General features: G+C 35.4%; 2 protein-coding genes and 2 long non-coding RNA genes across 4 annotated transcripts; all 4 read left to right on the top strand.

Moving 5' to 3' along the window:
* The first annotated feature begins 20,027 nt into the window (after positions 1–20,027).
* LOC105436753 lies at positions 20,028–25,596 on the top strand. Its single transcript, XM_030993932.1, has 4 exons — positions 20,028–20,201; positions 21,136–21,406; positions 24,481–24,604; positions 25,470–25,596. The coding sequence occupies exons 1-4, from the start codon at positions 20,028–20,030 to the stop codon at positions 25,594–25,596; spliced, it is 696 nt and encodes a 231-aa protein (XP_030849792.1).
* A 1,772-nt stretch (positions 25,597–27,368) lies between these two features.
* On the top strand, positions 27,369–32,367 carry LOC115927170. The gene is made up of 3 exons (XR_004065468.1): positions 27,369–27,431; positions 30,402–30,447; positions 32,338–32,367. It is a non-coding gene; the product is annotated as an uncharacterized LOC115927170 (long non-coding RNA).
* A 2,200-nt stretch (positions 32,368–34,567) lies between these two features.
* LOC115927445 lies at positions 34,568–39,296 on the top strand. The gene is made up of 5 exons (XR_004065641.1): positions 34,568–34,595; positions 35,876–35,921; positions 36,268–36,299; positions 36,681–36,744; positions 39,249–39,296. It is a non-coding gene; the product is annotated as an uncharacterized LOC115927445 (long non-coding RNA).
* LOC100891098 (probable serine/threonine-protein kinase pats1) lies at positions 39,291–70,202 on the top strand. Its single transcript, XM_030993337.1, has 13 exons — positions 39,291–39,484; positions 40,153–40,245; positions 41,190–41,366; positions 43,100–43,210; positions 44,680–44,814; positions 56,796–56,978; positions 58,385–58,558; positions 58,923–59,034; positions 64,679–64,845; positions 65,226–65,285; positions 65,470–65,689; positions 66,881–66,968; positions 69,027–70,202. Exons 1-13 carry the CDS (start codon positions 39,308–39,310, stop codon positions 69,277–69,279), a joined length of 1,950 nt encoding a protein of 649 aa, XP_030849197.1. The 5' UTR covers positions 39,291–39,307; the 3' UTR covers positions 69,280–70,202.
* The last annotated feature ends 1,887 nt before the right edge of the window (positions 70,203–72,089 follow it).

Here is a 72,089-nt window from a genome sequence, read left to right as displayed (position 1 = left end):
GATCCAATCGATCGAAGGGGTGTTTACTGCAAATTACATTTAGCATTGGCTCGGAGTGTTATCTCGTTCATTCTATTTGTAAAGCATTGTGATTAATGTAGTTGGCTTAATGTCTGTATTCTACAACTGCTTGTTGCTACCATCATCAGGTCGGTGTGTGTTTAAAAATTTTAATTCCAGGAAAATGTAATCTAATAAATCACTTTATAAAACATCCACACAAAGCGGTAATAATCTTCGACCAAAACAATGAATCACTTGGGAAAAAGAAGTAAAGCATATATGTGTCCCAAAATACCGTGTTTGACAGAAACCGAATACGATATGCATTGCAGATGAATAGTAATTAACAACATGGGAAATGATAGTTATAAGTACAGTGGGGATAGCTGTAATATAGTGAATACTATTATCATGTCTAAAAGGATGAGTGAGAGAATGAGTGAATGAAAGAATGATTGAATGCAAGAATCAATCAACGAATGAATGAATGAGTGAATGAAAGAATGAGTGAATGAAAGAATGAGTGCATGAGAAATTGATTGAATGAGTGAATGAAAGAATGAGTGAATGACATAATGAGTGAATGAAAGAATGAGTGAATGAACGAATGAGTGAATGAAAGAATGAGTGCATGAGAAATTGATTGAATGAGTGAATGAAAGAATGAGTGCATGACATAATGAGTGAATGAAAGAATGAGTGAATGAACGAATGAGTGAATGAAAGAATGAGTGCATGAAAGAATGAGTGCATGAAATAATAAGTGAATGAAAAAATGAGTAAATGAATCAATGAATCAATGAATTAATTCGTCCTTGTTTTCACGAAGTGACGGTAGCGAGGAAAATCGTAACGCAAAGTGAATGCAATTTTTTTTCACTACCGTCACTTCGTGAAAACAGCGACGAATTGTCGGCATGTATAGATACATCAGTAGGAATAGTGTTCGTTAAAAGTTTTGTTTTAGATATTAAAACAGAAGACAGATAAAGACATATTTGGAAATGGAAACCTAATGACCACATTTCAGATAATATAAATTAATATCCGAACGAAAACCGAAACATAACTGTGCCTCCCTACCACGTCAAATCTTTACATGACTCTCTATACAGAATGTTGCAAGATTTAGTGCGCCCTCTTTGTGAAAAGGCAAGTTAATGTTTTAGATGCCACTAGATTGTACAATGTGCTTAGCACAGGAAAACATGATTGAATGTTTTTCGGCTCTCATGAAATGTTACTTATTCTGTATGTGATTTTTTCAATTATTACTCAATATTCTATTTACATTGCCGTGATGATGACGTTTTTAGAACAGAATGACCATGTGAGCAAGTTTTGCGGGTATTGGCTTCACCTCGTATTCAGGATGAATAGAAGACGATAGATTCAACCTATCGAAACGTAGAGATTGAGGATGAGTGGCCACTTTCAGGGCCAACTAACCATGTCGAAAGAATACGTGGTATAATCATAAACCCTCATTTAAATCTATCCTCACATTGAAAGCCTTCACAGATTACAAAATACAAATATTACAATGTTGTTTAGTTTTATTTTCATTTCCAAGAGAACAATCAATATAAACATTCATGGCAATAAATCAATCACAGAAATCAATGACATTAATTTACTGCATTTGGTAAATCATTTATGTATTGTTCGTTTGGATATCTGTAACAAAAGGAACATAAATCAAGTTAAACTAGAAGGTTTTGTGTGCCACTCACTACTCAGATAGCAGGGGAAACGATTCGACCGACTAAGAGCAACAACATGCACTCAACAACATCCCCAAAAGGGGATCTGGAAAAGAATACTGAAAAACGTTTATTTTTAAAATAACTCCTTAAAACTGGACATCCTTGATAATCCCAAACAATAACTAATCTAAAAGCTCCTACAAAATTAATACTACTCGTGAATAATTCACAAAGCATTTCTTTTAATTGGTTGGAATGATACCACCCCAATTTAAAACACAAGTTATTTGTAGTCATACGAAACGAATCAACGACCCCAGAACACCACAATATCGTCGCTCTTTCGTTATCCACTGGTTGGGACTGAGTCAATGATTTTGATTGATGGTGTTTTCAGTATCAGTTCAGAAAAAAATAATTTGTTTTCTTTACTGAAACCTTCCAAATTTATCAATATAATGTCATATATACAGTACCTTCATACATAACTGTTTTGAACTACCATGTAATCTTTTGGAGTATATTCGTAACCATGTTACTTTCTATTCATTTCCTCTTTCTTACGTTTTCTCTCCGGTTTTGTTCTTCTTCTATGATTATCCTTTGTTCTGATATCTATATTGTATTGTTTTATGATAAGGCTGACCCGATTAAGCCAATACTTTTAATACTTACACCTTTTTCCATCCTTTAAAGCAGTCAAAATGCTTTTCATAAACCCTTGTCATCTTCTTTATGTTTGATATTTTTTAAATATGAAAATATGGAAGAAAATGTAAGTTACCATGAATCGAAAAAGGGAGTTTTATTTATTTTGCAAACAGACAAGGTTTGGAATCACGTTAATGACCAGCGCTAGATGGCGCTACTCATATATCCGCTCATGCAGCGTTGACTGCGAGAATTCAAAGGGCAGTCCAACCATTGTAAATAAGTTCACTTGTATGAGAGCAGAAAAAAGAGAATCAGAGTGGAGTAAGTTTGAAATAAATCGGACAAGTAATAAAAGCGTTATGAACGATTACGTAAAACCACTAAATCAATGCGAACCTCAAATTGGCAATTTATATAACGGGTCATGATGGCGTCACGTACAACTCTCCCGTCTGTCGTGTACAAAGATATCTTTCATTTTGTCTTTCTCTAAAGTATACCTTCTTGCCTTTAGCACTACTAAAATCTTTTATCAATAGCAAATTACTATAGGTCCTGTGAAAAGAAAAAGCCCTCCTAAGCCAACCATTAAAACAACATGTTAGTAATGTTATGTGTTGATACAAATAGGAAAGTTGGCCGGCACTACCGACATTATTGAATCAGCCAATTTAAAGTGCCCAAATGTCTAGTGGTTAAAGATTTCTAAAATTCATAATTTTCATAATTTTTGTCCGATTTCATTCAAAATGTCATCTGTCTGCTTTTCTAATTTTCTGCTTTCTTTAAGGGCAAGGAGTATAATGATCTAACAACCTGCAATGGTCAATCCGCCCCCTCAAATCTCGATCATTTGGCACATCGTTTTTTTTAACCTGGGTGCCGCAATACATCCTTAGTGGTTCCGCTCTCTAGCAATGACTAGTGACAGAGTAATGCAATATGAATCTTCTGTGATGAATTAGGGATTGGGGTGATTAATTTTTAAAGGATTCTTAGGGATGCCCTGACAAAAATAGTTGAAAAACACTGATCTAACATCCCTCTGGTAATTGCTTAAGCCCACGCTTCGCCACTGCTCACCCACCCACTTAATCTCCCCCTCTCTATCTCCCCTCTCTCCCCCCTCTCTCTCTCTCTCTGTGGATTTAGATTGAAATCATATTCTTTTTCAAAACTAAAATACAACTGAAAGACCCCAGGGGGGACAATGAAACCCGTCACAAATACAAATCAATATGATAATATCAAACAATGCGTGTGTTCATGCGAGGCATTGTGCTTTCATATTCATAACTCGATCGCGTCCACTGGAGTTCATGACACTGTGTGTTATTACTTCCTCGTACGTATGCTTTACATGTCGGCCTGTTTGGATCGGGGAGTCGACATTTCAGAACTATCCTACTCTCTAAACTCGAGCAAGTTTTATCGGATTCGGCAAACGAAGTAATTTCAATGCAATCAGAGCCGGACAGTTGAGATTTCGGCTGGAATCATTATTCAAAAGATTCAAATTTCGCCGTTATCGCAGTTTACACAAAGTTGAGCTGTATACACCGCTGTACTTAATTTCCGATTTTACCACACGGACTGCTCGTAAGGACTATATCGTTAGACTTGTTCATCAGCAGTTTATAGTTCATTATTCCTCAATTAATTTTTTGTCGAAATAACTTGATGTGCCCAGAACTAAAGGCAGTGAATGACGTCATTGATCCGCACTGAAAGGCCTACTGCTTGACTATACACATAACGTAAGTAGTTCATACCGTTTCATATTTTTTTTTAAAGCAATCCATTGTATTCATCATCTGTCATCATATAAATTCCTGTATGGCTTCTTTTGCTTTTTCTAAAGGTGTAACCCATGTCAAATTTCACACACTAGTTATTAAAAGCTATGTACGTTTTCTGTATTCAAAGGTTACCAAGTGCCCCCTTCATTCTTATTGTTTACTTTGCCTGGCCTTGTTATCTCTTGAACTTTGGTTCAGGCGACGACCCTTCCATATCGATATGTATGGGTTGTACCTGACTGCAGTTTTGCTCTTTATACATGTGAAGCAAATGAAAGCATGTAAGGTTGTAAACATGCTTACGGTATAGCTTCTGTTTGAGGCTATACACAACTTGTGTATATTGTGTTATATACATTATTTCAATAACATCTGCTATCTTCATGTGGCGATAATAGTGCAATAAATTCAATTTAGATTAGCCATTTAGACTAGCTAATTGTGCATGCTGAAATATAATATGATAATAGTGTAATAAAGAAAGATTACCATGGAGTCTATTCCATTTCAGGAACATTATTGTCGGTTTGCAGTGATGTAACATTTGCTCTGCAAGGTAAAAATTGCTCCGTGATATATTGTACTAACGTTGTGGGGTTAGGCTAAGGTTGCACTATTATTTAGATTAGATTTAGGGTAAGATAAAGTAAGCTTATGAATCATAAAGGATACAAGCTCAATTTGTATATTTTTGAGAATATATACTTCCACATAATTGTGGGCATCTACAAGAGTCTGAGGTCATTGGCCTCGGTGACGAAATGCTGTCATTGATAACAGAACTGGTTTATGCTTGAAATTTGAAATCAATTGGAAGAGATAATTCATAATTCATTCGTGCAACCTGATATAAATGACAGCAAACGTTAGGCTATATATATATATATCATCCATAAGTTCACTTGATTATATCCATTGATATACATGTAGCAAGACAGCAAGAATCATTTGTTAAGGTTGACCGTTGAATAGGAAATTGAGTAAATGCCATTAAAAAAATATAAAGGTGAGTTCTGGTATTAAATGCGATTGCATTGTGAAAGAAAAGGTGTGGAATGGATCAGAAAAAGTTGATCATGTAGCATGTAAGTATCGGGGTGCACTGCAAGGTTCCGGAGTCATCAACATCTTAATAAATGTTGCCCAGTCTTGGTTAAGTAACAACCACTGTACACAGAAAGATGTATATGGGACTTCACAAATGGTGTCGGGGCTAGTACTACCTGATGTTCTTATCTTTCTATGCTCATTACTCAGCCAGTAACATTTTCTTCCAAAATTGTTCGGCACATGACATTTATTTGTAATCTTGAACATTCAGTGTAAGTTTCGTTTGATTCTGTGAGAATTCATTTTTTTTTTATACCGGAACTCAAGTTTATCTTAACAAAAGATTGCATCAAATTGTTTACATGCATGCCCACCTTGTGAGATGCTTTCTTATAGTAGAATTGGTTTTAATTGGTAACTCGTCCGTTTAATCTAGTACCAATTTTAGGGGCCATTTAGGGGTGTCTTGCGGGTCCTAAGCAGCAGAAAATTTGTCTGTTACGATGGTTTCTGTAGTTGCCTGTCCCTTTTCAAGTTATTAACCTAGACACAATGCTTTATGAAGGTGATAACCAAAGAGTAGCTAATCTGTCTGACAAGTCATCATTGTGCATGAATTTCAATTTTAGTTTCTTTAGAATTTGGCATATATGGATAATAATAATAATAATAATAAAAACGTTACTTATAAAGCGCTTACCACCGAAGTCTCTAATCGCTATACACACAAAATAGACTGATATACAATTACATCTTATACAAAACTAAACATGAAAATAAACCTACAAATTACAATACATATGGAGTACACATCAAAGTGAACAGAGTTAATTAATCATCGAACGCAATTTTGAATAAATGTGTCTTGAGACTAGTTTTGAATAGGTTAACGGTTTGACAGTTTTTTACATTTAAAGGTAATCTGTTCCAAAGTTCAGCAGAAGCTTTGCGAAAGGAGCGATTACTATAAGAGAGAGTTGACACGGAAGTACATACGAGGTTTAATTGTGAAGATGACCGTAAATTGCGTGAGGGTTTGTATTCCTCAATTAATTCTTGCAGATAAATTGGATGACCAGGAGGGAACGATAGACCCAATGTCATTCACATTTATAAACCACACTCTCTTTAATATGTCAAAGAAGAGTGTTCTGCTTAATAATTCTAGAGCTTAACAGTTAATTTAGCAATTCTGCATATTTTACCCTGCATCTTATTCCATTTTACTGCCCACTCTATGGAAGCAACACCATAACAAATAAAACAAAAAATGATATCATTCTAAAAAAGAATGAACACACTTTATAATGTTGAAAATCAGAGTTTACAAACATTTTAAAGGTGTAATTAATATAGAGAGAAAGAGACAGAGAGAAGAGAATTCAACTGTTATCATGAATGTGTTTGACAAAGCTTGATCGCAGTTTACACAATAACAGGTAAGAGTATAGGCCTAATAATATATTGAATGTTTACTTTTCATTCCCATTATTGTTTTCTTCTTCATTTTACAAAAAAATGATATGTTTAACATGTACATTTTTTCTCCTTTCTTGTCATTAGGTTACGAACACCAGTTTCCCAGAAGGTTGATTCCTAGACGAATCCAAGATGCCTGTTTCCATTGGAGAATGGCGGGTGCGGATAGGGAGATTCATACATAGGGGCAGGGAATACGACATAAGAGAGCGAAAAGAAAAGTTATTGAAGGAGAGAATCCGACTACTCAAGTTATTGGAAAAGAGGCTCCTTGAAAAGAAGGAAAAATCAGAAGGTGAATGCGAGTCCAAGCAAAACGACTCGAGCGCTAAAGTGGAAAACGCCCCAAATGAATCTAGTATCGTTAATAAGGACATGCCGAATGATTCTCACAAAGAAGACAGCTGCAGTGGAAGTGAATGTACAATTGAAGAGAACACAACTCAAACGGAATCTACCACAAATCATAAAAGCAATGGAACTGTCTCTACATTCCCTTTTTTCTTCATTCTGTTGCTGCCGTTGTTCCCTTTGTTGTTATCCTTTATCTTCTTCTTCGTCTTTGATTTTTCAAATTTGCTAGAGAGTCGTAAGCCTTTTCTGAACTGGGGTCGTGAATCTACCTGGAGGATTACATGTCTCATAATAATAATCGTGTGCAGCAGTTTTGCCTACATTGTTTTTTCATACGTAATAAAAGACAATGACGACTTGCAGGATAGTCTGGTGGTAATAAAGGATGAGATCGCAAAAGCTGAATGTACCATCAAAGTGAAAAACACTACAACTACTGTCAAATCGAATAACTCTCCAACCGAATCGAACATTAATGAAAACAACACCGGAAGTGAAACAACCATAAAAGAAAACAGTACTCCAACTAAGTCTATCACTGAAAACAACAACATTGTAACTGAATCAAGATTCAAAGAGAAGAACACTACAATTCAATCTACCAAAGAATGCAACAACACTCCAATGAATGATACCATCAAAGAGAGAAACACTCCCTCTATCATCAGATATGAACCATCAGAGAGACAAACATCAAACACAACAACATCAAATAGAAAAAACATAAAAGAGAAAAATACTACAACTGAATTTACCATCAGAAAGAAGAGCGCGCTACCTGAATCTAAAATCAGAGGCAGAGATGCTCCAAAAGAATGTCATATTGACACTCTCTCTACCATGACAGACAAACCGCCAAAGAGGAAAACACCCAAGAGAAAAACGTTAACATCAAAGAGAAAAATGTCCAAGAAAAAAACCGCCAAAGAGAAAAAGAGAGCAACTAAAACTACCAGCAAAGCAAACTCTCCACCTAAATCTATTATTAAAGAGGACAACATGCTAAGTGAATCTCCTAGCAAGGAGAAAATTACTCAAACTAAATCGACCTTACAAAAGGATAAAACTAGAATTACTGAATCTACAATCAAAGAAAAAAACTCTCCGAATAAATCTAACATGGAAGAAAACACCACTACAACTGGATCTAACATCAAATACAAAAGCACTGCAACTAAAACCACCATACTAAACAACTCTCCAATTGAATCTAACATCAAAGAGAAAAGCACTCCAACTAAATCTAACATCAAAGAGAAAAGCACTCCAACTGAATCTACCATCGAAGAGAATAACACTCCATCTAAATCTACCATCAAAGAGAACAACACTCCAACTAAATCTACCATCAAAGACAACAACACTACAACTGAATCTACCATCAAAGAGAACAACTCTCTAACTGAATCTACCACCAAAGAGAACAACTCTCTTAATGAATCTAACATCAAAGAGAACAACACTCCAACTGAATCTACCATCAAAGAGAACAACACTCCAACTGCATCAACCATCAAAGAGAACAACACTCTAACTGAATCTACCATCAAAGTGAACAATACTCAAACTGAATCTACCACCAAAGAGAACAATACTCCAACTGAATCTACAATCAAAGAGAACAACACTCCAAATGAATATACCATCAAAGAGAACAACACTCCAACTGCATCTACCATCAAAGAGAACAACACTCCAACTGAATCTACCATCAAAGTGAACAACACTCAAACTGAATCTACCACCAAAGAGAACAATACTCCAACTGAATCTACCATCAAAGAGAACAACACTCCAACTGAATCTAACATCAAAGATAACAACACTCCAACTGAATCTACCATCAAAGTGAACAACACTCCAACTGAATCTACCATCAAAGAGAACAACACTCCAATTGAATCTACCATCAAAGAGAACAACACTATAACTGAATGTAACATCAACGTGAACAACACTCCAACTGAATCTACCATCAAAGATAACAACACTATAACTGAATGTAACATCAACGTGAACAACACTCCAACTGAATCTACCATCGAAGTAAACAACACTCCAACTGAATCTACCATCAAAGAGAAAAATGCTACAACTGAATCTACCATAATAGAGAACAACACTCCAACTGAATCTACCATCAAAGAGAACAACACTATAACTGAATCTCCCATCAAAGATAACAACACTCCAACTGAATCTACCATCAAAGAGAACAACACTCCAACTGAATCTACCATCAAAGATAACAACACTCCAACTGAATCTACCATCAAAGAGAACAACACTCCAACTGAATCTACCATCAAAGAGAACAACACTCCAACTGAATCTACCATCAAAGATAACAACACTCCAACTGAATCTACCATCAAAGAGAATAACACTCCAACTGAATCTACCATCAAAGATAACAACACTCCAACTGAATCTTCCATCAAAGTGAACAGCACTCCAACTGAATCTACCATCAAAGTGAACAACACTCCAACTGAATCTAACATCAAAGATAACAACACTCCAACTGAATCTACCATCAAAGTGAACAACACTCCAACTGAATCTACCATCAAAGAGAACAACACTCCAACTGAATCTACCATCAAAGAGAACAACACTATAACTGAATGTAACATCAACGTGAACAACACTCCAACTGAATCTACCATCAAAGATAACAACACTATAACTGAATGTAACATCAACGTGAACAACACTCCAACTGAATCTACCATCAAAGAGAACAACACTCCAACTGAATCTAACATCAAAGAGAACAACACTATAACTGAATCTAACATCAAAGTGAACAACACTCCAACTGAATCTACCATCAAAGATAACAACACTATAACTGAATGTAACATCAACGTGAACAACACTCCAACTGAATCTACTATCAAAGTGAACAACACTCCAACTGAATCTACCATCAAAGTGAACAACACTCCAACTGAATCTACCATCAAAGTGAACAACACTCCAACTGAATCTACCATCAAAGTGAACAACACTCCAACTGAATCTACTATCAAAGAGAACAACACTCCAACTGAATCTAACATCAAAGAGTACAACACTCCAACTGAATCTACCATCAAAGTGAACAACACTCCAACTGAATCTACCATCAAAGTGAACAACACTCCAACTGAATCTACTATCAAAGAGAACAACACTCCAACTGAATCTAACATCGAAGTGAACAACACTCCAACTGAATCTAACATCAAAGTGAACAACACTCCAACTGAATCTACCAACAAAAACAACGACCGTTCAAGTGAATCTACCATCAAATACTTCAGCAATCAAATTGAATTTAATATCAAAGACAACAATTTTACAATTCAATCAATCAACGAAAAGAACAACACTACAGCTGAATCTACCATCAAAGACAGCAACACTCCAACTAAATCGACAACCGAAGAGAACGACACTTCAACAGAATCTACTCTCAAAGGAACCAGCTCTACAACTTATATCAAAGACAACGGTTCTCCAACTGAATCTACCTACGAAAGCAACAACCATTCAAGTGAATCTTCCATCACAGGCAACAACTCTAGAAGTGAATCTACCCCAAAAGACAGCAACACTACAAGTATATCTGCTATTAAAGAGAAAAACACTCCTTCTAGAACTCCTACTGGAGAGAGAAACAATCAACCCATGAAAGTGAACAGCGTGCAGGCAGAATATACCACAGGATCCGGAACCCAAAAGGTGTGAATGTATTTTAACTAGGTTATATTCTTCCACTCCGATTTCACTCAACAGCCTTGAAATACATGTAGAAACAATTACAAATTAAACAACATCATCCACATTACCTAACGCTGTGACATATGCAGACTAATATATGAATACGTGTAGAAATGTAAACAATTCTCAGCTTCAACATTTTATAGTTCAATACTGAAAACTGTATCAGCTCAAATTATGTATTCATACTTAGTTTGTTCTATAACGATTGACGTATGTGCACATATCATTTTAGATTCATTCAGCCTTTCCACAAAATTCAATAGGTACCCTCAGACGGAAAACACAGTATTTTGAGTCAGATTCCAAGCAGCCTCAAAAGAACCACCGATGATCCTGTCATGCAAGAGAGCACCTGCCTCCCTGAGATGATCCTGGTCAAGGCTGGAGATGTAGAGCAAAATCCAGGTCCATTCGACAGGTAAACATCTTGCTCTTCTTTTTTGTTTGGGGGGGGGGGGGCAGTACTCAAGACTTCTTATGTAACCATTTCTCTTGGTGATGAAAGCACAATCCAAGAAGGTTTATGTTAACCACAAACGTCCATCCACTGCTGAAAACTAGTTTGTTTACATCTCATCGTGTGAAAAGTGATTTTTTACATTCTACTAGATGCAATTACAAAAAAGTCAAACAAATGTTCATCGATGGGAAAGGAAAGGAAAGGGGGGTATCTCTCAATGCCTTCAGAAAATGTGTCAAGGTAAAGCGCAATTGAGCATGTAGATGAAAACTGCTCTATATAAGTACAATGTTATTATTATCATTATTATTATTGCCCATATAATACATCCGACAGCACTATTATTCCGTCTATCGACCATGCCAAATTGCCGTATAAATTTGAAAATATGTTACGAAATGATAACTCAAAGGTAGAAAATATTGGCACCAGAAGACCAAATGGATCCTACTTTGACTTGTAAAAAAAAGGTCGTTTTAGGTTCCAGAGATCTTTCCCAATTCTATATCAAAGTAACTATTGATAGCACAGTGAAACCATTCACTAACATTACTTAGGCCACAATACCACTCTCTGGTAATATAACGCTTAGATATGCTGCTTTGTGATTCTGTTCATTCTTCCACGTGTATATTTTTTCAAGAGCACTTATTGTTCCCGGTTTCTTGTTTAAAGAGATCAGTAGACACACAAGAACAAATTTAGGTTATCTTCCCAATTTCGTATGTACTCAGATCAGCGAATATTCAAGAACAAGAACTGGTAAACCTGGTGTACGATGTTCCTTCATCAAAATACACAGAGTTGTGCATTGCACTTGGTGTATCGTACAATCAGAGCCAAACCATTCTTGATAGACATCTCTTGAATTTCACGGGATCACTGAATGCGGTATTCTTTCAGTGGAAGGACAGACAGAGGGATGGCACAGATTGTCGTAATGGCATTGCTGCGGCGCTCCGTGTTGTTAACCTGGACACACTCGCTGACAAATTGTCCGGAGGTAAAGTTATTGTTTCATTGAAATGCACGTCAAAGGCTCTTTCTTGGTATTAAATATTATTCTGTGTCATTTTATTAAACCGTGTTTATTATTCATGCATTATTGTCATTTCCTTGGGGGCAGGCATACTATATAAACTGACAAATTTGGAAGGTAACTGGTACAAGCCAAAATGCAAGAATTAGACACTGCAAGTGTCTTCCTCCATAAATCCTCAAGAAAAATGAACATATTCAAAGGCACAACTACCATGAATGTCACTTCATTCTTTGAGACTCTAATTAATCGTAATATATCATATTTTCCAATGAATAATATGATTACCCATTGGTGTTCGATATTAAGGTCAGGGAAACATTTTCAGGGTGTTTTTAAAAACTTTCATGTAGGTTTTGCCGCTTTATAATCGGGCATGTAGCCTAATGAAAAAATGTATAGACTGTTTGTTAACAAATTTGATCTGATTTCCCAGGAAGAAAAAAATATAACAATTTTACTTTTTCTTAAGGAACATAAAGAGCATTTAAAATATGGGTAAAATGAATCAAATTCACGTTTAAGGTGAGAAGGAAAATAAGATGCACTTTTGATATTTACGATAAAGAATATGCAATGTATACAGTCGACTTGCGGTTGCACCATGTGAGAGGGGGGATTGAGAAGTCCTGAAAAGGACTGTTGGTAATCTTTCTTGAGTGTGTGTACTCCTGAAAAGGATAGTCAAACCATTCAAAACGTCGAGCCTCTCCTACCGGTGCTAAAGTTCTCTTTAGAACTATAAGCTCAACAAAGATTACCAGCAGTCCTTTATCAGTACTACCAACAGTCCTTCTCAGGACTACACACTCTCAAGAAAGATTACCAACAGTCCTTTTCAGGACTACCCACGCTCAAGAAATATTATCAACGGCCTTTTCAGGACTCCCCAATCCTCCCCCTTTCACATGGTACAACCATAAGTCTATTGTATATCTACATCACCATGCCAGCTGATACTTATAAGCAGCATCAAATATGCTCTGTGTATATGACTCCGTGGTAATAGTGGAATATAACAGCATTCCTGTATGTATTATGTTTACAGAGCATTAATCTATTACCACTAACCAAATAATTTAGATTGATATTTCTTTCCCAGTACATATATTTTCCTAAAATTTATCGAGGAAAAATTATTCGCTGAATTGGTATGAAGATTGTTTATGGACATCATAATATAATAAATAGTTCATTTGAGAGAAGAAGAAAAAAACACAAATTTGCCAATTTGTCCAACAGGTGGCTACCTCCCGCAAGAAGTAGCTCCAAATGGTAAGCAAGTATTACGTTCTTAAGGCATTGAAATGTCACTTTTAATATTTTATAACTCAAATGTGTTGGGTTACTTTAATTTCATATCATGGCAGTGTCTTAGTAATTATAGTTTTCTCCACTATAATTCGTCTCAGATCAGTGGTAATTAATTACATGATTAAACTTTTTCGGTTTCTTAGAAGTATGCTGAAAGCTAGACCAGAGTATCGTGTATTTAATCGCTGAATGTACAGGGGCCTATTTATGTAATCACGTGTAAAGTAAAATACCGAAAACTGAGAGTTCGATCAGAAAGTTTGCATTTCGAATTTCCTTTATTGATGGCTTCATTCCGTTTTTGTCCTACCACTAGAAAAGTGGATACTAAAACCATCAAAATGATTTCATAGAACTTTTAAAGCACATTCATGTATTACATTATAAACATTGTGACCTTTTTTTTCTTTACACCCTATATTATCCCAATTCAAAGAAATGATATTGATCCTTGGGTAAATTGTAATATTTTTTTTCTTTCTCCTCATTTGTCTTTGATCTGTACATTACTGAGTCAGAACGAAATTGAACTGCGTATACGTAAATAAGCAGCACACTAAATATATACCACATTTTGTTTGGGGGATACAGTATAGACAAATAACGCGTCATTTAAACGATTTTGATAACTTTCTCCCGTAGCGTCCATCGCGAACGAACAAAGGCCTCTCACAACTGAACAGGTTATCCGTTGTGGTGATGATTTCAAAACTCACTACCGAACAAATTTGTTCAAGATCAAGACAGACCCACTTGACTTCCACTTAGTTTTAGAATTCGAGAGGATTTACACTGACCTAGTTCTCCTCAGAAATGAACAGGGAACGATAAAGAAGATACCCTTAGACTACAATGAACTTCTCAAAACAAAGGTAAACGGGGAACTACCAAAACGTTTCATGGTTGAAGGCGAAGGAGGAGCAGGTAAAACAACATTGTGTACCAAGATGGCATGGGACTGGACGAATGGAGCTGACGATTTTCAAGAGTTTGTCTGGGTCCTTTTTATTCCTATGCGCGACATCGAAAGGAATCCAACAGTAGGGGATATCGCAAAGACATATCTCTCAGATAGTAACTCGGTACAACCACACCAGATCGACGAATACATATTGAATAATCCCTCAAAGGTATTCATTATACTTGATGGGCTGGATGAGTACGACGGTGATCTTGTCGAACAAGGGAATGACATTGCTAAGATAATTGGGTCGGCCAAGTTTAAGGAATGCAGGGTCCTCTTTACAACACGGCCTTGGAAAGCAGACCAAATCAAATCAAACGCACATTTCATGAAAACATATGCTTTTTTTGCCGTGGCCGGATTTGATAAGAGACATATTTCGATTTATATCAACAAATATTTTGTGGACGACGCACAGGCAGGTCGAGATTTGATGAAACTCATTGAAGACAATGATGTAATTCAAGAAAATATGGCTCCCTTTCCAATTTACATTGCAATGCTTTGTATTTTATGGCGGGATTCTGATAGCAAGAAACGAGAAATAATTCGCAGCCTGAAGACTTTATCCAAGCTTTTCAGAGAAATCATTATATCGCTGAAAGACCACTACGTTTCCAAGCAGGTCACAGATCTTGATATAGAAACTGTTACACATTATACGCAGCTCGACTTTTGTTTCTCACAAATTGGGAAAATTGCATTATGTGGCATCAGGAACAAGCAATTAGTTTATGAAAAAGTTGATTTCACTTCATGTGAAGAATCAATGGAGACATGCTGTAAGGTTGGAGTACTCAGTCATGAAATTCGGTTAGTTCGTAGACACGATAGACATACAAAGTCGACGAATCTTGTGAAAACAAATGTCTTCTTTCCTCACAAGTTATTCCAGGAATACCTCGCCGGTGTGTATCTTGCCTCTCTTTTTGAGTCTGATCACGAGCAGTTTGAACAGGAGATGAATTATGTAATTCAGAGAGCAGAAGAGTTTCGCTACCTTTTATACTTTACTGCATCTCAAACGAAGAACGTCGCTACTGATGTCACTAGCAGGCTAATTAAAATTGGAAATTTTAGGCATATTCTGGTGGATGTCACCTTCGAAGCGTATGAAGAAGACGCTGCAAAACTGGTTGGACAGCACCTCTTCGCGGAACAAAAGTCACTAGAAATCAACGACAAGATGTCAGCGCACACTGTGTGTGGATATCTTTTCATCATGGATAAGATATCAGTGGTAAGTTTAAATAGTTGCTGAAAAATGCCACAACTTAAAAATGGTAATGTAACATGAAATGATAAACACCGCATTTTATTACATAAATGATTCATTGTTCATTTTGCTTGTATATATGCCTTTGGGATGTTTAACGGGAACAATCAAAGAAATGAAACGGCTCCCTTTTTAAAATTGTTAATGAATACATATCAAAATCAGTATACATAACAACATACATGAAGAAATCAAACTTATTTCAAACAGAAGTGGCCAGTATTCCAAAATAACCAAAGCGTCATGCATTGTTGTCCGTGACAATTAAGTACATGTACAAGCAACATACATAAACTAGGGGTACCTGGTGATGCAAAAGTACAGCAAACAGAAGAGAAGAATAATACGAAGAGACTGAAGAGTGATTGGGAGAAAAAGTGAGAGAAAGAGAGAGAGAGGGGTGGGGTTAAAGTGAGAAGGAGTTATATATGATTGCACATATCGTTGCTATCGTTTTGAAATCGTGTTTTTTAACAAACTTTTTCCAATAAAGTAAGGTGCACAGAAGTTACATTAGCATATTTTGCTTTATTCGTAGGAAACTCTAATATTGAGTAGATCATGTGGTCCAGCAGAGTCTCTTGACCTAGCAGATGTTATATGCTCATCTACATCATTAACGGCATTGGAACTCAGTGGCACGGCGCTTGATAACGACTTCTATAGCATCCTAGAGAGTAAAGTCAAGACGTCAAAGGTATGAAGAATCCTCGTAGAGAGTATGAAAGAGGCAAAGTGGGGCGGAATGAGGATTATCTGCATGGGGGGGGGGGTGCAAAACGGCTCTCTCCAGACATTCTTACAATGTCTTAGTTGATCAAAGCCTTACCATATTTCTATGTTTTATATACCGCTTAAACAAAAATAAGATGACTATGAAATAGTGCAGTAACTACAGTTATTGATGTTCGACTCGCTCTGAAAGTTTTTGGAAAATGCATTTTTTTCGCAAAAGGGAATGATAAGCATACTTTTATTAATTCTCTAGTTATGATGATCCCCATTTGTTCATCACCATAATAGGTTGAACGACTATCACTTATTATTGATGGAAATTTCCGATGAGTATGCATCACGTAATCTTGCTAGATTCTTGAATAACCACTTTATTACATCACCATTCTGCAATAGGCCTATTATTAACCATTATGACTATTATGCATCACCCAATATCTCTCTTCCTCACGCTCTCTCTGTCTCTGTTTCTCTCGTTTGATCTCTCATTCCCTCTCTCCTGATAATGTCATTGACTTACTTTGCATTATAATGGAAGATTCAGTTTTAAAGGTTCTATGTTCCATTTGCAGCCAACATCAAATTCTGTAGAACCTTGCAGGAATTGTGAATATGTCACGTATGTCCAATCTGTAAAATTTAAACGTTAGCAGTGTCCTAATTTTCAAATTATGCAAGGAAACCCGTTTACTTGCTAGACTTCATTGTCAGACACTAATCAGTGACTGACTGGCTTTTCTTCTTCTTTGGTAATAACATACATAAAATGAGCTGTAAAAGGTACATGAGCATTTGTCTACATCAATAACCCACTTCTTAAAATGGCCAAAATTGAACTGATTGAATCTTTGCGCAGCACAAAAATGTACGACCATACCGTACTAAGGTCTGAAAATCAGACTATTATTTGGATTGATTTGATTTGATTTGATTCGACAACTAATGGTCGTTATTTTCCCACTAAAAGACATTTTTAAGCCATTTCGTTTTGAGGAAAGTTCTAAATTAGTATTATCTTTCAAATGCGTTAGAATGTAACGTTTTCATTTGTTTGGACTTTATATGTGACAAGGTACCTTTAAAGATGAGAGAGTCTTTTCATCTATGGCTGCGTGATGGAATCTAATGTAAAATTGCTCGTCTAGCTACCTATTTAATGGAAAATCAATAACCATCTTACAGTGAATGTCATTAATTTGAAATAACATGCAATTATCTTTCCTGTATAAATTGTTTTTAAATATCAAGCTTTCGGAAAACGAAAAGGGGCATTTTGAATTTCGAGTGCAGCCTAAACCCAAGCCGTTACGTATCAATAGTACGTAATTATCAGTAGCTATATATGAGGTCACTGCACTGGAAAAGCGCAGGAGAAGAATTCTGTTAAGTTTTTGTTTTTATTTTTCAATTATCTTTACTTTTTTAAACAGATTGGAAAGCTCTGCCTAGACTGCAACCTGAAGAAAAATGATTGTTTCATAGCACCCAGAAATTTGTATTAGCAGTTTTATGAGTTGTTATAATATCTAATTTATGAACAGATTGAAAAGCTATGCATAGACTGCAACCTGAAGAAAAATGATCCAACGGCATCGCGTGCCTTAGCTAAGTTTCTATGTCTTCTGCCTTTTCTCACTGACCTGAGGATGAAAGACTCTCATAACCTATGGCTACATGATGATTTCTATCATGAGCTAGCTGTTTTTGCCTCTTCTTCAAAGGTAAGGTAACACAATCAATTAATAAAAATATTATTTTGTGTTTAGTCGACCAACTTTCAGCCTGCAACAAAAAAGCATTGCCAGCGATCCTGATTTTAAAAAAAGGGAGGTGCAAAAACGCCCCTCATATCTAGCTTTCATAGCTGAATCACCTTCCCGCTCCCACAAAAAAAAAAACGGGGAAAAGAGAAAAATGTAAAGCTGAAAGTGAAACTTAAAAACTTGAAAAACTATCCAAGGGGGTGTTAGGGCGTCGGCTCCTCCAGAACCCCCCCCCCAAAAAAAAGTACAAAAGGAAATGAACATGAGAAGAACGGAAGAACAAAGAAGGGAAAAGAGAGCATAAGTAAAGAAAACAAGACCAAAATCATTTTGAATAAAGCAGAAAATTAAAGGGGGAGTACATTTGCTTCTCACAAACTTTCTTATTTGGTTTTACGTAAGAAGAATTTCTGTTTAAACGGCCAAGAATTTATGCCGCAACTGACTTTCCTTGCACTTTATACTTTATTATTTTCAAATATCTATAAAGTAAAAAAAAGTAGTATAGTTTATGACAGCAGAATTACAGGAGTATGTAAGAGATCTAAAGCTTTTAGTTCTTCCCCTTTTAAACCAAACTGCCCAGTGTACAATACGCTTAAAGGCAATGTAATGCAATTTCTTTCAACTCCGTACAATATTTTACTGCTAAAAGGGGCAGAAATTTCCAGGGGAGGGGGGGGGGGATTTAAATTCTTAAAATAATGCACAAGAAATCAAAATTTTACTTTGAACTGCTCTTACAGTTAGACACATTTAAAAGTCTTTTCGCTCAGTCGCTATCCTCCCTTGCGCAATATTCTATAACTTTGAAATTACAAAGTAAAATGTGGGATAGATATTGATAGGCTCAGCAGAAATTATCATTTATTTGTTTAAAAGAGCTAAAGAAACAATTGGAGATCGATGATGATTCAAAGCCTGTGGAGGCCTCTTCTTAGAAAATAATGTTGACAGAAGGTCCTTCGATATCGGAAAGTCAGACAATTGTCTAAATAATGCTTTTTAGGTTGCGTAGAAACCGAATAAGAAATGTTCACCTTTTGACATTTGTAACTTTGCCTTTTAGATCATTTTTTATCATGGCACGAACTAAGAGAAGAACGAATATGGTGGGGATAGATCATAGAAAGCTTGGCTTTGATATTATAGTTCTCTGAATTGCAAAGTTCACTACAAAATATTAACATTTCTAGCTTAGTCGCTATGTGACCTCAATATAAGTCATTTAATTTACTGATGGCGTTGTTATAATGTAAAGTTTTATACAGGAAATTGCCAAGTCTTCTATCTCTTTTTTTTGGGGGGGGGGGGCTGGAAGGGGTATACCCTTTAATTTAACGGACTTAATTGATAGTATATATTGTGTTTCTGGTGCTAAAGAAAATACCGGCTCAGCCCGCCAATAATTTGTTTTGCTCATCTCTCCACTGATTTGATGAAATGAAATGTAAAATGAAATGTACAATTCGCTTCCCCTCCAAAAATGAAATCACGGCTACGCATGCGTTTGTAATACCTATTCATGTTATCTACTTTACCACGATTAGCTGCTTAATCAGGTGATCAATGGGCTTAGGCATTTCATGAATTTGAATTGATAAAAATATCCACAAGTTAGCTACTCTCTATATTTATCTAACAGATTCAGAAAGTACTCATGGAGGGCAGGTGTTTAGAATACAATGATGGCATGGCGTCTCGCAATCTCGCCAGATTCCTTTGCGTTCTACCCTGTCTAACCGACCTCACAATTACGGATTCACAGGAATCCCCTTCATGGCTTTCTGAAGACTTCTACCAGGAGATTGCTCTTCGGGGTCCGTCTTCAATGGTATTATAGATGTACATGTTTCTTCTTTCTCGATATTTTATTTTGTAATCATTTGTTTAGTTCTCGCTCAAAATTTACAAAATGCCTTCTGTTTTCTTTGGATTGAAGAGCACTGGTATTTTTGTTTTGGAAATTAATTGTTTTTAGGTTAAGTATTATTCATCTCTTGTTCAAAAATATGATCTGTATTCAAAATGTACATATCGATTGTTCATTATCAGCATAGTGCTTGGATGTACAACCTTATACAAAAGAAGGACCAATAATGATAATCAATGGTGTCATTAATTTGATAAGCATCCTTTTGTCTTCCGGTTCTTAAATTAAAAAATAAGTTCCATAGAGAAATATAAACTATATTGTTACTAATACATACTCATTAAAGGTAAAGACCAGTATTGGAAACGCCCCAATTTCAAAAAAATGATATGGAAGCTCTCATCACCAATCATGTGAAAGAATATGTTTTGACTAATACATGATGATAACAAATTTGCCGGGAAACCGCCTACTAATTCATATATTTTTGTAAATTTGTTTCTCTCATGGACTGTGAGAGATATAGGGTAGTCCCATATACATCTTTCTGTGTATAGTGCTTGTAACTTTACGAAGAATGGGCCAAATTTCTTATCATTTTGATGATTCCAGAACCTTGCAGATGCTAGATGCTAGATGATCAACCTTTTCTGATCGATTCCACAACGTTTCTTTCACAATGCAATCGCATGACCATAACTGGTCTTTACCTTTAATCAGGAGAAAGGCTTCAAGGTCCACATATTATTCTGACATAGAGTCTTAAGACTGGTGGGTGTGTGTGTGTGCATGTGTGTGTATGTGAAGGAGAATGATAGATATAGAGAGGGGCGCTTAACCAAAAACCATTGACTCATTATTTTGAAGAATTTTGCCTGCTTGTCTATACTCTCAGAACAATTTCTTTAACAAGAAGCTACACATGGATGAAAGTTCAGAAAAGTTGAGGCAAATGGATCTTAGGCAACAAAGTGAATACATCGGACATCTCCTTCACCCCACATCATCAGAGAAAACACCCTGTCCAACTAGTCGAGCCCCTGAACCTCTGTCGTCGCATCAAGGGTCCGTGGAAGAACAAATAGAACACCCGTTAGTGACTCCATCAGATTTAGATGTTCCCTCCTCCAGTGGAATAAATGCACAAAGTGACAAAATACCTGAAGGTAAATTTCTTGAGAATAAGAAAAAAGATAGACCCCTAATTATATTCAGGTTGTACCTGTAAATACTACGATCGGTACGACGGATTAATAATACTAATAGTAATAACCTAACTCTTTAAGTAAGAGTAAATCATTTAATAACACACAATCCATTTTTAAATTATAACGAATATTATGTTTTTTTTGTTGTTATTTTTACTTGTATACATTACAGGCCAATTTACATAAAAATATATACTTTTCAACATTTTTAATTAGACTTTTAAATACTTCTTTTGGACGAAACTCGATGTAAGTTTTTAATGATAAGCTAACGCTGAACTATCTGCTTAAATTAGGTATAATCATTTAATATAATCGGGTGACTTTCGCTACAGCCTTAATTTTATTCACTATCACAACATGAGGAATTACTGTTGACAGCAATAAGGCGAATACGTTGTATGAACACAGGGCAGGGTTGGGATGATGGATCTGTTTGGTAATTTGATCGTCTACATATTGTCACATCCCCCTTAGAAACTAATCTATTAAACTATGATGAACATTATTTTCATCACATCTTTTAGGGCAAGGATAAATGTGCGATAAAAAAACACACTGAAATATCACCCTATTTTCGAAATAAAAAGCCCTTTGAACAATTGCATGACAGTGGTTGTTCCCCGATTAAAACGCTGCACATGCGTTGATGCGTGAAAATTAATTTACCATGCCCTCCTTCTAATAAGCCGTAGTGAAGCTAAAAATGATTTTTTTTTTTCTTTTTTTTCTTTCTTTCTTTCTGTTTCATAACGCTTTTTTTCTTGAAAATATAACCAAGTCTAAAATTTAGACTGAGGCAACATAATAAATAATTACACAGGCTGGTGAAGAAAGAGAAATACATGAAGAGGAAAAACAGGCACTGACAAATGTGCATTAATTGTTAATTACACTAATTTGATGTAACACATTTCTGCAGTCATCTGAGAGTTCTTCAAATGCGAAAGTAGGGCAGTATTTCAGCGTTTCAAAATTGACAATAATTGTTACTTTGAATGTGGGCAATTTTGATAACTACCTCCCCTTGTGCAATGATAGAAACTAAATCAATATTTAAAATCAATACACCTTTACTTTAAGAGGCTGTGCACTCTTAATGTCAGCGAGTAAATTGTGCCGAGTAAAACAAGTTGAGTAACAAAATGAGCAATTCAGTACTCAAGCTGGAGTAAGACCTTGATTTTAGTGGTACTCGTCACCCAAGTAATTTGTTACCTTCGATAAAGAGTAAATCAATGACTCAACATTGAGTACGAATTTCGTTTGTATCAATTTTGAGTAAACTACGGTTGGGTATTACACTGCGGCAGGTGATACATAAATCAACATTGATCTCTTACCCGAATTTACCTCGGGTGCGAGTGAAAGTTGGATCGATGGAAACTGCAACTAGCTGTCAATATGCATGTGACACCTGTTCTAAACATTTTTACATAATAGCAGCTGTATGTTCCTTTGTCTACCTAAGGAACTGGATATTTTGTACTCTTTCATTGTCCGTCATGTGCATGTCTCGTGCATGCATGTGCGCGTGCAGAAAGATGCGAAAGAACTGAGATACACTCTTAGAAAAAAGGGTGCAAAAAAGGGTGCAAAATAAGAGTTTGCACCCTTTACATAAAAATGAACCCTATTGAAGGAAAAGGGGTTAAAAAAAAAGGGTGCAATATAAGATTTTGCACCCTTCCCACAAAAATGAACCCTATCGACCAAAAGAGGGTGCAAAATAAAAGTTTGCATATTGCATGCATATTCATGATTACTTTCCACGTGTTCACATAAAAATACATTTATCATGATTTGTTAAGCAAATTATGACAATGCACATCAATTTTTTGATTTTGTATTTTCCTTGGCAATCATTAACCAATATATTATTTTGTCTGATCATGTTACAATTACATTCACGTTTTAGCAATAGATATATTGATTATATGATTACTAACCAAGAAACATCATGCATGTTTAATATATATTTGTGTACGAGCAAATTTTACCAGTATTCCTCGATGATGGGTGCAGGATTGCACCTTTTAAAGGGTGCAGGATTGAACCCCTACAGGTGCTGCTATTGCATCGGTTTGCACCCCTAATGGAGTAAAAACATGTACTTAACTTAGTACATGTTTTTACTCAATATTGATTGAGCAACTAAGCGTTACCCAGAAAGCATACTCAATAATTGAGCAAAAAAATCGCTCAAACAATTTGAGTCAAAACATGTACTCGTTAATTGAGTAAAATTTGGCTCAACTCATGAGCAGTTTCTTACTCGACATGAGTTGATTACGTTTCTACCCAGTACTGAGTAAAAAAGGAAACCGCTAAACAAAGAGTAAATATTGAGTAAAGGTTGACTCATTCAAACTGAGTAGAGATTTAGTCTTTTATTGAGTAATATTTTTACTCAACAGATGGGTAGATTTGTTACTCAACACATGCTGAGTAAAGTTTACTCAAAAGTCGGATGGTTTCCTTTTGACCACCCAAAAGAGTAACATTTTGACTCAAATTGAGCAGTTTTTTTTTAGAGTGTGGTAGTTGATTCCAAAGATTTGAATCTATTTCCCTTAATTTTCTCTTTCTTCTCATTCCCTTTGTCTTCTCTTTCTATTTTCTTTCTCTTTCCTTTTTATTTTCTGAAATTGAACACTTGCGACAGTGTATCGCTTTATCATGTCGGCATGCTGATCTTGTGTGAGTAAATTATCCTCAGTTGTATTGGCATTTCACTATCACATGCAAAAATGGCAACACAAGCGCATATCGACTCGCTCAAAATGTAGAACTAGTGATATAAAGCAGGAAAAGGCTGCTTTCTCTTTTGTCCAAACAAATGTACAATCAGACATTAAGAATTATTTCTCCGGGAATCGCGAGAGAAATACATTCGTGTTTAACAATAGGACAAGTGTAATTTTTTTTAAATACCTGCACGTTTCCAGGCTTGACCTAGCTTCCACACACTTCTACACCGGTCTTAATTTTGTAACACTTTATCTTTCCTATTTTTTCTTCTTCAATTTTAGTGCCAGCGGATATTCAAGAAGCGATTACGGAGGGAGAGGCCCCGTGGAACAGATCTCGAATAATGGTCATTGGTCCTGCAGGTGTTGGCAAGACGAGCCTAATCCGTCGACTCACAGATCAGAAGTAAGTGAAATGTTGGACTTATGATTGTACTTTTTCTATAGATATAATCACGTAAAATATCTATCATGAGATACAGAATTTTGCCAACGTTTAAAAGGTCATTAAAAGCATACAAAGAAGCGTGGAAGATGCTTAGAGAATTGATTAACGCATATATATCGCAGATTGATTTGTTGTTTTCTATTCTTGTTTGATTTTTGTTTGTTGATTTCTTCTTTTATTTAATTTGTTTCAGACGGAGCTTGTAATAAACAAGTTTGTTTAGCAATATAAAGTTACCCATAGAGTCCAAATTAACTTCTTGATAATTAGTTATATTTCATTTGTTTTTGCCGGACTTCTCCAGACTCTGTAAATTCTGCTTAACATCTTTCAGGTGATTCGCATTGTGACCACCGTAAATTTGAGGCATATCATACAATTTATTTACACCCCTTCCCATCGCAGAATACAATATTTGGAAGTAAAAGGATGTTGCCTTTATTAACTCATTTACCCCAAAACACTTTAATACTGATATTTGTAGTTGCAACATTACATGACGTTACATCAACAAAATAAAGGCAACAAATAAATAGAGGGGTGCTATCTCATCGTGATGAAATGTCAGAATCAACACAAATAACTCAGAAATCAAAACCTCGACAAACTAGTGAAAGAAAATATTGAAGGAGCTCAAAAGGGGGTCACCAGTGTAGGGTGCACATACCGGAAAAAGATGAGGGCCGTGTACATCGGAACTGTGGGAACAGTGCCTACCACATTTTTTTAGCTTCTAAGACAATCTTGGGATGATTACCTCACAGCATTAAACAAATTTTGTATCAAAATACTTTTGTGAGAATGCGTTTTATCTTCTTTACAGTTTTAATCCAGATGAAAAAAGTACAAAAGGAGCGGAGCAGAATGTTGTTACCAAGAGCGCAGTTAGCAGCTGGATAATAATTAAAGATGCTCAATCAGGTAATGGCACTCCAGTTGATAATTTTTGATGAATCTCGAACAGGATATGCATCTTGTATCAGAAAATGTTATCATACTGTTTGTATTGACTGGAGACGGGGTGCTAGCAGATCCAGAGTTTTGAGATACATGTAAGGCATAAAGCATTCCTGACTGCTATATTTTCAGCCCGGCCCCCCCACTCAGGTTTCAAAATGACCGCATGCGTGTTGCCAAAATGTCCTTTTCGTAACAAAAGAAAAAGGTCGAGCCGTATTGACTTTACACACCGGACTTTTGCTGAAAAGGGGGGGATGCTGAAAAAGGCTCGTATACAAAAGAAAAAGGTCGAGCCGTATTGACTTTACACACCGGACTTTTGCTGAAAAGGGGGGGGGGGGGGGGGGGGTCGGTTGGAACACGCATATGCGTACCCTAAATAACACTGAGTGGGGGGGGGGGGCGGGATTTTCAGCTGTCAGCCCAACAGATAATGAATGAAATGCCTCTCCCATATCCTTGGTGGTTAATTTACAGTACTTCTTCGAATGGACTCATATGCGTAAAGGCGCAGTTGACAAAGGTACTAACGTCTCTTGCCCGAATGTAATCTTTTTCCTCTATTTTATCAAGAGAGCAAGCCGATGTGATTTGCCCCTTGATCGCCATGCCGCGGCGTGCCGGTGTTATGCAATTTGCCGCCAATGGCACTCGACCTATACATAATCATGGTGTCTATATGCCTCGGACATTAAGCATATTAGTTAATAATTAAGCAAGCCGGCAATGCCTTCGGTGCTATGGAGAAAAAAAATATAGCCTGTGCAGAAGGGGTGGTTAGATTGGGCAAGTTTATCATCATTTCCCGCTTGGTGGAATTCAAAGTAATGATTATCATTAATTTTTAATTTTAAAATACCGCCCTATTTTTGGACTTGAAGATCGTTCTGAACACTGCAGAGATTTTTGACGTTACTCAAGTGACATAATTAGCATAAGTAGACGACGTTCCATAACAATGCACACATATTTAGTTCCTGTTTCGTCGTCTCCACTTCTCTTACTTCACCAGCATCATTGTAACTTTATGATCTGTTGACTCATTCTAAACTTCTGACGTGGTTTCATTTTGATGAAAAAATCTAACGTTATGAATAAATTTAAATAATAATCAGTTGTAGCTTCACTGTGTCTAGTAGGAAACAGCTCATGCATTCTTCTACGCACTAACGCATGTGCATCGTTCCAATCAGGAATGGACACCATCGTGTCTATTGTTCAGCGGTCTTTTCGATTTGAAAGTGGGCTGATAGTTCAATGCTTGTTTAATCTAGCATTTAATCCTTGCCCTGAATATGTCTAAGCAAAGGATTATGATTATCAGCATCACAGTCAATTATCTTTGTGAATGATTTGAAATACATTGATGTTTTAAAGGAATCAAACTCTTATGATTGGGAAATAATTTCAATGGAAATATTTTCATCAGTTATAGGACGTAGTCTGCTGTCTGCTGGCGTTATCAAACATGGCTATATTCCCTGGCGTATTTCAAGTTCCTGAGAGGTGCTTTTATTTGTGTTAATCTTTTTTTATTTTGACCTAAAACTTTTACAATTGCTACCTACAAGCTAACTGGTTTATAGTAATACATTATCGGCCATACTTTTTAATGTTCAATGAATGTCTACTTTAAGGAATACGTTATCAATGCAAAAAGATTGTGAACAAGTTCAAATTAAAAACATTATTTGTATTTGTAAAAAAAAAGCCAAGGTTTGGTTATTAATGCTAGGTATATTTATTTTGCCTCGTGTTTGTAGCCAAAGGTGACCTAATAAACAGCATAGCAACAATGGACCCTAGCTTCAGAAGCAACAGATCGGTAAGAGCGCAATGTTTGAATTGAATGCTGGGTCCCGATTAAAACAAGCTATTAAGAGTAATCTGACTTGATCGTCACTCCAGGAAATGTTCGACATCAATATTCCCAATGTAATCGTTATCTGTTTCTAATGGTGACAATATTATCATGGTGGATTCTATTCTCAGATATGCGCCTAATAAACATTTAAATTTTGATAAATTTAAAATAGGAGAAACATAATGTGATAAAAAAAGATGACCAGTCCAGCTATTTAACATCTGTGATATTGACTTCTAATATCAATTCCAAAGAATAAATGTAGGGATGTTGAAAGATGAAATTTATTCTTGCCTATTGCTATTCCTTACGAAAATGTAAGTGAAATATTTATTATTGTCGTGGGTAAACATGGATCGAGTGGATGAGTGTAGTTTCATGTTGTTCTTTAATAATAAAAAAGAAACGAGAAAAAAAAAACCTGTAAAGACACAGAAAATATAGTTATGAGTATTTAGATCAATTGCATATTTCAGTTGTATCACATATTGTCATATTTCATTCATGACATTGTATATTTTATATTCAAATACATTATTGACTCATAAATGGACTGGAAGAGTTGGATAATAAATTTCATAAAATTAAATTGTAAAAAAAAATATCAGGAGTCTCTCAAAATAGCATTAAACAAATGGAACCTTTAGACAAATATATAGTGGAATCAAGTAATATAAAATCATACCATGGACGGAAAATACAAATGTTCTTGAAATATACGGTCATCAATACGAAATGAAAAGTACTACATCTATCCTTGGCTAACCTGACAAATTCATTCATTCCCTATTGTACATCTGTGTCTCCATCTACAGATAATAATGAAGTTTTGTAACACTAAGACCATCATCATAATAAAATGACTGGCAAATCCTCAAATGGAGCCACCTTGTTATCCTCTGATAACATACCCCGCCCTGATGTACAAGTACATCAAGAACAATTTTAGAATATATAAAACGACAAGTACTCCCACCACATCAAAACTTTTAATACAAGCAACAAATCAATAATAAAGAAATACAATGGACATCAAATAAAAGGTTTGGATGGAATAAATAATTCCAACTCTCCTACGTCCAACTACAAAGGGACCGACTAGGCTCTTTAAACGAAGTTGACATACCCCAACAACGTGCTTAAGGAAATAATTACATAATTCTAATTATGAATATCAAGCCATCATTATTTATTAGGTACAAATTTGGCTAAGGACAAAATTTGACGATATGAACAAGACACTTCCTTGATAATTAAAATATAATGCAGTGGAATCATCTCAAGAGTCTCATTAAATCATTATCTGAACTTTTGTCAGTGATTATTAGAAACATCCCAAGTTATTTAGACTTCAACTCAACAATTCAATCTTAAATTTGTTAGTTCTCTAAGATATGGACAGGACTAAAAATATGATAAAGATACAATTGATTCGATGAAATCACTGTCATAAAATATGAAGATAAAAAATCCCGATCTCCGACATAATAAAGATATTCTTGACATGATGTAATGCCTTTTAGCATGACAAAGGCACAGCCATTTTCTTGATAACATGACGTACCAGGCAAACTTGTACATTTGTTATGCGCCAACCTTTAGTTGGAAAGACTTTTAATTCAATAAAAAAAAACCTTTACCTTACAATGACGAAACACCATAACTGACAAGATGAAAATTCTTTTTGGTGATAAATACATAACAGGGGAAAAAAATTGTATCTCATTGATTTAAAACTACTAAAATATAGCAGATGAGAGGTCTATTTCATTTATGCGAAAACTTCATCCCAGAAGAGTAACAACTTATTAATACATTGATAATCATAGTACAAATGATAATAACATGTGCATGAAATACTTCCTTACCAGACACACGTGGGAAGTAAGCATCCATAAATTGGAATACATTTTAATACTTGATAAACTCCCTCGTATAGTTCTTTACGTTATCAAGAAAACGGCGATGCCCATGTCGTGCTGAGAATCTTTACATTACGCCAAGAATATCTTGCATTGTACCTCTTTCACACACTTTGGTAGAGAATCCTGTAGATTAATGGGCAAGAATACAAATATTCTTTCTAAATAACTATTTATTTCTTGGGGTTAGGATTCCTCTATTGCGGGGTAAACTGCCGGGGTAAAAAACTGCTGCATTTTCTCACATGAAGATGAATGGCAACTTTTGCATATTCAATGGGTTTTGTTTTAAAAGTTACAAAAATATGAAGCATATTATACTCCAAGTCATCATAAACTAAACTAGCCTTTATTCACGAACAAGAACAACAGTAATTGTATACAGCATTTCCGAACAATTACATGAACATGAAATATGCCTTGTGTAATATAAAGTATTTACTGATACCTAAAAGGTACTTAAAAGAAGAAAAAAATGATATAACTACAAACGTTCAGCAATAAGTGTAGATAGGACTTGGGCATAAATGATGCTAAAACTTTTATCAAATTATTCATAAGCGTCTGGTATAAGTCACCTGCAGAAATCATGTAAACATCAGTTTACTTTTTAAAGCATAGTTTATCATACTAAAATTGATATTTCAATATAAATGCACGCTTATACTTATTTTATTACACATGTTTTCGATTAAAGAAGCGAAAAGATGAAAATTTTAAAATGATTCTTATTCATGTTATAGCTGTGGGTAGGCATACTGCAGCAGTGTTCAAATTAATTTTCTTACATTTCAAATTTAATTTTAAATAAACAGATTTGAAAACCATGTGTGTGTATAGTCCCAGATATAATCCTTTTCCATAATGCACAGCGGTTTGTTTAAATTACATGAAATAAACCTTTCCCAATAAATTTTAGACAGTATCAATCACAATAACAAATTGCACAATAACCATCAAATCTTTATCTAAGGTTCATAACAATAGCATTTTATTTTATTTCTTTTAGTGTTCCACAGGAGAGGAAGAACACCAAAGTGATCTAGCAAGAACAGGTACGTTCGTTACGGTTATTTGTTTGTTGAAATTTCAGAACACTTAATACATGATAAGATATATATGACACTTTCAGAGGTTTGATTTTTCAAAGGCAAGTGCAATTCAAAATGCAATGCGTTAATTACTTTCCAATAGCTATATTATGAGTAACATTTGAAACTTTAGAAAGCTTTAATAAGCCTAAATCACGGTAGAACTACAACCGGTCACCGACTCCTGACAACCGCTAATTATGAGTTAGTTGTCACATGTCACAAAGAGGTTTTGGCAGTCTTTAAAAGGTTTTCGGTGATATGTAATTGGTATCCGGATCATTTTGATCGCTTGGAGGTTTACGCTACTGCATTAAAAAGCTTTTGTAAACAATACTGATTGATTTATCAAGGTTATGCTCCGGTTATCGGACTGACGACTGATCGCCAATAAATGACCAGAGTTTGCTGACTATTACTGGGCTGTAAGTGGTTGGGAAAGTGGTTGAGAACTGTATAGAAACTTAGAAAATTGTGTTCCTTCTACTGCTTTTGTTTATTTGTTATTGTTTGTTATTTTGTTTTATTTTCCACTGAAGAGAGAGAGAGAGAGAGAAAGAAAAAAAAGGCTATGAAAATCAATCATCGGTTGTACTGTTTCTTGATTTACTTAATCATGTTAGAATATCCTGTCATGTTTTATTCATATACACTTTTTCCCTGCTGCAGCAGCCTGGCAGAAAGAACAAATGTCAGTCTAAAAGTTAAATACAATGCAATCTATTAATTGTTACATAATTATAATACTGTCTGTTATATGGAAAAAAGTACCTCCACTTCATAATACCGCTAACATTTGGTTTTTATATAATTTTAATAAAATAATCTGTTATGTTTTTTTTCACAAAAATAAAGCGTACTTTCAAAAGTGTGAGTCATGAACATCATTATCATATCCGATTACTGGCAACCACTTTATAGCCATGACGTAGTAGAGTTGCACATCACTCTTTGTTCTTTCAGGGCAGCCACTTGAGAAATAGTTGAATAAAAAGATGACTTCTGCTCTTGTGAAAGAGATTCCTTTTCCCTGCTTTTACATTACCCTCGCCAAATCCCGTGTTTTTATTGTTGTTGCATTTCCTACTTCCCCTGCCATTGTCTTTCTATCTTCAATTTTGTAACTGTTTCCCTTTATTCTTCTCTCTTTTTCATTTTATAATGCAACATATTAATTCAGTAAGAAACATGTCAGAGTGAAGGATATAAATGAAAATACACAACCTTTAAACAATTGCATTCGCTACAAATTTTTAATATTTATTATGCTTGTTTGTGCCAGTGATTATACTCCTGCCGCCATTTAAACTTGCGGTCCACGTTACAATATTAACCATTGCTCTGTGAACAGTTGTTTGTTTTATCCTATCAATCGCCAAACAACTCCCATCCATTTAAAAATATATCCATGTGTGGTCGCAAAGTAGTTTACACACATCTTTGATGATCGGACAATATTTATTTGGCAATTGATCGCCTACTGATCGGCAACTCTAAAATCTTGCAAACTGGTTTCCGATAGTCCCAATTTATTTTGGTTGTCGACAACAAGTCCTATGCCTAGTGTATCATAGGCTTGAATTATTTACCAGTCTACAACTCACCACAGTTATCTTGACATATGCTCAAAACTACACATTGTATACAGATTCGGAGTCTGACACGTACTGCGTTAGCTTTCATGGATACAAGAGTTTGGGAGTAATCCATTTTTCTGTTGTTAGTGTTATGTATCGGGTCTGCTTTATGCTTTATATTTCCAATTTCATAGAAATACATTTTACCCAATAGCAAAAAAATGATATTATCATGATAGATTGTTTCATAATGACATTTTTTTTTAATCGTCAACAGAAAGGAGAGGAGTTAAGCGTGAAGATAACCCAAAGACTGTAAGTTCACATTTAAATATGATATATACATATAAATATTGATAATATACTTATATATATATATATATATATATATTAAAATGCCTCTCTTAAATAAAATTACATATATGGGGCGACTGGCCATTCAAATTTTGATGAGCATTGGATTTTATAGGGCCTATGACTTGTCCACAAGCTAAAGTGGAAAGGACTAAACATCTCGTCAGAACCATGCAGTCCTGAGACTAAACAGTCGATATCCAATGCTCAGTCCTTTGTGTTCATTGTTGAACAAGAATGTCTTACACATGCCCATGTTCATTTACATTTGAATGGTTACTTGATCTACTTTTGAAATTGCATAATTGACCTTCTACATGAAATGAATGTGCCCATTCATGCGTGAAAGTGGCCAAAACTTTATCTAAATTGATGTTAGTAGTGTATTATTTCTTCTTTAATTTGATAAATATTTGTTAATATTTTATTGCTGGTTTAAATGAAAATTTTGAGCAATAAAGTGTGTCCACTATGTTTTTGCTGAGTGTAGTATCGACGTCACCGTTTTATTAAGTGTATGCACTTGAGGCATAATAAAGCAAATGAAGACTAACAATTGTGTGATAGTTTTCGCTATCACTTCTATGACAGATATATGCAATTTGTCATTTGTTGCTGAAATTCACTTTGAACAATGGTATGGCAAGGTTATTAGTTTGTGGGATATAACAAATCAAGAAATGAGTGTGGGTATATAAAAAAAAAATTAAAAGACCTTCAATCCCATACCAGGGTGCAATTTTATGTGTTTATGTACTGTATATGTATTTTTCCTTCATAGTCAGTGGACTCTGTTTCGAAAGTGGCAAGGAGTTCAAATAGTCCAGGTAACCTAACCTTCACATTAGGGACTTTTAGATTTGCGAGAATGTGTCAACCTTGATTTTCCTAAGTTATAGCGCCTTTACATGCTCAAGGTACTAGTATGCCGTGTGCGCATAAAATATACAGTTCCTCAGGTAGACAAAGGAACATCCCTTCCCTGCTATTATGTAAAAATGTGTAGAACAGGTGTCACATGCATATTCGCCTGTTCTACGCATGTTTACATAATAGCAGTGAAGGGATGTTCTTTTGTTGAAGGTAGAATGAGGAACTGTATATTTTGTCCTCTTTCTTTGTCCGTGATGTTCATAGTGTTACTTCCTGCATGCATGTATATCATCGAGTGCAATCTAAAATATTTCTAATTGTAGTCAACATGGGCAGTTAAGTACGTTGACACGCATAATCAGTCTGCGTTCGTCGTGTTCTCGTCCACTCAATCTAAAAGTCCCTAATGACAACCAGTAAACATACCAAGCCTTTCAGAGAATTCTTTTAATTAGATATTAGCTCCCTATTATAACAAATAATTTGTATTAATTTTATCAATAATAATATAATAGGTAATTTACCTGAAAATATCATTCTTGATATCACTGTTATTGAAAGGGTTTGTACAATAAATTTCTTAGGAATTAGACAGCTCTTTTCCATGATTATATTTGTCAATTCATTCCTGTTTGCTTTTTTCTTCTCTTCCCCGTGCCTAGCATGTCTAGAGAATTTACCAGTCCCATCTTAATTTATACTACTACTATCTTTCTCCTTCGTTTTACTTCTCGCTTCATCTCTCTGTCCACCCCCCTCTCTTTCTATCCATATACTGTACTATCGATCTATTTATCATTTCCCCCTCTCTTTTTCTCTCTGTCACTATTAGCCATTATTGTTGTATTTGTTTCATTTCTCTTTTTGACTTGGTCTAGTGTAATTTAGTATTATAATTCAGAGAACCTATACGCGACAAGCCTAGCTTTTAAGAAGGTTCAATTTTCATTTCCATATTTAATGATTTATAGAACATTTTTGTCATGTTATTAATTACCATGATTCAAGATTATCTATTTCATAATTACGTAGAGAAATGTTCATGCTATGTAAAATGTAATATGCTTGGTAATTTTGCATGGAACCTGAATAAAAGCAACACAAAATCTATAAAACCAAATAATCAATTGGTAGAGATTCATAAAAGATCGTCATAAAATGATTTTTTTTAAAGAGTACCCTTCAAAACATACGCGAATTCAACCCACAAAACAATTTTTGTAGGCTTTTACATGATATATTCTCATATGTTTTTCCTTTTTCTTCAACTTGTTGTTCATAGGCATTAATACCGCCGAAAGTCCTCACGTGAGTAAAGAATTTGGAACTATTTAATAATATTTTGTCTCCCTTCTGTTTTACAATATGCTCCTGTATATGTAATATAGGTTAGCTCGGCCAATCTAATCATTTAGTCATTACAATTCATTGTGATAGCAATTAAACAGGCGCAGATCAAGGAGAAATTGGAAAATTGCATGGACCGTTATTTCAACTCAACATACCAATACTGACAAGGTCATTATTAGAAGCAGGCATACCAGTACCTACAAGCAGGCACAATTTTAGAAAGGGGGCAGGCTCACGTCACGTCTCTTGTCCAATATCAAGATTCCCTGTTTTTAATCAGGGGGGGGGGGGTGGGGGGGGGGCTGAAGCCTTTTGCCCGAAAAAAAAATTCTGGTTTCAAAATTTGGCAAGTGAGCGAAGCGAGCGAGCAAATATTTTGAGAAAGTGTTATTTATCACCAAAATATACAAGCAAAGATATCAAAAATGCATATTCGGGCAGCTCGCTGCCCAAATACTGGTATTTTTTAATTTTTGGGGAAAGGCTATAACCCCATCCCGTAATAACTGCAGGTGTTGTGAAATGAACTTTGAATCCTCGTGAAATAAATACAGAAACAGTGCGTGATACAACCAGAATTACAATAAAAAAATTCCATTTATTTGGAAATCCAGAACAATTAAACTCTTGTGGTACTAGATATGTGTTTTATGACTGTCATAATATATTAAACAATTTCTTTGTAATTATCTTGAGCACTCTCGTTTGTTTACAAAATACCAATGTGTGCATATTACTCCGTATTCCATATGAATACAAAGTTTCTTTTTTTACAAACTATAAAATGCAAAGCCGTCGATTTTTTTTTCTCATTGTTTCATAGGATACACAGCCCAAATATTATCAGAAGCTACTGCGCGAGTAATATTCTGACTGAGGCCCTATATTTCAATCTTATCTCTTTAAAGCAAGCGCGTAGCTAGGATTTTATGTTGGGGGGGGGGGCAGCCAGAGTGAGCACGCAAGGGGGGAGGGTTCAGGGAGAGGGAGTTTCATTAAATTATTTATAGAGAAAGAAGAGGATTTGTTGTACCATTCTCGACTCTTGATCCTTGTCTGAATTCAGTTACCCCCCCTCCTGCGCTTTGCTCGGAAACTTTGATGTTTCATTGAATTATTAGAGAAAGGAGAGGATTCGTTGTACCATAAAATGTATAAGCTGACTAATGATCTTGAGACTGTACTACCTATTATGATGTTCGTCTCTCTCTCTCTCTCTTTTATGTATCATGATATAGACCCTAGAAACACCCTCTACTTCATCACAACAACCGATGATTAAAGGTATGATCACAAGTTCTATCTAATATTCTCTAATAATATACTGTTATTCATTTAATATATTAAACCGTTCTAAGCACCAGTGCAATTGTGATAGCACCAATTGAATGCTTGAATGTAGAAAAGAAGTGGGGGAGAGAAAACATAGTTCAAGGTTAATATCATCAATGGGGAAATGTTAAACAGCACTATACTTAGTTTTCTATACTATTCTGTTCAAAGACACCTTACAACTACTCTGCACCATTTTTATAAGATCCAAAGATACGTGTCAGTGTACGTGTTTGGTAGGCTGTGATCTGTTTTTGTTTTAAAGAAAATCTTTATTGCATTCCCTTTTCCTTTGTAGAAAATGTGGCTCCGACACGTGAACAAAGACATGTAAGTGTGAACTTAACAAACCGATTATTTAATAATATGTGCTCGTTATGATTTGACCCTTAGTTTCATAGAATAAATGCTGAAAAAGTCATTTATTTGGTCTCTTTAGAAACATAAATAACTATAAATTTCTTCCTGTTCTGAGCCAATAGCTGTTACTCAACGTAATTCAATACATCTCTTCTTGACTCCCTTTCTCTCTTCCCCCTCTCTCTCTCTCTCTATATATATTTATATATTATACTTGTGTCATACACGTATATCACAGAGAACTTGCATTTGTGGATTTCTAAATTCTATACATGTTCTCTGTTGAATTATTATTAGTCATTCACTATGTTGTTATATCCAAATTTACTTCAGAGTGTTTTGTTCTTACAGATTGCAAATTCTGACATGGGACATGTTGAAGAACTAACCGAATCAATGATGATTCAAAACAGAGGTAAGGTGAAACTTTAGAGGTAATACAGGTAAAGTTACGATTTGCAAGCTAGATACTTCTTGTCTCATGCTTCATCAAGTATATTTGATACGAATGATACAACAATGAACACGTTTATCCGATGCTGTTTTCTAGTCTGAACGCTTCTTTCGCTTATACAATGATTCTTTACACCACGTTTCTAAATAATCATGGACACTCAAGCAAGTATCTAACTGGGCTGTGACAACTCAGGACTAGCTGGAAACACAAAATTGCGATGGAATTGGCGACCTGGTGACAATTTTCACTTGGAATCACACACTGAAGTGGTACTTAAGAAACATTTTATGAATTTGGGTCAAAATTTGCCTGGAGTTTGCACATGCGTCGTGCGACTATTGCACAACATTTATGGGAATGTTTTTTGTTTTTGTCGCAGTTTAGTAACAAAGTTTGTACTTTGTTTGCAATTTATTCTCAAATAATTCACAATTTTGTCGCGCTGCCACGGGTACCAGGGCAATTGGCACCTGCCTCAAGCCTGGAACGTACGTCAGATTCTTATTTTTGTCTCCAAACAGGCACAGTTTAGTTTCATAAAGTTTTGCATTTCTCTTTCTGACTCACAGAAATTTAATTGACAAGAGTTTGAGGGGAAATCGAGCCACCCTTGACAACTCGGCAACTATTTTGAGAGAAAACTTGTAGAACAAATTTTTGTTTGAAATTCTAGCGACACAAGAGCGAGGCCTTGAAAGAAACAAGATAAATTGAGAACCTCCGTGAACGTTTATGATGGGCTGTACATGCCATTATTCTGTACAATAAAACTATTTCTAACCCATCAGAACGCAGGAAGCAGTACAACCATGCAACTATATAATTATATATTCGTCGAATGGTTGTATAGTTTTAACCAAACCAGAGCTTACCGCTACTGGAGCTAGAAGCGCCAGTGGGCGGCTATGTCAGCAAACATGTGCCTTCTCCATACAAAACGGCCTGTCGGCGCTTATCTGGCATTCCATGGATGTATAGCTGTAAAGTTGTATAGTTGTATAGTTTCCTGCAGTTTGATAGATTAAATTATATACCTCACTTAAGAAATCCAGCCATCTGATTGGTCGAAATTGCATTCATAAACTTTAACTGTTCCCGAAAAATCCCAATAACCATGGTTATTGGGAAAATAGGTCAGTCTCCATGGTTACCCCATAGGTTTACATGTTAAAAAATGGTCTGAGTGATCGAGGATACCGTACGTTTTCGAAGAATTGGTCGGTAATTTCAATACAATTGAATCTCGATCGATCTTACCGACAATTTTATCTTGCATTGTTGACATGAAGACGAAAATAAACTTCCAAAAACAAAAAAACAACATCTGCCGATAGATCTTGATCTAAGTTCGTGCCAATATGCATTGCAAAAGTAAAAGAAGGGCCCGTTTAATGGAGCAGAAGCGAAGCATCCACCACCGAAGCCATTGTCAATCCATTTTAATGTATATATTAGAGAAAACTGCTAAGTGAGGGAGCAGAGCGCGATAGCCGAGAGGTTTAAGGCGGTGATTTTGGATACATCACCCTTTGTATGCAAGGGTTCGAATCCCATCTTCGACGAAAGTTTTTTTATTTTTTATTTTTTATTTTTTAGTCTATTTTTTTTCGGCATATAAAAGTATTAATGACTGCTTTAATATTCGAGAAATAGTTGTTTTTATACGCTCTCGGGAAGGTTACAATTGGGCTATTGCCCTCGGCACGCCTCGGGTAATAGCACAATTCTAACCTTCCCTTGAGCGTATAAAAACAACTATTTCTCTCAAAGCAGTCATTAATACTATAATAATACATCCATTTAATGTATTAATAGTTGTAGATAATAATGGCACTTACGGTCCGTTATAACCGCTTACAGTTAGATGTTGGAATCTCCCTTGCGAATACTGTTGGTAATTTGTCGCCAAGACGCGCAGCGCGAGATAGGGACTTGAGGGCCAAAGGGTCATGATTTTGCCCACTCAAAAAATTATGTTTGGACGTGCATTTTATTACATGGATATTGTACGCCAAATTTATTTTGGGACATATATTTCAATTGTACATGCTAATTCATGACATTCAATTCAATTAGTATGACATAAAATGAGGAAAAAATACTGGCATCAAAAGGTCGGTCTGTTATTATTATTTTTGGGGTACACAAATGTGGGTCTAAAGAATATTTTCCATTCAAGGATATCACTAACATTATTAAGGTAAATTGCTTTCAGACATGGGGGATTTCTATCCACTTCACCACAATACCTTTATGTTTTGTTCTACTTTTATTTCCCATTTTAATTGATTGCCGTTAATATTTTCCATATTTACTCTTGTAATAATTGCAGCTCTTTCATCACATATAATTGAAAGCAAATTTACATTATCTATTACTATATTAGTGCAATGTATGTGTACAATGCCTCATTTTTATAACAACACTTACATTTTATTCATTTTTTTGCTTCGTCAAATCAGGCAGCAACCGATCAACCCTAGGACAAGGAAGTATGTCTGAAATATACGACGCTTTTGTGATGGGAGATGCTGAAAGTAGCGTAAAAGTTTTGCCTACAAGTGGTAATGAAAAAATTGCTAGAATTTCACAAGGTATTACTCGTGAAGAGATCATAAACGTGAAGTCATCCGCACTTGATATAACCTACAGCATGTGGGACTTTGGAGGACAGGAAATTTACTACATCACACATCCAGTAAGTCGCCTTGATAGACCGGATATATATATAGAGAGAAAGAGAGAGAGAGAGAGGGGGGGGGGGGTGGAAGAGATTATTGTTCTGCGACGGAGGAGATATAAATGGAGGCTTAATACCAAAAAGTCTCTGTTGACATAGCAATGGTGTAACTATTTTCGCCCACATGGCTTCTTTAGGTTAAACTGCAAAATACAAGTGCATTAATAAAAGCGCATTAAAAAATGCTACTCTTTTTTATACGTGCCTAATACAACAGGCACTAATTTTTAAGAAAATAAAATAGACCCAAAGGCTGAGAGAGAGAGAGAGAGCGGGGAGAAGAAGAGAAAGTAAAAGAAAGAGTGAGAGAGAGAGAGAGAGAAAAAGATAGGGGTGGAGAGAAAATTGGTAATAGGTTATTTTTAGGGTTAGAGTTGAAGTTAGGAATTTGATCAGTTAGCGTAGGAAATAAATACAACGCAAGTGTCGCAGGAGCATGTGTCGTACAAAACCATGGAGGGATTTAGTTCTTGGCTAGGGGCATATCCATCAGAATAATAATTTACGATTACAATAGAAAATTGTTTGAACAGAAATATCTGCCAGTATATATTCACATACGTATACACACAAATGATATACATGTTTTGTCAAGCATTTTTAATGACACTCAATAAATTGTACAGCTTTTCCTGTCGTGGCGGTCTCTTTACATTCTCGTTATCCCGCTTCACCTTGAGCTGAGTGATGACGCACCGCGCAAAGAAGATGAAAAGCAAGTAAGTATTTTTCATTCCATTCTTAGGCCTCACCCACATCCCAATTCATACTTAAGTGGCAACTGGACGCCAACCAGCGACAACTGAAGCTGCAACCAACAACAACTATTGATAACTAGATTTGAAATAAGTGTTAATCAGCAACTGGGCACTTGGAGAAAGGATGCCAAATTGATCAAACACATCAATGCACATGTTCATGATTGGTTGCAGACCGGCTGTCATTTACCCCCTCCCCCCCCCCCCTGAAAGATTTGCGGGGTAAACATATCACTGTAATGTTTACAAATGTGTTTGGAGCTGCAAAACTGCAGTACCAGTAACCAACATACTTTTTAGATTAATGCCTGTAATCCTGATATATGAATCGCTAAAGCAATGCACCACTTGCACACTAGAATTGTGCTACAGAGTTAGAATAGGCGTCTTCTTGTGTTGCTATTTGAGATTTATAGAAAAATGAGGCTCTTTCGGTTGTCCAGGAACAAATGTGGGGGCATGCATACCAATATGAGGTGGGGGTACCAAAAGATTCAATTTTGCAATTTAAACAAAATATTGGGGATAAGGGGGGCTGGGGGGTCACAGCCCTATTAGCATGCACATCCAATGCCTATAATATATGTATCCCCTCCACTTTTCTTTACCCAAGTTTGACCATAGAATACACACTCTAATCATTTAATAAAGGGGTGCCTTGGGGATATGTAAGAACATACTATTCAGTGCTTTTAACTATACAGAGTTGGTACGGATTCTTTCATGTGTCTTTTCCCCCTATATTCTGAAGAAGAAAACAAATATTTTTAATCTACCATTTTAACTTTCTTCTTAAAATTGCGGAAGAACTCAAAGTCATTGATGATATTCATGCGGTAGATTTCTGGACTTATTACATTTTTGCGTTCGACAATTTAAACTTCACTCTTGATTTGCAATTTCAGTTGAAGGGGTCTGCTGTAAGAACACATCGTACCATTCTGGACTTGTTACATTTTTGGTTGATGTCAGTCTACACCCATGCAGTACCAGAATCTCATCTAGACTCACGATATGAACCAAAGGTCTTGTTAATAGGGACATTTGCGGGTGATGAGGGCTTGCGAATCAGCAAGGAGAAGGTAAGTCAAGTTTAAAAGGGGAAGGTATAAGTTATTGTAGAGGTGTCGTGGTCGAGTGGATATGTCACCGGACTGTAGATCACAAGGTCCGAGGTTCAAGTCCCGCCGCGGCACTAATGTCCTTTGGCAAGACATTGATCTACATTTGCCACTCTCCACCCAGGTGTTAAAATGGGTACCCGGTAGGATGCGAAAGCTAATGTGGTTTGATTAGCAATGGCGCTTGTAAAATGGCGACTGGCTGGAATGCTCCCCAGGGAGTGGAGAATGTGCATACCTTATGTGCGGGTAAGCCTGAATCCGATGACCGGGGTAATAATATGTTCCGTGCCTAGAAACAAAGTATAAGGCGCATTATAAATGTGAGCTATTATTATTATCATTATTTATGGCGATGGGAGTCGGTCTAGCGGAATGTTCACTTGGTCAGCTTTCTGTCTTTGCCTGCAAACTGGCACACGCGACCCCGGCTCGAAACGGAGTCACGTCTTTCAGATAGTGACGTTAAAGATCGGTCCCCAGATGTAAATAATCATATCTGATTGATAAAAGTCTGTAAAAACCCAATTACACATATTATTTATAATTATCATATCATGCAAAGAATATCAATTGCAAATATGATATTGTTTATACAGATTTCGGAGATCAAAATCAACAGGCTTTGCATATTATAGACTCGGTTGATGAACGTTTTTTTTATTCCTTCAGGGTAACATGATGGTATTATTGATTTACGCACTTCATTTTTTGTTTTGAATAATTAGTCTGTTATCATTCTTATATAAATGCAGGCTTCACATTCAATTTTGCAATTACTTAATGAAATGGTTCAAGATATTTGACAAAAAAATTGAAAGCATCTGGAGTCAGAACTGAGATTTGTGTCTTCACTTCATTGATCTCTCATCATCAACAGCCTCTGTAATAGTGATAACAACAATTTGACCCAAATATTGATATCATTGGGAAATTACATGAACGATAAATCAATAAGTAGATCAATCTATATAGCACAGCTACTATATACATATACTCTACTGCGCTGTGATGAAAACAAAACTACAAAATAATTAAAAACAAAATATTTGAAAGCTCCTGAAAATAAGTGCGTTTTCAACAAAAATGTACAGATAGCAACAGATGAGGCTTTACTTGTGTCTAGTGGTAGGTTATTCCAAAGCTTTGGAGCGGTCCAACTAAAAGCACAATCTTCAAGAATTACTTTGCTTTTTGTGTGAGGTAGCTTTAGACCATGGAGTTACTAGCTTTAGAAGCAGCTTGTCCTGTGTACTTCGCAAGTTACGTGTATATGGATGGGAATGAATGATATAATGGTAATGATACCAACAAAACAAATATTTCTTCACTGAAATTGTAATATCATGCAACTGAACTTCAACCATCAACTCATTCATCAAAAATTGCAGTGATGGTCCCTTCCTCTGTCTAATGAATTATATAACCATTGTACAATTGAAAACATTCCAATTTACAACGTTAATGTGAGTTATTTTAATCATTTAATGTGGAAGCATGTTAACAATTGCCATTTATTATAATTCAAAGGACAACACGTCAAATACATATCATATATCATATGGCATGAAAGCCACTATGTAGAACAGCATGCAAAATCAGATTTAGTAGTAAACGGGAGGGAGAGAGGGGCAGGGGTACCTAGTACCAATTAAATCTCGGCAATGTTACCCCTATATTTGATTTATACACAGGTGGAGTCTAAAGTTCAAGAACTGAAGGAAATGATAGAATCCAAACCCTATAAGAAGCAAGTTCTCTTTCCCATATGTGTGATTGACAATCAATTTTCTGAAAGGTCTGAAGTAAGTTATTGGTTAATAATACTATTTACATTATGTGATATTACAATGTGCTTTATTATTTCAGCCCTAGTCCATCTCAAAAACAATTTATGGTTAAAAAGGTATCTCCTCAAAAGATACACGGGGAAAGATAAGGGTCTCTAATATCAAATGAAAACAAACTCTCTGATGATTTGTTGCAGTTTCATTCATCATTTTTATTATTATTATGATGATAATGACATTATCATATTTAGACAAATCAGTATTGATATAGCTCTTAATGCGGGCCCTGCAATTTGTGTAATTCTCACATTGCCAGGCACAAATTTACCCCTTGGTAGAGCTGCACAAAAGTAGGACATTTTTTTTCTTTTCATTCCATTATTGAAGCAAACAATATTGGTCATTAATTTTATAATTTAGCATTTTAAGAATGAGCTTACATTTATTTTCAAGTTTAAACTCGTGTGAACTTTTTATGGAGTGATCAATGAGTTGATTGATTGGTTAGCTGACAGACCTACTTACCTTTGGATTGATTGATCGATTACTTACTATTTCTATATACACCATCACCAGATCATTGGGGATATTCTTTTTCAAGGTAATGCCATGTTACATATTTACAAACTCACCAAAAAGTAATATTTCAAAATGCACTAAAACGATTGTTTATAGAACGTGGGCTGAGCAAATTTTCAGTGCTTAATGTTTTGTTTTTGGACTGAGTTTGTGGTAAACATTTTTTGGTTGCCAGAATTAAGGATACAAATACACAAATCCCAAATCGCTTTAGTTACCCAGTGGGAGGATTGCACGTTAGTATACAAAATAACTTTTATTGACAATTCGCTGAAGAGAACTGTGGTAGATTTCGGTCGATTTCTAGAAATCAGTTTTATTACCCTAATCATCACAATATGTCAAGAAATACTTGAGTATGAGCTTCAGACATGGTGACAGTATTACTATAGGAGGATGGCCAAATTAAAATATTAAGGGGCTAGCAGGTCAAGATCATAGTTGTCAGTTGACATTTTGTTTTGTTTGCATAATTTTATGTCATGAATAATTCCACCCATTTCCTATTCTGAATGTAGGGCGGAGGCATATAGGAGACACAGTCCCATTTGTCTGTTCTTATTAATGTATGAAGTAGTAGTAGAATTGGTAGTAGAACAAGTATTAAATTACATTTTGAAAGGTTGCACTTCTATTTCATTGATTACGTGAGCAGTTTCCGGCTTGGTTGTTGCAATGACTCCCTTTCAGATGATTTTGAAGTCTATTTCCAACAAGGCTTTTCACACATAGGCTGACAATTTAACATTGATGATCGCGAAGTTGAAAAATATATTGTAACAAATGTTTCTTTATCACAGTTAGTACGAACTCTATGTATGATAAAAGAGAAGAAGCCGTGAAAAGGCATGTAAAGGTTTGGAATGTGTTATGTTATATCTATGTTATCAATTTTTATTTTGCAGGTGAATAAAATTCAAGATCGCATTGATGGACTCGTAAAGGACTCAGAGTATATGAAAGTTCGGAAGCCAATTAAGTGGAGAACATTTTTAACTGAAATAGAGGGCAGTGATCAAAACACCCTAACAGTGAAAGAGGTAAGCAGAGCTGATATCATTGTATTATTGGTGCAACCATGCAAAAAATATCAGCTTCTTTGCTGGCATTAGACTCTTGTACATCGGAATTGCCAGATAAGAAAGAAGACCGTTTTTAAGTGCAGGCTAGCACCAGACAATGAACTAAACATTGTTAAGTTGTTAGGGCCTTGCTTTTGAGGCAAGTGCCATATTGTATAGTTGTATAGTACATGTACATTATTTCTAAACAGTGAGTGCTTAAATATTGCGGAAATGCAACATTATAATCAATAATAAATGTATGTAGCACGAAAGGGACTAAGAGGGCATTCAATTGTTGGCCTTAATTAGGTTCGAAACGAAGGGAGCCGGAAACAAATAAATGTTTATACTCTGTATATATGTATATGTGTTGCCAGGATAAGGTGGAACAAAAGCAGGTGAAAAGGATGAAAAACGGGAAGGAGATTCTAAACGGGGAGGGGAATCCATGTCGTCAGAAAAAAATCCATGGTACCATGTGGGAAGTGTCTTATTTCAACACAACCGGGAAAGGCACATTCAAGGAAAAAGGGCGCATTCTGAATCTGATATGTTAAGTTTGACAAAAGAACGAAATTTAGACGTGCCTGGATATAGGGTCAAACTTGCAATTGACTGAAAAAAACAAAGACTTGTGAAAAGAAAATCAGTTTGTGCCAAAATGATGGGAGGGCATCACCAACACATTTTGCTTCCGTCTTTCATTTGAACCCACCATGCCTCAAAGAATTAAGCCCCCATCCCTCCCATCCCCACATTTCCAATCCACCCTATAAGTAGGGTTAGTCAATAAACACCAAATAAGCATACAGTAAAAAGAAGCCATATATGCCATTTGTATGCATCTGCCAATCTGGGGTGGTATCGGAGGCATCATGTTTTTGGGTTGTCCGTCAGTCCGTCCCACTTTCTCGTTATCGTGAATTCTCAAGAACCACTTGAAATATGAACTTAAAAATGAATGACAGTATGTATCACTGTATGAAGACAATCTGATTAGAGTTTGGAGTAACTAGGTCAAAGGTCACAGAGGTCAATTTATGAAATTCTAGGTATTGGCCTCGTTATCATAAAATCTCAAGAACCTCTAGAGATATGAGGCCCAAACGTGTATATGTTATGTATCATCAAATGAAGATGATCTGATTAGATTTGGGGTAAATAGGTGAAAAAGGTCACAGAGGTCAATTTCTGAAATTACAGGTTTTATTCTTAGTTGCTATTGCGATATGTTAAGAACCAATTGAGATATGGGGTTTTAATTTGCTCATAATATGTATCATCATTGGAAGGTAATCTGGTTAGATTTTTGGTGAGGGGGTCAATGGTCAAACTTCCAAGAGGTCAATTTCGGAAATTAGAGGTTTTATCCTTGTCATCACGATATCTTAAGAAGCATTAAAGGTATTAGCCTCAAACTATATAGGAAGACGATCTTTGTCGATTTTGGAATAGCCAGGTAAAAGGTCAAAGTGGTACACTAATGAAAATCCAGGTATTGGCCTTGTTATCCCGATCTCAAGTACAATTTGAGATATGAGGTCCAAACGTGTTGATAATATGTATCACCATAGAAAGACAATCTGATTAGATTATAGGGAATTGCAATATCTCAAGAACAATTAGAGGTATGAGCTTTGAACATTGTGATAATGTGTATCACATAGGAAGACAATGTCATTAAATTTCTCTTTACTCATCTTTTCTCAACCACTAACTTCCTGGTTATGAATCTCCCCCTCCCTTACCAGAATCTTTGCTCTTTTACTTTGTATTTGAATGCACAATCATGTCACTTCTATTCAAAATGATACACTGTATGCCAGCCAACCAAACAATCAACCTCCTCTGCCCATTGTCTCTTTCTCATTCATGTAGTACATTACTTACTAGCCTTTGTGGCTATTCGATGTCAATAAATCTCTTTAATAAATGAAAAAAAGAACTGTCATTACCACTTTCCAAAATAATTTGATAATGATATTTTAGTGTCCTACATTGCAATCCCAGAAGCTTATCTAAAAATCATGAAAATATATGCTTTAATACCCATTTCTTCAATAAATATGAATCTCTCTGTTATGGGCATCACTGAAACTTAGCTTTCTGCTCATCATTCGCCCTCTACAATTGACATTCGCTCAGACAGGACTACTGGTCTTAGAGGAGGAGTCAGCTTACATGTATCAAACTCATTAAATCATGGCGTAGATTCATCTAGATTCCTTCCCGAACCTATATTCTGATCGCTGTTTTTCACAGGGTTCAGAATTCGGCCCCTGGCCAGTTCTGTTTAAGATAAGATTACATTTCCCCCTATTAACTGTTAATGCAGATGTTATTATGTATTCAAAACTCTAAAAAATATGAATAAAATGTAATGAAAAGAAAATAAAGAATTTTTGTTTAGAGTGTATGTAGGTCAAAGGTTATAGAGGTAAAATTTATGAAATTACAGATATTATCTTTCAGCGTGTTTCTATTATTTATACTGAATTTATCCGGTTGAAGAAATAAGCGTATAATGCCAGGAAAGGGCAGTTTCTATCTACACGCATTATCCGGATAAATACGTAACGCGGCTTAAAAGGCCGTGAATAAAAGTTCATCGAACTCTGGCTAAGGTCACCTCAAAGTATTGTGGGACTGCTAGGTCAACCAGGGGGGTGTTTCACAAAGATCATAAGTTGAACTTATCTCTAAGTTGGACTTAAACATTATAGAAAGCCGTTAGCATCTTTGAAAACATTTTGTAAAAGTTTGTTTAGAAGGCATACAATTTTGATTCAAAGCATTCATATTTTCTATTATCAAGGAGATTTAATGTTCTTGATGTGGAATTTATAAAAGAATTTATAAAAATTCTAAAATACTTGAATTTTCACTTTTGAATATCTTTAACTTCAAGGCTACAAATGGCTCTCCATGTTTTTTAAGTCCAACTTAGAATTTCAACTTAGGATCTTTGTGAAACACCCCCCTGGGATTGTAATGTCGCGCGCGTAGGGGTAAAATATTCCGATCACGTGATCACTCCGAGTTCCGGTTTCTCACCGGTATGTGCACTCAATCGAAACGGGTGTGTTTCTACTTACGTTATCCGGTTAGCTTCTCCTACATTATCCTTCTAAAAGAAGGATAATTTTTCCGGTGAACGCGTCACAGCTCTCCCGGCCAGTATCCGGATAATGGCTTTAGATAGAAATCTTTGTCATCAAGATATCTCAAAAATCACTTGAGATATGAACTTCAAACTTGAAGGAAGTGTGTTTCTCCATAGGAAGACCATCTGATTATACTTTTAAATTAAGTGGATAAGCTCAAAAATTATAATAGTTTGTATCACTGTATTAAAGAAGACGAACTTATTAGATATATGATTAGTAGAACAAAGGTCAAAGGTCATAGGGGTCAAAAGGCGTATAAAGATGGGAGTTGTTGCTACCTTGTTTGGCGTTCAACAATAAGGGATAGAGCAACGTCGATCTGGCGCTGCTCAGTGGCTGCCGGGCTCATGATCAATTGGGCAAAAAGAATTTCCGTTTCGGTTTAATAAACTTTGGAGTGGACTATTAGGCTATTATCAGGTGGGCTGTATAACGTACAGACCACCTTATAATTTCGTTAGAATTGCCTTTATTATCAGGTGGGCTGTATCTAAATACAGACCACCTTATATTTTTGTTAAAATCGCCTTTATTTATTATTTATTTATTATTTATTTATTTTTCTTATTTTGACCTACTTTTTTGTGTGCAAGATAATTGGTAATTGGCTCAATCAAATATCTTAAAATTTAAACACACATGTATAGGCATATGCACAAAACACAGCAAATTTTTCGACCTTGACCTTGACTGATGACGTCATCTAGGCGCCATTTTGTGAAATTTTCTGAAAATCAACTCATGATCACATCTTCATAACCAAAAGTAATTTCTCATTCATATTTATCATGATCAAGGTCAATATCAGTCCGGTCAAATTCAGGTCAAAAAATGCGCGCATGCGCGTACGTCCGCGCGTCAGTACGCGCGCAAATTTTTTAAATGCTCAAAATCGTCTTTAATTTTTTTTGCATACGTTTCAAGTCATTTTAAGCATTTTATAAAAAATCGCGCGTACGAGCATGCGCGCTTGTTTTCGCGCGTAACACCATGACACAACATAGAATCGCCATTTTTGTTTCTTTCATGATTGTTCTCATATTTTTTCAAACAATTTGATACCATGTTCATCTCTTTATGACCATTAATTACAAGATGAGCGTCCATTCAAGATAAATGTCCGTGCGCGCGAGCTCTTTTAATACATAGCATATATGGGCAAAAACATGCCTATACAAAATCCATTATAGCTCTTTGGAATGCACCGGGATCCTCAATTTTTTCATATTTAGATAGAGTATGAGTTAAAGATATGATTTCATGTCTCATTTGGCCATTAAGTGTATCGTGACATCATCACAATGGCCTTGGAACTCAAAATACGAATTTGCATATTATGACGTCAGCATATTTATGGAAAATTGATTGTATCTCTGTAAATATTGATCAATTTTCTTCAAAATTTCGATATGTTGTAGCTAAGACAATTATCTACAAGCTTAATAATTACTATTTTTCATTTTGATGACGTCATCATAGTGAAAATCTCGATTAAAGGCCTCATGTCAAAAGCCATAAAGGCCTTCATAATTTGGGTTATCTCTATAGAAGGTGAATTTCGTTCACGTCATGAAACTACATGATATTGTTTTTTAAGAATTTTTAAGCAGTATCTCGCTTATTTTTGCTCTATTTTGCCTCAAATTTAAGTTGACCAGCCCACCTATACTTGTTCCAAACAAGTATTATATGTCTAGTTTATTTATTAGGTGGGCTGTATCTAATACAGACCACCTTATAATTTTGTTAAAATTGCCTTTATTATTATTATTTATTATTAGGTGGGCTGTATCTAATACAGACCACCTTATAATTTTGTTAAAATTGCCTTTATTATTATTATTATTATTATTTATTTTTCTTATTTCGACCCACTTTTTTGTAGGCAAGATAACTTGAAAATGGTTTATTCAAATACCTTGAAATTTGGCACACATATGTATAGGCATATGGAAAAAAAAGACGGCTATGTTTTCAACCTTGACCTTGACTGATGACATCATCTAGGCGCCATTTTGTGAATTTTTTTGAAAATCAACTCATGATCATATCTTCATAACCAAAAGTAATTTCTCATTCATATTTATCATGATCAAGGTCAATATCAGTCCGGTCAAATTCAGGTCAAAAAACGCGCGTGTGCGCGTACGTCCGCGCGTCAGTACGCGCGCAAAATTTTGAAATGCTCAAAATCGTCTTAAATTTTTTTTGCATACGTTTCAGGTCATTTTAAGCATTTTATAAAAAAAAATCGCGCACACGTGCGTGCGCGCGCGTTTTCGCGCGTAACACCATTACACAACGTAGAATCGCCTTTTTTTTCTTTCATGATAATTCCCATATTTTTTTAAACAATTTGATACTATGTTCATCTCTTTATGACCATTAATTTTAAGATGAGCGTTCATTCAAGATAAATGTCCGTGCGCGCGAGCTCTTATAATATGGGCAAAAACATGCCTATATAAAATCCATTATAGCTCTTTGGGATGCACCGGGATCCTCAATTTTTTTTCATATTTAGATAGAGTATGAGTCGGAGATATGATTTCATGTCTCATTTGGCCATTAAGTGTATTGTGACATCATCACAATGGCCTTGGAAATCAAAATACGAATTTGCATATTATGACGTCAGCATATTTATGGAAAATTGATTGTATCTCTGTAAATATTGATCAATTTTCTTCAAAATTTCGATATGTTGTAGCTAAGACAATTCTCTACAAGCTTTTTAATAACCATTTTTCATTTTGATGACGTCATCATAGTAAAAATCTCGATTAAAGGCCTCATGTCAAAAGGCCTTCATAATTTGCCTTATCCCTATAGAAGGTGAATTTCGTTCACGTCATGAAACTACATGATATTGTTTTTTAAGAATTTTTAAGCAGTATCTCGCTTATTTTTGCTCTATTTTGTCTCAAATTTAAGTTGACCAGCCCACCTATACTTGTTCCAAACAAGTATTATATGTCTAGTTTATTATTTATTTTTCTTATTTCGACCCACTTTTTCGTGGACAAGATAATTTGAAAATGGCTCAATCAAATATCTTAAAATTTGGCACACATATGTATAGGCATATGAACACAACACAGCAAATGTTTTAACCTTGACCCTGACTGATGACGTCATCTAGGCGCCATTTTGTGAAAATTAACTTATGATCATATATTCATAACCCAAACTCATTTCTCAATCATATTTATCATGATCAAGGTCAATATCAGTCCGGTCAATTTCAGGTTAAAAAACGCGCACGTATGCGTACGTCCGCGCGTCAGTGCGCGTGCAAAATTTCAAAATGCTCAAAATAGTCTTAAAAAAAATATCGCATATGTTTCAGGTCATTTTACGCAGTTTATAAAAAATCGCGCACACGCGCATGCGCGCGCGTTTTCGCGCGTAACACAATTACACAACGTAGAATCGCCATTTCTTTTTCTTTCATGATAATTCCCATAGTTTTTCAAACAATTTGATACTATGTTCATCTCTTTATGACCAATAATATTAAGATGAGCGTCCATTTAAGATAAATGTCCGTGCGCGCGAGCTCTTATAATACATAGCATATATGGGCAAAAACATGCCTATACAAGATCAAATATAGCTCTTTGGAATGCACCGGGGTCCTCAATTTGTTTTCATATTTTGATAGAGTATGAGTCAGAGATATGATTTCATGTCTCATTGGCCATTAAGTGTATCGTGACATCTCTTTATGACCAATAATATTAAGATGAGCGTCCATTTAAGATAAATGTCCGTGCGCGCGAGCTCTTATAATACATAGCATATATGGGCAAAAACATGCCTATACAAGATCAAATATAGCTCTTTGGAATGCACCGGGGTCCTCAATTTGTTTTCATATTTTGATAGAGTATGAGTCAGAGATATGATTTCATGTCTCATTGGCCATTAAGTGTATCGTGACATCTCTTTATGACCAATAATATTAAGATGAGCGTCCATTTAAGATAAATGTCCGTGCGCGCGAGCTCTTATAATACATAGCATATATGGGCAAAAACATGCCTATACAAGATCAAATATAGCTCTTTGGAATGCACCGGGGTCCTCAATTTGTTTTCATATTTTGATAGAGTATGAGTCAGAGATATGATTTCATGTCTCATTGGCCATTAAGTGTATCGTGACATCATCACAATGGCCTTGGAACTCAAAATAGGAATTCGCATATTATGACGTCAGCATATTTATGTAAAATTGATTGTATCTCTGTAAATGTTGATCAATTTTCTTCAAAATTTCGATATGTTGTAGCTAAGACAATTCTCTAGAAGCTCAGTAATACTATTTTTCATTTTGATGAACTCATCATAGTGAAAATTTCGATTAAAGGCCTCATGTCAAACATTTCATAATTTGCGTTATCCCTATAGAAGGTGAATTTCGTTCACGTCATGAAACTACATGATATTGTTTTTAAAGAATTTGTAAGCAGTATCTCGCTTATTTTTGCTCTATTATGTCTCAAATTTAAGTTGACCAGCCCACCTATACTTGTTCCAAACAAGTATTATATGTCTAGTTTATTATCAGGTGGGCTGTATAACGTACAGACCACCTTATAATTTCGTTAGAATTGCCTTTATTTATTTATTATATATTTTTCTTATTTCTAACCACTTTTTTGTTGGCAAGATAACTTGGAAATGGCTCAATCAAATGCCTTGAAATTTGGCATACATATGTATAGGCATATGTACAAAGCACAATAACGTTTTCAATACTGACCTTCACTGATGACGTCATCTAGGCGCCATTTTGTAAAATTTTACGAAAATCAACTCATGATCATATCTTCATAACCGAAAGTTATTTCATATTCATATTTATCATGATCAAGGTCAATATCCGTCCGGTTAATTGCAGGTCAAAAAACGCGCGCGTGCGCGTACCTCCGCGCGTCAATGCGCGCGCAAAATATTAAAATGCTCAAAATCGTCTCAAAATCATTTTGCATACGTTTTAGGCTATTCTAAGCATTTTATAAAAAATCGCGCACACGTGCATGCGCGCGCGTTTTCGCGCGTAAAACTATTACACAACATAGAATCGCCTTTTTTTTTCTTTCATAATATTCCACATATTTTTACAAACAATTTAATACCATGTTTGTCTCTTTATGACTATTAATAACGGAATGATCGACCTTTTAACATAAATTTCTGTGCGTGCGAGCTCTTGTATTACAAAGGATATATGGACAAAAACATGCCTACACAAAATCCATTGTAGCTCTTTAGGAAGCAAGGTCACCCTAATTATTTTTTCATATTGTGGTAGAATATAAATTGGAGATATGATTTCATGTCTTATTTTACCCTCAATTAACTCATGACGTCATCATAATGGCCTCCGAACTCAAAATTTCAATTTGCATATTATGTTGTCATCATATTTTTGGAAAATTGATAGTATCTCTCTTAATATTAATCAATTTTCTTCCAAAATTGTATATGTTTTAGCTGAGACAATGTTCTACAAATGCAGTGTTCACAATTTTTAATTTTGACAAAAGCATCATGGCGTAATTTTGCGATTAAAGGAGGAATGTCAATTTTTCACATTTTGCGTGTATTCTCTATGGGACTGAGTTTTTCTCAGAACTGGATTCTACATTTCCGTCTTTTGCGAGCAATATCTCCGTCGTTTTAGCTTTGTTTACGCTGAACTTCGAGTATGTTGTAGCTGAGACAATTAGCTATCTCAAATGTGCCATTCATTTTGTCTTAAGTTTTAGTTGGACCAGCCCACCTATACTTGTTCCAAACAAGTATTACAAATCTAGTTTATTTTTCTTATTTCGACCCACTTTTTTGTGTGCAAGATAATTTGAAAATGGCTCAATCAAATATCTTAAAATTTAACACACATATGTATAGGAATATTCACAAAACACAGCAAATTTTTCGACCATGACCTTGACTGATGACGCCATCTAGGCGCCATTTTGTGAAATTTTTTGAAAATTAACTCATGATCATATCTTCATAACCAAAAGTAATTTCTCATTCATATTTATCATGATCAAGGTCAATATCAGTCCGGTCAAATTCAGGTCAAAAAACGTGCGTGTGCGCGTACGTCCGCGCGTCAGTACGCGCGCAAAATTTATAAATGCTCAAAATCGTCTTAAATTTTTTTTGCATACGTTTCAGGTCATTTTAAGCATTTTATAAAAAAATCGCGCACACGCGTAACAACATTACACAACGTAGAATCGCCTTTTTTTTCTTTCATGATAATTCCCATATTTTTTCAAACAATTTGATACTATGTTCATCTCTTTATGACCATTAATTTTAAGATGAGCGTCCATTCAAGATAAATGTCCGTGCGCGCGAGCTCTTATAATACATAGCATATATGGGCAAAAACATGCCTATACAAGATCAAATATAGCTCTTTGGAATGCACCGGGATCCTCAATTTTTTTTCATATTTAGATAGAGTATGAATCGGAGATATGATTTCATGTCTCATTTGGCCATTAAGTGTATCGTGACATCATCACAATGGCCTTGGAAATCAAAATACGAATTTGCATATTATGACGTCAGCATATTTATGGAAAATTGATTGTATCTCTGTAAATGTTGATCAATTTTCTTCAAAATTTCGATATGTTGTAGCTAAGACAATTTTCTACAAGCTCAGTAATACTATTTTTCATTTTGATGAACTCATCATAGTAAAAATCTCGATTAAAGGCCTCATGTCAAACATTTCATAATTTGCGTTATCCCTATAGAAGGTGAATTTCGTTCACGTCATGAAACTACATGATATTGTTTTTAAAGAATTTGTTAGCAGTATCTCGCTTATTTTTGCTCTATTATGTCTCAAATTTAAGTTGACCAGCCCACCTATACTTGTTCCAAACAAGTATTATATGTCTAGTTTATTTTTCTTATTTCGACCCACTTTTTTGTGTGCAAGATAATTTGAAAATGGCTCAATCAAATATCTTAAAATTTGGCACACATATGTATAAGCATTAGAACAAAACACAGACATTTTCTCGACCTTGACCTTGACTGATGACGTCATCTAGGCGCCATTTTGTGAAATTTTCTGAAAATCAACTCATGATCATATCTTCATAACCAAAAGCCATTTCTCATTCATATTTATCATGATCAAGGTCAATATCAGTCCGGTCCATTTCACGTCAAAAAACGCGCGCGTGCGCGTACGTCCGCGCGTCAGTGCACGCGCAAAATTTCAAAATGCTCAAAATCGTCTCAAATTTTTTTTACATACGTTTCAGGCCATTTTAAGCATTTCATAAAAAATCCCGCACACGCGCATGCGCGCGCGTTTTCGCGCGTAACACCATTACATAACATAGAATCGCCATTTTTTTTTCTTTCATGATATTTCATATATTTGTTTGTACAATTTGATACCACGTTCATATCTTTATGACCATTAATAACAAGATGAGCGTCAATTCAAGATAAATGTCCGTGCGCGCAAGCTCTTTTATTACATAGCATATATGGGCAAAAACATGCCTATACAAAATCCATTATAGCTCTTTGGAATGAACCGTGACCTTCAATGTTTTTTTCATATTTAGATAGAGTATGAGTCGGAAATATGATTCCATGTTTCATTTGGCCATTAAGTGTATCGTGACATCATCATAATGGCCTTGGAACTCAAAATACGAATTTGCATATAATGACGTCAGCATATTTATGTAACATTGATTGTATCTCTGTAAATATTGATCGATTTTCTTACAAATTTCGATATAATGTAGCTGAGACAATTCTCTACCCGCTCAGTCAACACTATTTTTCATTTTGATGACGTCATCATAGTAAAAATTACAATTAAAGGGCACATATCAGAAATTTCTTACGTTGCGTGTTATGCCTATGGAAGGTGAATTTCGTTTACATCATTACATCAATGACATTTTTAGCAGTATCTCGCTTATTTTTGCTCTATTTTGTCTCAAATTTTAGCTGACCAGCCCACCTATACTTGTTCAAAACAAGTATTATGTCTAGTTATTATTATTATTATTATTATAATTTGATAAATAAGAGGTATTACCCTTGTTATTACAATATGTCAGGAACTTCTTGAATTATGACTTCATTCATGGTGACAGTATTACTATAGGAAGATAATCCAATTGAACTGTTGGGCTAAGCAGTCAAGACCATAGTTGTCAATTGATATCTAATTATAGACTTTTATTTGTCATTGTAATATGTAATTTGCCACTCTCCACCCAGGTTTTAAATGGGCACCAGTAGGAAGGAATTCATTGAATGCTGTGAGCACCGAAAACGGTAGCCTATTGGAGCCTATTGGAGCGCCTTGAGCACCTTGCGCTGTGGATATATGTGCACTATAAAAATTGTCAATATTATCATTATTAATTACTATAATTATTATATTATTATGATTTGTGTTAATATTATCATAAGTATTATCATGATCATCATTACTATCGATTCAACATGAATTGCAGATCTGTGATTACTTGATTTAACACGTTTTATCACCTAGTGGCTTGATTTTATGAATTAAATTATTACCCTATGAAGAAGACAAGAAATTGATCAAAATACATGTAGATACTACAGTGTATATCAATGCAAATCTCAAGAACCAAAGTGTTATATTTTATTGGAAGTGCAATAGTGCACATTACATTAATAATGAGTGAGCTTTGGGAAAGTAATCGTATAGCACAATTGGTCACAAACTTGTTTTAATTACATTATTATACAGGCACGCACAACAATGACAAGTTTGGGAATCGACGACGACAAAGAAGCGGATGATGTTCTTAAGTTCTGCCATGACATAGGACACCTCATATATCACCAGGGATGTGAGCTTATTGTACTTAAGCCACAGTTTCTGAACAGCATCGTCAGTAACATCATAACAGTCATCGATAGCGAGAAAATGGTTCGAAATATAATTTACATTTGTTTCACATTGTGTACTAGATATTCAAAGAGAGAAGAAGAAAAGAGGAGATCAGAAATGAAGAATGAGAGGAAGGAAAATTAAAAGGAGGAAAACGAATGAATTCTCAGAGGATATGGGTGCATGAACATGTGTGTGTGGGTCTGAGTATATTATATATATATACATATATATATATATATACATGTATATACTGTACACATACTGCCTTCAGAAAGTTGGGCACATCTGTAATCAGAACTCACTTTTCACAATCAGCCACGTTTTAACTTCAAATTTATGGCAATGTAACAGTTTGGTATCAAACTGAGGTGTAGACCTCAACATTCAATTTGACCCCCGTATAACAATTTTTGAAACGTTTCAGGAGGCATTCATGTGTAAAAAAAAAACAACCTCACCCCCCCCCCCCCCCAATATAGTTGTGCCTTATTTCTTATAGGAAGACAGAAAATAAAGAGGAAATAATAGGTTTCATAAAATGTGATGGACATGATGAAGGGTATATTGTTCTAATGAGAAAGGGGGTGGGGTACAATAATTGGGAGAGAAGAGAGGAGATATATTTGTATATACATATATATATATATATATATATATTATATATATCATATATCAAATTTATGTATAAAAATGAGCATTTTATTGCCACAATTTCTGATGAACTAACTAATTTGGTATTGCCAGACTATACGGAAACCCTGAACTGTCATGGTGTTCATTGTGAGGAAGAGTTCAGTCATTTATTTGTTCCCTTTCCAATACAACCCGATACATTCATTAAAGCTTGGCGTTTTTGTAGCATTTCCAAAAAAAATATCGTAGGCCTACTCTTCAAAGTTTTAATTGTTGTTTATTAGAACTTATAAACAATTACTATGAACTGGTAAAATTATCATAAAGTGGTTCCTTGTGGCTTATTGAGTGAGTCAACTTTCTGATGCAGTACATCTCACTATTTCTTTATGAGATTCAAGTTATTCTTCTTAACCCGTTATGGGCAACAAATTTATCATGAAAGAATTACTGCCTCTTTTTATTGCACGTTTCATTTTTTATGAGAGATTTGAAATCAGTACATAATGCCAGAAAGTTATTGAACTCACATTTTTTTTTCTGTGAAGGGGGTGGGGGTGTTAATTAAACCAAACTGTGTATTTGACATTGAGTAGAGACTTCCACATATTTTGTTAATACTCTATTTCATGATTTAGCAACTAGAAATTTGTATATGGGAACGAATAAACTCAGTGAATTCAAATTTGGTAACGTTTATCTAGTGCTCTAATATTTCTTTTTGGACTAGTACTGTTAATAAATACATTTTGAAAAAAAAATTAAATGGTTATATTCCTTATATTTCTTTACTTTTCATTATAACCTAGGAAGGGGACCTGGCCAAATATTGGAGAGATCTCAAGGACAAGGGTGTTCTTAGTATAGAATTGATCAAAGCTGTCTGGAAGGAACAAAAAGGACACCGTGATCAGCTCGATAACATAATTGACATGATGATCAAGTTTGATCTGATCTGTGAAATACCCGAAAAGCCTGATGGGGTAAGATGTAAACATGCTTTGGATTTCATGGAGGTTCTCCTCCGATAGTCATTTTTACCCAAATATATTTTGCCCTTGGGAACTATTTACTGATTAAAAGAAGGCAAGGAATGTGAAGGTAAGCTGTATTTATCTCAACATAATCGCCTTTAGTCAAAACCACACTTCTTAATACTACCTGATACAATTTCTTAAGCCTTGGGGTCACCTAAGGGCCCTCGTGGACTCCCAAGTTTCATTCCCTTAGCCGTACTTCACTAAAAAATGTACTTTACATCTTTTACAATGACAGTATTCATATAATGGTATGCGTATAGACATCAAGTACTATATCACAACATTAAAATAATCCATCTTTTTTCAGAGGAGACAGTTCTTTGTTCCCTGTCGTTCATCTCCCATGCTTCATGAGAAGGAAAGCCACGACAAAGGCCATACCGTCGAATTTACCATTGACTTCCATCACTTCTTACCAGGTTGGTTATTTCATTTTTTTTTTGTTAACTATTACAAGGAGCATTTTGTTTAATTGTAAAATCTAATAGTTTAAGGGATGATAACCCAAGGCAGCCATGCTAAAGACAGGGTAATAATCAGGATTGCCAGGAGTGTCAAGTCTTACAGACATGAGCGCTATACAAGAACCAATTATTAGGTACAGACCACCTATTGATTTCGTCAGAATTTTTCTTTCTTTATTCTTTATTCTTTATTCTTTATATTTAATTTCTACCCCTTTTTGTGAGCAGAGGATTACTCAAAATCAGTACAGTCAATTCATTCCAATGTTTGCACAGTCATTGGTTAATGTCATAAGACGTTTCCGGCCATCTAAAGCATTTCCAAACTAGATGGAACTTCGACTGTGCGCAGTCGAAAGTGATGCCTCCGTCATAGAGCAATTTTACAAACTAAAACGAAAGAAAATTTTCACATTCAAGTTCATGACCCCAAAATCTAATCAGTTCATTGACTCAGCAAAATACATACATGTCCTGAGTTTCATGGTAATCTGTCCATCTGTTTTAATGATAATGTGATCACAAGCTATTATTGCATACATAATGAGCCCTGTGATCTTTGACCTATGACATCATGACCCCAAAATCTAATCAATTAATTGGCTCTGCAAGATACATACATACATGACCTAAGTTTGGCAGGAACCCATCAACAGGTTCTTGAGATAACGCGATCACAAGCTATTTTTGCATACATAATGATCCCTGTGATCTTTGACCTTTGACCACGTGACCCCAAAATCTAATCAATTCATTAGCTCTGCCAATTACATACATGACTAAAGTTTGGTAGGAATCCATCAGTCGGTTCTTGAGATAACGTGATCATGAGAACTGGACGTACGTATGTACGGGACGGACAACCCGAAAACATAATGCCTCCGGCTACTTCGTAACGGAAGCATACAAAATGTGTGCTCGTCTCCGCTCGTCATGGCCGTAGGCAACATTGAATCACCATTTTTTTCATTCATGATATTCCACATTTTTTCCGAACAATTTTATACCATGTTTATTATCTATTTATGACCATTAATAACGGAATGAGCGTCCGTTCAGAATAAATGTCTGTGCATGCGAGCTCTTGTAATACATGGCATATTATAGGCAAAAACGTGCCTATACAAAATCCATTATAGCTCTTTGGGATGCACTGGGATCCCCCATTTTCCCATATTTGGATAAAGTATGAGTCGGATATCTGATTTCATGTCTCATTTGGCCTTTAAGTATATTGTGACATTATCATAATGGCTTTGGAACTCAAAATACGAATTTGCATATTATGACGTCAGCATATTTATGGATAATTGATTGTATCTATGTAAATATTGATTGATTTTCTTTCAAATTTTGATATTTTGTAGCTAAGACGATTGTATACAAGATCAGCCTACACCATTAGATGACATCATTATAGTGAAAATTTTGATTAAATGTGACATGTCAGAATTTTCTTAATTTATGTGTTATGCCTATTGAAGTCAAATTTTGTTCACATCATGAATGTACATGGCATTGTTCTTTAAAGGGACTTCGTAACATTGTTCAGATGAGAAAAAAAGGGGTGCTAAGGTAGTGACTTGAATACTAGATGTAAAATTAAAGATAATCTGTTTTTTTTTGTGTGAAAACGGACCATTATTACCAATACATATTGGGAAAACTGATCTGATCGAGTCCTTAACTCATAGCCTGCTATAAGGCTGCATGCACGCTACCGTTATAGTGCTTTGTACATGCGAGCAAACCATTGCTTCGCTGCCTTGTGCATGATTGCACGCATTCGTTATAGCAGTTATTGTTTCCCCCCCAATCAGTGTTATTTAGGGTACGCATATGCGTGTTCCCAGCACACCCCCTCCCCCCTTTTCAGCAAAAGTCTGGTGTGCAAAGTCAATACGGGTAGACCTGTTTGGATTTTGAAAACACGAATGTTATACCTCCGTTCCCGGAGTGGGGGCCGGGTATTGTTCATGCTCATTGGACGTCTGCTGTGCTTGGCACAATGGGCATTAGACCTGTGGCATGATAAGATTTAATTGTGCCAACTATATTATTTCAATTTAATTACATTTTAGGTGTATGTAAATCTTCACAAAGCAGTAAATTGGCTCTATACATACCATTCTAGACACTCAAGTGTTGAAATAATTGTAATAGCCTGTTTTATGTCTTTTTTTCATGGAAAAACGGTCGGAAATATTCAAAAATGGCTGGGAGAATTTATTTTTAATCACTATTAGAGGGTGATGCACAGTGACGCCTTCAAAGAAAACCATAGATATCTTTGTGGTTTGAGAATTTTTTTCAGGATTTTGTGCATGTCATAGGGTTAGTACAGTAGAAGGAATATAATAGGCAACATTTTATACAAAAATTTAGCAATTTTTTCATCAATCTTCAACATTGTTACCAAGTCAGTTTAAGCAGTATTTCGCTTATTTTTGCTCTATTTTCTCCTGAATGTTGATGTATCATAGCTGAGACTATGGGCTATAGGGGACATGATATTTGTTTTTCGATCAGATGTTGGGATCATGTCAACATTTTCAATTAAAAGTTGAAATTGCGACTTTGCCAAGGCCTTTTGTCAGCTTTGCAAGTAAAGTCTATGATAAATATTTTGGTCCAGTGGTTAAAGCACTTGCCTTCCCGCGGTGGGTCAATTTTTTATTTTTTATTTTTTGGTTCCGTTTTACATTTGATTTGATCACCTTCTTCGACTGTCATAACACATACAATCACAAACAACGTAATAGATTGCCAAATTTTGCGTTTTATTTCTCTGGGAGAGGAATGCCAATAGTTTGTATACAACCCTATGGGAAATCGAATTCATTGGCATTGATTTATATAGGGTTAATCTCCTAAGTCTAAAACAATATAAAATCATCCCATTTCTACGATGCTAGTCTTCTTTCCAGACATTTATACTTTTCCAGCTATTCAGTCCAGGTATATGCAATGTTTACGTCTCTCTCACGGAAATATACGGTAGGCCTGAATTCCGGAGGAGGTTTAGATTTAACACACGGTTTAACACGTTTTAAGGCCTTTTTTCTTCCTTCCTATCGCAAATATCATAGATCCTACAGAGTTCTAACAAGTTCCTCTTAATAGTCCAAGATATTTTCTTTCATCTGCGACGCATAACCTGACCTTCAAAATGCCATCTTCGCACTGCAAATTCAAATCCGAATCCGTCTCCATCAAAAATGTCTAAATTTTTTGAAAAAATAAACCCCTCTAAATCTAAAATTGCCATAAAATTCTCATACCATTTCCATTTCGTCTCAATTTCTTGCAGTAATTGCAGAAAACCATGCTTAATTGAACGGTCCAATGAATATGCAAACAATAAATAGCGCTCTCTAAAGTTTTGGGAATGTATATCCATCATTTCTGGCCAAACCCGTACCCTTTTTTTGGATGTAGATACTTGAAGATGTACCCTTTCCAGCCAAGTACAACATTATATACCCTAATGCTGATCAAATTAGAGAAAATTGCCCTCCAGATTCGCCATTTCCAAGAAAATTGCGAAATAACTTCAACTTGCTCTAAAATGACGATTCTTATACTTACGCACTCAATGAAAATTGGCATACACATAACACGTGACAATTTTCTACTAAGTTTGGTAACATTTAATGACATCAGCGCAAAATTATTACCCAAAATGATGAATTTGTTATGCATTACGTAACAGCCTGTTAAATGCGTGCAATACACGCAGATGCCAATGGTGTCAAACTGACCGCAATGAAAGGTTCTTTTGACTGACACCGAATACGTTATATGTTATCACAGAAATATTTGAGTAAGTTGCATATGAACAAGGGTCACTACTATGCAGATTCTGCTGATTTTCTGCCAAGTTATAACATGTATCGGCTATGACGTCATTTTTCAGACATGTTCATCATACACCAAATCTCATTGGTTTTGCACGCAGTGCTTGCGAGCCCTTTAGTGGTCCCTTCACACTTCGTAGCCATAGTCACTGCATTTTTTGTTCTCTGTATTCCCTCATGTGTGACCGTCCAGGCGCAATTTTGTCCGTTTCAGGCCATTTTTGTGTCCTTTCTTCGCCCTACCTATCTCTACTATCGCAGACGCTACATACTTCTTACAAATTGCTCTGGATAGTCCAAGAGAAGCTATTTCGTTTGAACCGTAGAAGCACGCACTGCATGTCTAGCTTCCTTACTGTTGTTGTTTAGTTGTTATTACTATTATTGTATCCCCCGGCAGTATGCCGGTGGGGTACTTTGGATTCAGCAGCGTTACGCCGCCGCCGCGTCATATTATTTTATTCTTGTGTGCGCTCTAAACGGCCACATTCCTTGATATATTCTTTCAAATTTTGTATGGAGGTGTATCGCTATGAACATGACAGACAAAGAAAGCGGACAAAATATACAGTTTCTCAGGTAGACAAAGGAACATCCCTTCACTGCTATTATGTAAAAAGTGAATATGCATGTGACACCTGTTCTACAAATTTTTACATAATAGCGGTGAAGGGATGTTCCTTTGTCTACCTGAGGAACTGTATATTTTGTCCGCTTTCTTTGTCAGTCATATTCATAGTGTATCTTGGTATAATCTACTCACCTATAACTTTTGGTGATGCTGCCCCCAGTGTTCCGTCTTTTATAGGGTAAAAGGCCATATTTCATTCTTGTGTGCGGTCTAACTGCATCATTCCTTAACGAATTTCTTTCAAATTTTGTGTGAAGGTGTATCTTGGTATGATCTACAGACCTACAACTTTTGGTGATGCTGCCCCCAGTTTTCCGTCTGGTATAGGGTTAAGAGTTCATATTTTGGTGGGTGTCTAGTTTGTGCTCTGCAGACCATATTTCATGATGGATTTTTTTCAAATTTTGTATAGAGAATTAGAAATGTATCTTGTTACCAATCAACACTTTGGGTGAAGCTGCCCTCATTGTTCCGTCTTTTATATGGTCAAAGGTCAAATATGTCTTTAATGCGCTCTAACTGCCACATTTCTTGACGGATTTCTTTCAAACGTTGGAGGTGTGTCTTAGTACAATCATCTACACCTTTGTAGTGTTTGGTGATGCTGCCACCTGTGTTCCGTCTGTTATAGGGTCAAAGTTCATATTTTGGTGGCTGTCTTTTGTGCGCTCCGACTGCCACATTTCTTGACAGATTTCTTTCAAATTTTCTACAGAGATGCATTATACTCTAATCTACACACATATTGTTTTGGTGATGCTGCTCCTCGTCTTGACAATAGTCTGAGCCACTAGTGGCGATCTCTACGTCATCCTTTTGTTTCAGGGAAGGGAGAGGGGATCTTTATCCCTCCTTCGAACATAAGGATGACACAAAATCGCTGCCACTGCCGGGGGATACATTCGCATTGCGCGATATTTCTAGTTATCATTATCATTATTATTATTATTATTTATTATCATCATCATCATTGTTTTTGCCATTCTTATTCCTATCATATGTTTTATATCCATAGGTTTGTATTTTCTTTAGATGCGTAACCAGCCGATTCTGAATTTTAAACTCTCCAAATCTGTAATATAATGTTGGGGAATCTGTTGTTATTTGATAGATGGTTTCTTACACCGGTTCTATGTTCGAATGGCAAGATGGTCCATGCAGAACAAGAAGTCTATCAAACCAACTTTCCACTGCAGGCAAATGGTGTTCTATATTGACAGTCGTCATAGAGTGGTGATGACGAATGAGATCAACATTAAAGAATGTCATCAAATTAAGGTAGGACTACATGTGACACTTTCCCATACATGTTGATGTTTCACTATGGTTTGAGTGTTATCCATATACCTTAGCGAGCTTTACCTGTAGCAATTATGCTGCATAGTATATTTTAAACATAGATTGTGGAATACCTCATGACTCGGGGTCTAAAGAAAGTAAATCTTGATCTATGTATATATATAATACAGTTTGTTTGTAAGAAATTTGTGTATGGAACTGCTGCCATTTTATCGAAATTTAAATGTCAAGTTGCAAGTTGTTAACCCAGATAATTAAAAGTAGTATTTTGTAGATATACCTGTACATGTGTCATTATTATGTTTGCCTTCATCTTTATCACAATTACTAGTGTTCACCTTCTTCTGGTGTCTTGATAGGTTGAGATATATGCAACAGTCCCAGTCGGTGCACCAGCCACAGTCAACCTGGATGGCAAGGTTAGTACTAACCCTAAAAGGGCTGGGGGAGGGAGGGGGAGAGTCCACCCCACCCTTGTAGCATTCCGCGATAAATTCAAGGGGAGGGGGTGGGGCGCAATGCATGGTATTAGGCAACTCGACACGTCACTGTGTGTATTGTTTATGATGCTGCTAATAAATGTATTTTCTTTCATTTATTAAGATTATTGAAGATCTGCATGGAACATTGGAGGATCTCAAAAAGCGCTGGGCAGGACGGATTGAATATTCTGTTGGAATAGTGTGTCCAAACTGTTCTAAACATGGCGATAAGGAATTGATCCGCATTAGAGATATCCTGACAGACCAGGATGAGTATGCTTCTTGTGATGATGGTTGCCCTTCAATATATGTTGGTGATATCCTGAGAGCATTTAACAAAGGTTTGTATTAAAGGGATAGTTGTTTCTTGTTTAAGACCGCAAATGCCTTGAAAGTACATGGTTATTGCTCATATTCTTATTTATGGCATTTCTAGTGCCCTTCTAGGACCTAGAATTGCTATGAAGGTAATTTTATACCCCAAAATGTGTGAAATTTTGATTTTATCCGATCATACCAATTCAGCTCCACTTTCAACAAAATACGGTGACCGTTAATTTCAAATAATAACAATACACGGGCCGGCTATTTCAGTGTGCGTATTATAACCAACACGAAAAAGCCAACAAAAAGCCAACTTTGGAATTGGCGGCTGGAATAAGATGTATCAGGCGCTATTTTTTTCTTTCAACGGCTGGTTCAAAAATATTGAATATTTGTGGGGCTCCACAATTTTTTTTAAAATGGTTATATTTATGGATATTTCAGCCGTCTCTGAACCAATCTTGATCAAACAAAGATGATTTTGTCATTCAAATTGTATGCTCTTTCAAATTTGACACTCAGTTTTTCGCTATCTCTCAAACAAATTATTTTGTGTAGCGTCCTCTATACCTGAACTCAACTATCCCTTTAAGCTCTGTCTGAACTCACACAGTCACATATCGAATTACAGTTCATCTACTTGATTGATAAAGTGATTATGAATAACTTCCCAAGCACAGATTACCGTTTTAAAACAGCTCATTTTTAAATTGTTGAATTGTGTTTTAAGAAGTGACTGGGATTTCATTCAGAGGACTGTTTAACTAAGTTTGAACAAATACATACACACAACATTAAATGATCTGAAACGCTAAAAGAATTAGATAAGAACATAATTTTAGTCCTACTCTTTAATATTCCATGCATGCACAACTAACAGGTCAGGATTACGTAATACATATGTTGGCTCCCGGGTTGGCTCATTTCAAATGTTACTTACCCAGGTACAACAGAGAAAACAAAGAGTTGAAGTTAAGTACAGAAATTAATTAATCAATACAGATTTATTTAAAATTTAATTCATTCTAATTGAAGCGAACTGCATGTTAACTAATATACGAATAATGAATAATAAAATTAAAGTGAAAATGTGTGTAACAAAATTTTAATTTCAATTTTATACAAAACAGGATCATACAATCAATAAAACGAACATAATGAATTTATATATTCGCGAAGTTATCAAAATTTCCTATTCTTACAATCAGGAACAACCAAAACATCGCTGGAAAAAACGAAACCTCCTCAAGGTGCATCAGCAGCAGCCGGTGAAGTTTCTAGTACTCCTAAAGCCAGGTAATTATGACTCTGTCCTCATCGCTAATGTACTTTTGGATCATTCTTCATTTAAATCTTATTGATGGGATACGCCAAAACCTAGGGAAAAGCTTTTTCTTCAATATCAATTATTTGTCAGCATAGACCAAAAGGATATATTAAAACGAGAATTGTTCACGTTCTGGTACAACGATTAAGCAATGTATTTACCAACTCCCATTGTGACTAGAATTGTGATTTGTACTGAAAGATGTATTGGTATATCCCCCTAACAAAAACGGAAGGAAAAAAACATGAAATAGAATTTGATTTGTAAGGATTTGATGGCATAATACCATAATACCATACCAATATAGTCGATCTGTGTTGATCAAACGACAACCTTTTGAACGTGTCAGAATACTCAAATCAACCATGCAGAAACACTCCAAAGTTGGCATTAATTAGATTAGGTTCCCCCTTTTATGAACAAAATTGATGCTTTCCGAGGCATCTAAAATACCAAGAAAGGATGGAAGTTGCAGGAAGAAAGCATTTGATATATTCAATGACTGGAGAATGAATACTCCAAACACGTGGGGGAGGGGATTAGAACCCCATCATAAAGAAAAGGCCGTAAAGTATGCCTCAAATGTATTTTAAAGGTAATAAACTATTCACAAATTCGTGAATTGACAATTCTGGATTGGGTACAATACATGTGGGGAAATGTTTATTTTGGCTGTTCGCAGCGCGGCTAGTTTTGTCGCTCTGCGGTGGCCAAAATTGTACGGGCTTGGTATCAAAACATAAGCTGTACTCTAAGGGTATGCTGCCCCCCCTCCTGCTCTTGTAGGGTTAAGACGTAAACCAAAAATAATATCTCTCTTATCTTTATCTGTATTAGGCGCATTATAAATGTGATTTATTATTATTATTATTATTATATTATTCCACGATGGAAAGAAATCGCTACAATATGAATTTAAATAATATTAATTCAAGTTTACTGTTAGTCATTTATACTGTTTTCTAACTGGCTTCTATCGGAGTCACACCGATGAAAATACCGATTGAATTTTCCTTATGTAAACAAAGGTGAAACCGCAGTTTTCCCCATGTCGTTTTCTAACTGCCGCTGAAATTCACTCGCTGTGGCGAGCCCTTGCCGGAAGTGAAGAATTATTGCGTAATTATTAAGCCCGCGCTCCATATAGCTAGCATGCAGCATGTTCAACCATAAGTCAACAAACACAGCTGGTTACGATAAAGCGCGCGTATACTGCGACCTTTTACCATTTTAATCGCTGTTTTAATCGCCTTTTTCTCCCGAACGTTTTCTAACTGGCAGTTTCATCGGTGTCACACCGATAGAATGAGAATTTAATCGCCTATTTCTCTTCTTTTCATCGGCTATTTAATCGCCTTTTTCTCCTCTGTTGCTTTCTAACTGGCCGTTTCATCGGATGCGTCCGGATGCATCCGATGAAAATCAGTGCAGTTAGAAAAGGGTATTAGTCAAATTTCGAGTTAAGGAAATCATTTAATTTATAGTTTCAATATACAGATAAAGGGTAGGCCTACTCAATTGTGGGAATGTAGATTATAAACTGAATTTAATCTGTTGCAATCATGCTGGTATTAGATGTTACTTGTAGTTTGGATTACCTTACATATAATTTATTCTTACACTACTTCGGAATTTCAAGAATGTTTTATAACAGTAACAGGAGGGGTATTATTTATTGATTTATAATCTGCCCATGCCCCGAGCGATTTAAAATGTCTTGATCAATCGTCTACGTACTTTTAAATTAAGAGAACATAACAATATTTATAGGCAATACAATATATTGAAATTGCCCTTTGATTTTTTTTGTTCAAAGTCTTTGCAATCGTGATATTTGAAATCAGTAAAACTAAGATCTGTAGTGTGGCAAGAATAAATGATAAAATGTAAATTGGGAAAAAATTATTAAATATAATGATAATTGCGTTGAAAATAATGACGGTAGGGCAATATCCTGTCACAAAGTGTAGGTTTTATAATGTTACGATCTGTACTTCGTTACTGATATATTTATTATATCTAAACAGGGAAGTGGACAACGCAATGCTTAATACGTTGGCAAGATACATTCCAAGCTACGCCTACAACACGTTCAGCGAAAAGCTTGGAATCGAGCACACCCAGGCCAGGAACATTTTGGATAAGTACAGCAGCGACTATGAGAAGTCAACGAGGGAATGCATAGCGAAATGGATGGATAGATCAACCCGTAGTGTGACTGACTTACATGATGTTCTGAGAGAAACTGAACTCGGGGGTTTAATTGTTCACTGTAATTAACAACAATATATATGTCATATGATATCTGATTTTTGTGCATTGTTCTGCACATTAAAATGATTAATCTTTAATGCTTACATATTGTAAACAATTTCATAATGAGATTGGAGTTTTTTGCGGAAGCCTTTACATTTACTGGTGAACGTCCAATGCATAATATATTTTATATGATATCGTACTAAAAATGGACTTTCGTGCGAAAATCTGCACCTCATAGTAGTGAATATTCAATAAATATATAATATATGACATCACAGCGAGATTGTACGTTTGTGCAAAGGTCTGGAATTCATACTGGTGAATGCCATATATATACTTATATATTTCATATGATATCATACAGAGATTGGATTTTCATACAAAAGTCTGCACAACATATTGGTGAATATTCACTGTTTATATATTTTATATGATATCGAAGTGAGATTGGATGTTTGTGCATAAATCTGCAAATTATAATGGTAAATATCCAATTTTATTTTTATGTTATCCCATATGATATTAAACCGGGATTGCATTTGTGTATCTAAGTTTGCACGTATTTATTGCTGAAGGCCATTGTATTTTAATTGCATAGTATATCTTACTGAGATGCATTTTCGTGCATAAGTCTGCACATCATAATGGTGAATTTCCAATACATATACATTTTCCATATGTTATCGTACTGAGATGGGATTTTCGGGCATAAGTGTGGACATCATAACGGTGAGTTTCCAATGTTTATTTCATATGATATCGAAGTGAGATTGGATGTTTGTACTTAAGTCTGCTCATTATAATGGTGAATATCCAATGCATTTTTCTTTTATCTTATATGATATTAAACAGAGATTGCATTTGTGTGCCTAAATTTGCACTTATTTATTGCTGAAGTGCCATTGTATTTTAATTTCATATTATATCTTACTGAAATGGATTTTCGTGCATAAGTCTGCACATCATAATGGTGAATTTCCAATACATATACATGTTCTATCATATTTTACTTAAATTGGATTTTCGTGCATAAGTCTGCACATTGTAATAGTGAATGTTCAATGCATATATACATTTCATAATTATGATATCATACTGAAATTGGGTTTCCGGGCATAAGTCTGCAAATGATAATGTTTAATGTTTAATGTTCAATGTATATATATTTCATATGATATAAAACTGAGATTGGATTTTCGTGCATAAGTCTGCACATTATAATGGTGAACATCCAATGCATATATATATGTCACATGATATCACATTGAAATGCATACATCTGCACATTGTAATGGTGAATTTATAATGTATATTTATTTCATATGATATCATACTGAGAATTAGATTTTCGTGCATAAGTCTTAACATTATAATGGTTAATGTTCAATGTATATATATATTGCATATGATATCGTACTGAGATTGGATGTTCGTGCATAAGTCTGCACATTGTAATGGTGAATGTTCAATGAATATATACATTCCATATGATATCATACTGAGATTGGAATTTCGTGCATAAGTCTGCAAATTGTAATGGTGAATATCCAATGCATAATATTATATATCTCATATGATATGATACTGAGATTGGATTTCGAGCATAAGTTTGCACATTATAATGGTGAATTTCGGTTCCAATACATATGTATTTTCTATCATATCTTACTTAAATTAGATTTTCGTGCATAAGTCTCCACTTTATAATAGTGAATGTTCAATGGATATATATCTCATATGATATCTTACTGAGATTGGATTTTCGGGGAAAAGTTCTCACATCATAATGGTGAATTTCCAATACATATATATTTCTATCACATCTTACTTATATTGCATTTTCGTGCATAAGTCTCCACATTGTAATAGTGAATGTTCAATGGATATATATTTCATATGATATACCGAGAGTGGATTCTCGTGCATAAGTCTGCACATCATAATGGTGATTATCCAATATATATATTTTTCATATGATATCGTACTTTTCGTGCATAAGTCTGCACATTGTAATGGTGATTATCCAATGCATATATATATATATATATATATCATACTGAGATTGGATTTTCGTGCATAAATCTACACATTTTAATGATGAATATCCAATGCATAATATTTGCTTATAGCGCCTTACACTCACATTATCAGAAGTATATATCTCAAATGATATCATACAGAGATTGTATTTGTATGCATAAGTCTGCGAATTTGTTCATAGTATTTCATATCCAACTATACGCATTTTCGTCCAGAGAACTGTGCTATTATATCATTTAATTATCATGTACTTTGTACTTTATTGATTGTAAAATACATAATTACACAGAGTAAAAAAGTACTATGATTTTGATTTCCATCGTGAATTGGATGTGACAGTGCTTATATGGGCTGCACATGTATTTATTGTATATATTGAAATTGCGTTTCCTTTCAGGGTTCTGCACCATATCTCAAAGCATTTTTCTACCGAAAGTTTTGATCTCTTTGGATCAACATTATTGTTCTAGAGGCCATAACTCTCTACAAAATGTATGTTACATTTCTGTTAACTGTTGTGCATATAATCAGGACACAAGTTTTCAGAATAACGCTAGGGTAAATACATGTTGGTGTACATATTTATTTGAACTGAGACTCGTTCAGATATGACACGGCAAAACCCCGGATGTCTTGTTAATGTGACGTAAAGGGTTATCGCTTCGCATTTCTTTATCTTATGATACACTGAGCGCTCAGTGAATACTCGCAAATCATTTGTTGCGCGCAGTTGCCATTAAACAGTCATTTAATGTTTGAGAGGTGTTGTGCTCCACATCATATCCAACTGT

The sequence above is a fragment of the Strongylocentrotus purpuratus genome, unplaced genomic scaffold (assembly GCF_000002235.5).
Source record: "Strongylocentrotus purpuratus isolate Spur 01 unplaced genomic scaffold, Spur_5.0 spur5_scaffold_20, whole genome shotgun sequence".
In the NCBI taxonomy this organism is placed as follows: Eukaryota; Metazoa; Echinodermata; class Echinoidea; order Camarodonta; family Strongylocentrotidae; genus Strongylocentrotus; species Strongylocentrotus purpuratus.
This window is presented reverse-complemented; position numbering and strand designations above follow the sequence as displayed.

What these genes read in the sequence shown, in the direction of transcription:
- LOC105436753 (XM_030993932.1), top strand. Translation starts at nt 20,028, where the DNA reads ATGGAGGGCAGGTGTTTAGAATACAATGATGGCATGGCGTCTCGCAAT. An exon ending in TTCGGGGTCCGTCTTCAATG is followed by an intron (nt 20,202 to 21,135) that starts GTATTATAGATG and finishes CTATACTCTCAG; the next exon opens with AACAATTTCTTTAACAAGAA. An exon ending in CGTCGACTCACAGATCAGAA is followed by an intron (nt 24,605 to 25,469) that starts GTAAGTGAAATG and finishes TCTTCTTTACAG; the next exon opens with TTTTAATCCAGATGAAAAAA.
- LOC100891098 (XM_030993337.1), top strand. Translation starts at nt 39,308, where the DNA reads ATGGGAGATGCTGAAAGTAGCGTAAAAGTTTTGCCTACAAGTGGTAAT. An exon ending in TCATCGATAGCGAGAAAATG is followed by an intron (nt 56,979 to 58,384) that starts GTTCGAAATATA and finishes ATTATAACCTAG; the next exon opens with GAAGGGGACCTGGCCAAATA. An exon ending in CCTGAGAGCATTTAACAAAG is followed by an intron (nt 65,690 to 66,880) that starts GTTTGTATTAAA and finishes TCTTACAATCAG; the next exon opens with GAACAACCAAAACATCGCTG.